Below are 60,948 nucleotides of genomic sequence, written 5' to 3' on the forward strand. Positions count from 1 at the left end.
TAGGGATGTGGCAGGGTGAATGAGAATGTGGTCAGCATAGTTCCTATCCTCCCTGAGGGGTAGGATCCAACTACCTTAACAACGTAAAAATACAATGGTAAAATATCTGTTCTAAGTAAATATATGCCCTTCCCGCTTGCAGCCATGACAAAGTACAGGATTCTAATTAACCCCCAAGCCAATTACATGATACCATAACACACCCATAGGAAACTGCCTTACACTGAATCAGATAGTTTATTTAGTTCAGTATTGTCAACCTTGACTGGCAGCGGCTCTCCAGTGTTTCAGGTGAGAATTTTTATCTACCATACCTGAATACCAAATTTGGAACCTTTTGCATGCACAGGATGGGCACTGCCATTAAGCTATATGCACCTTCCTTACAGCATGCAAGTTTCAGCAGGAAAACACTGCTCACATAAGCTGCTGAATGGGGGTCTTTCTCAAAGTAGGGTCTCTGGCAGCTAGGCCCAGGAAGGACTATGTCTCACCACATATTTTCCTCCCTTCCCTGTCCTCTTGCACCTTGAGATATCAGGGGGTGGATGTCAAGAGGACGATGAGAATGGCAGCAGGAGGATGAGGAGCTAAATGTGTTTGGGGAGTTGGCAGGGAGATCAGCAGGGGTTGGACAGCAGGGATCAATGGGGCTGGTGGGTTTGGGAAAAAGATTGCACAGGCTAGGAAAGTGACTGATGTGCTCTGAGCAACAGGGTTTAATTACGGGGGAACTGGAAAGGTGTAAGCTGTGGTAGCCTAGCTGCCTTAAGCACACGTGGGGCTACATGCAGGGACAGCTTTGCTGCTATAGTTCTTTCTTTTTTTGAGAGGCACATGAACAGATTCAACAGCCCACAAGAGAAAAAGGTAGAAAAGGAGGTGGGCCAGTTTACTGTGTCATCTCATCAGAACATGCCTGTCAGCCCAATTCTATACTTACTGTGGGAAACTGGCCAGTGCCGGTTCCCCTCTTGCAATAGCGCTGACTGCCAGAAAGCAGCTCCAATAGTTGCAAAAAGAGCTCCAACAGTGCACAATTTAGCGCACTGCTGGTCTGCACCTTCCTGGTCACATTGTCATCCAATCTCCCACTCACTGCAGCAGGTAAGATGAAGGAAGAGGTGTGAGTGGCAGGAGGATGGAACAGAGGCAGGGAGAGGGTGAAATGGGGCTTGGAAGGGAAGGGAGAGGGTATGGATGGCTGGATCGGGTCCCGGGTGGGATTAGTGCCACCAGAACAGCCAATATCCTAATCCCTCTCGCAGGTCCAATCCTGTGGCACAGATCAAAGTGGACCTGAATCAGCAAAACAGCTCTCGCAGGTCAGCAAAATACTTGTCTTACATCCAAGTAGACCCACCCGCATCACAGAGGCTTACCTCCAGGTAAAAGAACTATTTTCCTTACCTAGAGGAGATCTCTTGGACTGCCCCCCCCCAATAGGATGCAGCAGTTGCCATTTTGGTGCTACTGCAGCAATGAGTTATGGAAGGAATAAGAGTGGGCCCTGTATCTACTGCAGTGTGGGTAAAACAGTGCAATTCCTCAAGTAACTACAACAATTAGCTAGCACTACAAGGAATGTGTCTGGAAGTGCCCAAAGTCAGTGCTGGGAATGAGATTTTCCCAGCTTTCCTGGGAGGGCTCCTTTGCCTTAAATAATTATGTGACAGGCAAAAAATCAACAGGTGCAGTTATCTCTCTCAGTTCCAATGTAGTAAAACAAGTCACAGCTGTTGAAGCTGGAGGACCCCTGCCAGAATATAAAGGAAGAACTGTAGCTTGGTCACCAATAGAACTGCAGCAGTTGGCAACACTATTGTTTGCCTTTACCTGTTCACATAAGACATACACAATTGTATCCCTTCATTCTCATTGTGTTTAATTAGATATAAATACAACTTCCAGGATGTTATACCTCAGATTCTCCTCCTAGGAGGCAGAAATAACACAAAATCCATCCTCAGGATTGTCAGATTCCATATGGCACAGAAGTTCAACACATTTAATATCTGCATAAGAGAAGTCTAGCTGATGCAATTTCTCTGACCCATTGCAGTACAGAGGGAGAAAGAAAAAAAAAAAAAGCACCATCTGCTGAAATTCTCCTATCACCAATACATAGGGGTACTTTTCTCATTGGGGGAAAGAATTGAGGAGACAGCAGCAACAGAAAACATGAACCAGGAATCAGGATAACTAATCATAGTTTTGATTATTTGAGGGTCTTACCTGTATCACTGCTCAATTTCTCCTTCACTTTAGCGCTAGAATTCCCAGTTATGTGATGGAATGGATGAGGAGTGGGGAACAGAACCTTAAAGCATTTCTATCCCATGGACTTTATTTAACTGGCCTTATAGTCTTTCAGTGCACAATTACTCATGTTTACTCAAACTAAAGTCTCATTGTACTCAGTGGGGCTTTCTTGCAGGAAAGTGTGCATAGCTTAGCAGCCTTTTGGCCCAATCCTAATCAACTTTCCAGTCACAATGCAGCCTCAAGATAATGGAACAAACATACCCTTACCTTGAGGAAGCTCCATGACACCCCCCCTCCACCACAGGATGCAGTGCATGCCCCATTGGCATGGCTGCATAAGTGCTGAAAAATTGGATAGGATTGGGCCCTTTGTTTCTGTTCTTTGAGGAGGTTAGAGGTCCCACCCAGGTAATTTTCAGCATTCCCACAAAATTACAATCCTCAGAATATTTTGGGGAAGACTGTAAAACTAAACTTCCAATATATGTTTGCGGTGTAAATACATCCTTAAAGAGAGTGAAGTGTAATCACACAGGTGAAAAGAGCAGTATTTCAGAGTAACAAATCACTGCAACAGCTACCCCTGGCTTCTTGTACCCCACCAGTTATTGCTAGATGCCTTCCAATATTCAGAACCTGGATAGGCTTTTATAAGATGTCTGTAGTAGAAGTGACACGTTGAAATGGAAAGCCAAATTTTCCATAGTGCACGGGAGAAAAATCTATAGACAGTATACTGTGGCAGGCAGCAGAAATGAATAGATTCTATTCTTCTGCCTCTTCTGCTTGAGAACTGCCACAAGGTTACCTTTCAAGAGTTCAGCCCACAAGACCAGGAAAAGGATATGATCAAAAGCAACCATGAGTAGGCTTGGCACCTATTCATTTCTACGCTTCTTATATTGCTATCCAGATCAGTGTTTTGCAGGCTTTGAAAGATCAGGTCCCTCTCTGATTTCCTTTCTGCTACATAGCACAGAGAAACAGAAGACTACAAATGTACCACTGGGGAGCTGATGTAGCAGAAGGAGTGGTTTAAATGCATGAATGCAATGCCTGGATAACTCTGGTTCAAATCACAGTTTAGCCATCAACTCAGTGAAGAGAGGGACACTATTTCTCTCGGCATTACATCTGCCAAATAAAAGGCAGCAAGTGGAGGGACAAGAAAATGTTGCAGTGCATTTTCAGCCCCTAAAAGTCAGCCTGAACAGGAGCTTACAGCACTGCTTAGAGCTTGGAATCAGGGAAAGGAACCTCTTCTCCACTCTCAGTGTATAATAAAGTGCACTTTGGGGACAGTTGGGGCTAACTGTCCCCACTTGCCCTCTCCTGAAATAAATGCCCAGCTCCTCTTCCCCTTATAATTATTCTGAGGCAAAGGGAGTTCTCCCCCTTTTAACATTAAATGACCTGGGATGGAGCAGGGTTTGAATCCAAGTGTGTCTCCTTGCATTACAATCTCCCTTCCTCTCATGCTTCTTTCAGAGACATAAGCCTTCTTCAAAAGCACCATTTTTAGAATAGATAGGGCAAAAAGCAGGTGAAAAGCAGGTGAAAGCCTTCTACCCGCCACCCCCTAGAGCCGAGGGGAGTGTTTTTGACTCTAAGAGTCAGTCTGAATCCGACAGAGGCCACAGACGGAGCTGGCAGGTGCGCAGCCACATGCACAGCCTCTGCTGGGCTCACAAAACCCTCTGGAGGTGAGGGGAGCAGGGTTCTAGAGGGTGGGGCAGGGAGGCTTTCACCTGTATCCATGGTTTCAGGTTACCACCGGGTGTTCAGGAACAGAACACCCATGGATATGGGGGCATGCCTGTCATTGGAAAACTGGCAGGCTTGAGGTCAGCGAACATTTACCCCTTTGCCCTGGGGTCAGGCCCAGCTGTTGAAATGGGGCAACTTGAACCTGCATCTGCTAAATTTCTGGTGCAAGTATGCACTGCTATCTGTTGGAAAAGCTGGTCCGGGAAGGGGGCTAGGATAAAGAGTGCACTGCTGCTGCCAATCCTGCCCCCCTCCCCAGCCTGATCCACTCATCCCCTGCTCCTATTGTCACTCTCCCCACCCCATTCCACCTCTCCCTGCCCTCAGCCCTGCACTTCTGCTGCTCAGCACAGAGCTTACCTGCTTGGGCATGTGTCATGGCTTGCACTGGTGCCAATCAGATGGCACAGGCCTTCCCGCCAGCACTACTAAAATCTGCACTATTGCAACATGTTTTACAGCACGTTTCAACAGCCTGCAGAGTGCACATTCCTCCAGCACAAGTGTGAGATAGGATTGGCCCATAAGCAAGGGTAATTCCATCTACTTGCACTAAGAAATAAGTAAAATTATTTTCAATGAAGGATTTCCTAGCCTGGCACAAGTTCCCATCAGAATGCCCATGGCTGGGTTTCCCACACTGTCTGTGGGATGGCATAGGAACCCATCATAGCCAGGGAAATCTAGATGAGTGTCAGAAAGATGTGAAAGTTCTCATTTTGCAGGTCTCCTAGGACGACTGAGACCATTGCTCCTGTATGTCAAAGGCTTGATTTCTTTTCTCATAAGTGGCAGTAGCTTTTGTACCCCAGAGCTTAGATTGCTCCCTATCATTGCAAAAGAATAAGCCTTCATTGCTTGTTTAGTTACTAGCTCTTTATTCCTAACAGCTCCACTGGGACTACTGATAGTCTCAGTGCCTGTAGCCACACTCATTTTCATGCTTCTCTGCTGCTCCATTTTTCCTCACCATTTTCCAGTGATTCCAGGCATTCTTCCCATGCGTATCTGCTACCACCAGCTGGCCCAATGTCCTTTACTGTGCTATTTACTGCCTGCCTGCTGCTGAATGACTCAGGTGAAAAGAGACCTATCCCCTCTCACCTAACTGGGCAAAGAGGCACCTTGTAAACTGATGCCATCTTATATTTAGCAGGGAGAGAGAAACTGTCCCTTTTTGCCCCAGCATGGTGTCTGTTCCAGTGGCTGCTGTTGTTGTCAATTTTGCATCTCTTTTCAGACTAAGCCCTTTGGGGGCAGGGAATCATTTATTTATTTGTTTGGCTATGTGAACTACCTTTTTGTAGAAAAGCAGAAGATATTCTTCAAAATATTTACTACTACTACTACTACTACTACTACTACTACCACCACCACCACCACCACCACCACCACCACCTTGTTGTGGTGATGAGGCTTGAGTGCTATGCTGGTGGTAGCATCACCCATGCCAGACCCATGCTCTTGCTGAGAATACAGACTAAAGGTGCTCAAACCCCATTCAATATGGTGAATTGAAGAAAAAAAAATCTGTACTGGATCGTTTGCCTTCTGGATCAACAAGAACTGCACAGGATGCTGCAGTCCTTGGGCATCATGTGAAAAATGAGCTACAGGACTCAGGGCCCAATCCTATGCAACTTTCCAGCAACCACAATGCAGCCCCAAGATAAGGCAACAAATGTTCTCATACCTTGACAAGGCCTCTGTGACTGTCTCCCCATCACAGGATGCTGTGCATGCCCCATTGGCATGGCTGCACTGGCACAGGAAAATTGAATAGGATTGGGCCCTCAGTGCCCTCTGTTAGGCAACTAGTACAAGGCACTACAAAGCTACTAGAAGACCAACCACAACCCTCACCCCCCCCCCCAAAAGGAGAACAGCAGAAAACATAGTAATAATGGCATGTTATTACAAAGCAGACCCAGCCACTCAAGGGCACAAAAAATGAATGACTACCATCTGGAAAGAAGAGTTCCCAGATTCAAATGTAACAGAGCAGTGATTATGTGATCAAAGGTGACTTATTATATGAAACAAACTACTCTCAGATGTTGAAGAACTGCAAATAAAGGAAATGGCACCGAAAGCTGACAAGGAAAATGATGCAACTGCAGGAGTCAAAAAAGTCAAAATTGAATAAACTGCAACTGAAATGGAAAGAGCAGAAGCCAAGCAAGATGTTAAAGCCTAACCTGTGATTAAGGAAAGGCTCGTTTTAACTGAAAATCAAAAAGATATAAGAAGAAAAATTGCTGAAACAATGGAAAATATTGACAGCCAGAAATACCTTCCAAACTTGAAGCTTGTGCCATGTAATAAGTTGAAAGACATTATAAATGATGCCAGTATTTCAATCAAGGCAATACCAACAGCCACTGCTGAAAAAAAGAATCAGTTACTATATACGCATAGCACTGGTGTCACTATGGAGGTACCGGGAGTGTGGATCACATTGGGTGTGCACAGGGAGAGTGACACAACTACTGGCCAAAATTTTTTAAATCTTGGTATTTTCAAATAATACCAACATGTTCTATATCAATTGATGCATGATTCCATGTAGGAATGCAATGAAACAAATTGCGTTGAAGTATCTCTATTCTAACAAAAGTTACAGCCCAAAAAACAGAGGGGCAGAATGATGGTACATCACCTCACCCACTGCTTGAGGAGTTGCCCCGCCCTCTGCATGGGTTGAAGTCCATCATGGGGGTGATGCACTGGCCTCCCATACCAGGTAATGCAAACCTAGTGACACTACTGCTATACAGCACTATTGTAGTTGTAACCAAAGAACTTGGATACCATACTGACAAACCAAAAAAGACAATAAAACAAAATAAAAGCTTTGCCTTGACATGAAACTTAGGGTGCAGTCCTAACCAATTTTCCAGCACTGGCATAGCTGTGCCAGTGGAGCACATGTTGCACCTTGCAGTTGGGGGGCAGTCCTGGAGGCCTCCTCAAGGTAAGGAAATGTTTGTTCCCTTACCTTGGAGTTGCATTGCCCTTACCTTGGTGCTGGAAAGTTGGTAAGGATTGTGCCCTTAAACTCTGAAATGATACAAGTGGTCTAAAAAGTTTGAAGGATAGAGAAGTGAAAAAATTAAAAAAAAAAAATAAATTAATAGGAACTTAGAAGAAAGATTCCAGGCTAAAGACAAGAACAATTTCAGAAGTTTTTGAAATACCCAAACAATGAATAACAACAGCTGCAAACAGGATATCAAGATACAAAGCATGAATAAATGAGTTAATACCAACAATAATTTTACTTAAGTTTCAATGGGGAATGCAGAGCAACCCAAGCACTCCCAGATAAAGATGAAACTATCACTTTCTGGCAAAGTTTATGGGACAATTCAAAAAAGCAGGAAACACAAGCAACCTGAATTAAGAACATTCAGAGTGAATTGGAGCCCTGTGTGATGCATGACCTAATCATCACTGCAAAAGACATTGCTAAACAAAAGCAAAGAGAGCCCAAGATTGATCAGCCCCAGGAAAAGATGAGGTACATGGATTTTGGCTTAAAAATCTAACTAACTTACATTAAGGTTACCGCAGCAATTTGATGTATTCTACAAATAGCCAAAATTGATGACTGGATGACAACTGGAAGAACACAGCCAATAATGACAAAGACAAAGGGGCAATTGCAAGCAACTACACCAATTACATGCTTGCCAACAATGTTAAAATTGTTCACAGGAGTAATCGCAAATGCAATTCAAGAACATTTAATTGCTAATGATCTTCTCCCCAAAGAACAAAAGGGAAATTGTTGAAACTCATATGGAACAAAGATCAATTGCTGATTGATAAAATGATACTGAACAACTGCAAGCAGAGAAAAACAAATTTGCATGTTGCTCCAATCAATTATAAGAAGGCCTTTGACTCCTCCATGCACATGGATTGGAAAAAACAACAACAACAACAACACTGGAAATATTCAAAATTAGTAGCAAAATCAGAAAATTTTTATTAGTGGCAATGGAAAAATGGAAGACAACACTCGCAGTGACTGGAGAGGATCTTGGTCCTGTAGAAGTGGAAGATATCAGGGAGACTCACCTCTCCTGCTCATAGTAACTATGATACCACTAACAGCAATAATAAACAAAACAAACTGTGGCTATGAAATATCAAAAGGAACTGGAAAAATTTTGCACTTGCCCTATATGGATGCTTTGAAATTATATGAAAAACAGATGTGGAAATCAAATCACTACTAAACACAGTTCAAATATTCAGCCGAGACATAGCAATGGACTTTGGAATTGACAAATAAGTGACACTATAAATAAAAAGAGGAAAAATTGCTGGCTTCGAAGTAATACAATTTAAGGATGGAAAGATAATAAAAAGCCTGGATAAAGAGGAAAACTAAAAATACTGGGGAATTTTACAAGTTGGAGGAATCTAGCATGCTACAATGAGAAAGAAGATCAGCACCAAATACACAAAGTGAGTACAGAGGATACAGATGTACCTTTCCACATTCCTGCTGCTGCCACAGATACCTGAAACCATGGGTAGTAGCAAATCCTCTCTCAATATGGGGGGGGGGAACATACCTGTAGAATCACTTATCTGCAGATCAGGTTCATGCCCCTCCCCCCCTACAGAGTCAAGGGAGGATCCTCTGAGCTCAGGAGAGACCACGGACATCAGTCCATGGCCTCTGCTGGGCTCAGACTGAGCCTTAATGTTACAAAAAAATATATAGAATTCTGGTTTCTCTGAGAATACCTTGGGCATTAAAAACATCACTTCTGATTTCACAGAGAAACTAGAAGTTATATATATTTTTTACCTGAAGGCTCAGTCTGAGCCCAGCAGAGGCTGTGGACTTCTGTCCACAGCCTCTGCTGAACTCAGAGGACCATCCGGAGGCAAGGGGAATGGAGCTACCCTCAGCTTCAGAGAGTGGTGGGGGGAAGATGTTCACCCATACCTGCGGTTTCAATTAACCACAGCGTATTCTGGAATGGAACCCCCACGGATATGGAGGCATGCCTGTACCAAGATCCTCTTTCAATATACCAAGTGAGGTTGCTTTTGGAAAGCGTAGTCACAGACCTGCCAGCTATGGTGGTCACTGCTGAGCTTGTCAAGGACTCCTGGATGTACACAACTTTGTTACTGGGGAAAGCTCAGTAGGCTCCCTGCTCCAGTACAGCAGCTGTCTGCCCTTTTGCCTTGTCTGCTGCAGCATACAGCCAAATCTCAGATGCTCAAAGCAGAGGGGAAGAAAGCAAATAGTCAGATCCTCCGCTATTCATCTCTGTTTAACAGCCAGTTCACAACACTCTTTCTCTGGCACATTCCTAAAGGCCGAAATTCCATCCTACGTTAGCATCACACCAAGAAATACAAGCTAGGGTAGGAATATGCAAATTAAGCTACATCTATATCTATTGGGGCTGACTGTGACTCCCACTGAATTGTATGCAACAAAGTCAACATACTGCAATCTGGGACACAGCTGAGAGGGTGCAAAACCTGTTTCAGACCTTTGCAATTTATCTGAAGGTGTTTGGAACAAATGTTCTCCATTTATTGAAACAAACCTGTGGGAATAAAGCAGAGCAACCTAAATATAAAAATGGCTAAATCCTCAGCAAATATTTGCAGGTGTGCTTTCTTTCCCAAGAAAAGTCACTTTCTAGGAGGCACAGGCTATAACTGTTGAACCAGTGCAACAAAATACATCACGTTTCCACATCAGGCAGGTCAGATTTAGTTTTCCATCAGCTGTTTTAAACAAAAGCTACAATGGATCACGCCTATAGACAGGGACATGTGTCCTCGACACCAAAAATATCCACAGTCTCTTTTCAGAATACATTAGGAGGCATCAACATATACATCATCCACAATGCATGATCAGGTTAAGTGGCTATTTCTGTTCTCTTGGAAAGAAAGAGTTGGATCAAATGGCATCCTCCATACTTTCCTGTGCATAAGCTTTTGCATAATTTATTCTGCTTTCAATATCAAATTGGTTATTTCCAAATCTGGCATTCTAGAGCAAGGGCAGAGAAAGGAGATGAGGGAGACACAGACTGAAATTATGCAGCTGCTGGTGGTGGGAGAACCAGCATCACAGCCCAGTTGACTACTACTGCCTTAACCAGTGACCCTTAGAAGACCTGCCTGTTTTTCATGCTAAAAACAGCATGAGCACTTTCCTCAGTCAGTGCTCCCATGGACTCAGGCTGTTTTCAACTATCACAACAGTTGCATTTGTTTAAATGGAAATTGTTGTCCTCAGGATGACAAATTTTTATGCCAGATTTGGAACATGCACTCAGAGGTAGCTCCTCCATGAAGCTCAGATGGTGAATTGGTAGGGCCACCTCTACTGCTCCTTCCACCATTCCCCTTCTGCTTCCCTTCAGCCTGATGCTCAGCTAGCCCTGGCTCCTCCTTCCCCTCTCAGCTGAATGTCATCAGCTGCTCTCTTCCATGGCCAGCAGCGTCCTACATTACAATAATGCAGACACACTATTACTGATACTGCAAAGGGGATCTGGTGGGTGCACATCTGAATATGAAATCTCCATCACCATTGCACAGCACACGGAAGACATGTGCCTTCTCATACATTTTGCCATGAAGATGAGACTGCGCATCTCCAACTTCTATCTGGGATCACCCACTTGGTTGTGATCTGTAGATGTCTAGCCTATGTCTTTCTTAGCTTTTTTCGACTGCCACATTTACACTGCAGTATGACAAGTCATAACACCATCCATATGTTAGCAGTTTGGGTGATCTTTACAACGTTATATTCAAGATGGTTCGCCTCTGAATGCACACTGAAGGGAGGAGATGGAAAGTGTGATAAAAATAATTGTTTTATAAGTAACGTGGGATTGTGCCCTACAGGAGCTTACCAAGCCATAGTAAAAAATTAGTAGTAAGGCCTGAAGATGTTTTTTGAGAAGCAGACTAGGAGGTCAACCAACAGGTGAATCAAAACAGTTCTGTTATCCAAGTAGATCTTGAGTTTGCTCCACTCTGAGGGGATTCCTAAGGCAATACACAAGGCAAAGATGCATTTACTAAATAATAAAGATTTAATATCCCTACCACCACTCAGAAAAGGAGGCTATTACAGCCAGTTCTCATTATCCACTAGGGTTAGGTTCCCAGGAAACCTAGTGGATACCGAATTAGTTGATCCTGAATCATTGAGGGCACAATCCTAGCCAGGTCTATTCAGAAGTAAGGCCTATTTTGTTCAATGGGGCTTACTCTCAGGAAAGTGTGGTTAGGATTGCAGCCTCCGCCTATAGGAAAAAGGAGGTTTAGGTTTCAAGGGACTCTTTTCACCATACACTCTATGAATTTTATGAACCTGAATCTTAATTTGAAGTATTTGGGGCTTGGTGATAGTGAGGACTCATCTACATCTCCAACATCTGATGTTCTCTCCTACATGCTTCATATCCCTTGATGTGTTGAAGTTTGTGGTGATGGTGACTTCTCCATGTTGGCTATCTCTTGACTTGTTGAAGGTTGCTCTCCCAACAATGAGAACTCAGAAATCAGAAGTGGGGAGGGGGTTGCTTCACCTATCCTCCTTCTCCATCTATCTCTTGGCTCCTTCCTTGGCTCCATCTATCTCTTGGTGCCCAAGATGGTGGGGCAAGTCTGGAAGCAGACACAAATGTGTCCAACAATTCCCTATGGGCCAATAACAATGCTCATTTGATGCAGCACCAGCACAGTAATTGCAGAACAGTCTCAGCTAATGAGAGGTAGGTGGCAGTTCTGCCCCTCGAAGATAAGCGAATTCAAATATAAAGAGAACTGGACTGTACTGATCTTGTGAAAATGTACAGAAAGACTGCTACAATGTCAAAGACCTTCCTGTATCATTCTGTTTTTGCTTTTTCCACTTCACTGTATTTGGGGACTTGAAACAAAAGAGCATTTAGAACAGGGTTGTCAAACTCATTTCATACAGAGGGCCGAATCGCATTCATGATGCCTGCTGAGGGCCGAAAGTGATGTCATTAGGCAGGAAGCGATGTCATTAAACAGTTCATGACCAAAAATAAGCACTTTTTCTCACTTGGGAACGCATTAGCTGCAAATGACAGAAGAAAAAATATACTTATCTTGATCATATTCAAAATATGGGAGAGTTCAATTTTCAAGTGGGCTGCCCTTTCAGCACTAACAGCACTGCTCAGCAGCTGAGAGCCTGAGAAAAAGCTTCTGCGGGTCACCTTATGTTTGACATCCCTGATCTAGAATTACAAGCCCCACCGTCGGTGGCATTATAGCTCTCAGTGCTTTTCAGGGCATCTTCGTTTTGAGAGTTCTAGGGTGCCGAAATTGGAGCTGATGGAAGAAGCAGCTCGAGGGTGGAGGGATGGGAAGAATTTTAATCAATATGCTCCAGTAGTCTTCATTAATTGTGAAGCCCTGACAATTATACTAATGCAGGCAGCTGCAAGCCAAATCTATCAGCCATGAGACTTTAGTGGGAAGCCTGTCTGTTGCCACGCTTTGGGCATTTATACTAGAAAGAGGCTGTGCTTTCTGGCCCTTCCATACCACTTTAGATAACCTGACTTTCCGTAGCTATCTTTCTCATGTTTACCTACAAGGCACTCATAAGGCTTTGTACTGGTAAGTTAGAAAGGGTTCAGGGGAACCACTAACTCATTCTGGGTCCTTCCTAGTTCTAATCATCCCTCTTTTCTCAAGGAATGTTAATGTCATTGCACACTGTAAATTAAAACACTGATCTAAACATTATATTAGTGCCCTCCTATAGTCTTCAGTCTTTTCAGCCTTGGGATCTTTCTTTAGTCCAGACCTGAAACGTGAGATTACTTTTAATGGGATACTTTTGTCTTTTTCTCATATCCAGGGCCAGCTCTACTGGCCCTGATAGGTTGGAAGTGGGGTTTGTGTCATGGAGGAGGGAGGGGGAGGGCAAGGGAAGTTTCGGGAGAGCAGGGGTCAGGGAGGGAGAGGCAGGGATTGGATCCCGAGCACCAGTGTAAGCCTGGATCCTATCCCCTCATTTCGAACCCATTGCACCCCTTTTCTTTCCTCAGACTTATGCCAGCTATGTAGCTATGTGAGGAGATGTGCAGGACACCAGGAAGCTTATACAGGTTTAAGCAGAAAATGTACTTACTTCTGGCAGGCTTCCTGACTGCCTCTCACCACCACGGGATGCAGCACACACTCTATCAGTGTGGCTGGATACTCATTAATGGTGAGGGATAGGATTGCAGCCCAATCTTAACCAACTTTTCAGCACCAACGCAGCTGCAATGCAGCCCCAAGGTAAGGGAGCAAATGTCCCCTTACCTTGAGGAGACCTCCCTGACTACTCCCTCACCACAGAATGCAGCACACACCCCATTAGCACAGCTGCATCGGCACTGAAAGGTTGGTTAGGATTGGGCTGTATATCTTGTTATTCTAGATCTTAATGATACACCTTCATATAAATGAAATTGCAGGGGATGAGGATCAATCCTGCCTTAGCTATATCTTCCTGTTTTAGGAAAACATATCTGAACAGCCTTGTCTCACAACCATATTATAACTGAACCGTTAGCCAGTGTCACTGAACAATATCTGATAGTTATGGAAAATAAACTGCTTGCTTTGGATGTTTAAATCAAAGTTCATCCTGCCTCAAGCTCAGGGCCAAACTACACAGAATGAGAAATGTACTCTGTGGCTTTATATCTTTTCTTTTTAAGTACAAAAGTGGGGGTGGGGGAGGGGGAGGGACAAGGGGAAACTGTGACAGGCCAGCAGGGAGCTTTAGGGTTTAGCTCCCACCCACCCTTCCATTGTTCCAATCCTGATTGTCCACCATCTCTATGCAATGTTTTAATTAGGAACGAAATTGATTGTGAGGAGCTCCAGAAGGATCTCTCCAGACTGGCAGAATGGGCAGCAAAATGGCAGATGCGCTTCAATGTCAGTAAGTGTAAAGTCATGCACATTGGGGCAAAAAATCAAAACTTTAGATATAGGCTGATGGGTTCTGAGCTGTCTGTGACAGATCAGGAGAGAGATCTTGGGGTGGTGGTGGACAGGTCGATGAAAGTGTCGACCCAATGTGCGGCGGCAGTGAAGAAGGCCAATTCTATGCTTGGGATCATTAGGAAGGGTATTGAGAACAAAACGGCTAGTATTATAATGCCGTTGTACAAATCGATGGTAAGGCCACACCTGGAGTATTGTGTCCAGTTCTGGTCGCCGCATCTCAAAAAAGACATAGTGGAAATGGAAAAGGTGCAAAAGAGAGCGACTAAGATGATTACTGGGCTGGGGCACCGTCCTTATGAGGAAAGGCTACGGCGTTTGGGCCTCTTCAGCCTAGAGGGGGGACATGATTGAGACATACAAAATTATGCAGGGAATGGACAGAGTGGATAGGGAGATGCTCTTTACACTCTCACATAATACCAGAACCAGGGGACATCCACTAAAATTGAGTGTTGGGCGGGTTAGGACAGACAAAAGAAAATATTTCTTTACTCAGCGTGTGGTCGGTCTGTGGAACTCCTTGCCACAGGATGTGGTGCTGGTGTCTAGCCTAGACGCCTTTAAAAGGGGATTGGACAAGTTTCTGGAGGAAAAATCCATTATGGGTTACAAGCCATGATGTGTATGCGCAACCTCCTGATTTTAGAAATGGGTTAAGTCAGAATGCCAGATGCAGGGGAGAGCACCAGGATGAGGTCTCTTGTTATCTGGTGTGCTCCCTGGGGCATTTGGTGGGCCGCTGTGAGATACAGGAAGCTGGACTAGATGGGCCTATGGCCTGATCCAGTGGGGCTGTTCTTATGTTCTTATGAAACGTCCTTTGGCGTACATCAACTTGCTTTATGAAGATTTCGCAGTTCTCAGAAAAACAGCAAGTGCAGTGGAATGACTTTCGAGTATTAAGACCAGCAACTAAGCTTACAGCTGAAAAAGAATTGGCAGGGGATTTTGCCTATAGCAATACAAAGGATGGAAGGAAGGAAGGAAGGAAGGAAGGAAGGAAGGAAGGAAGGAAGGAAGGAAATATTGTGAGCATGATAGTTATCCTATAATAAATAAATAAATAAATAAATAAATCTGAAAACAGCTATCTAGTAATTGTGACCCAATTAGAGAACAGGCAGCAAATGGTATCACATGGTCTTCGGTACTTTTAAAAAAATGGTTCCCCTCTGGCCAAAAAAAACACATCTTTCTAATGCAGCCTGAACGGTACTCTCATGTGAACGGTTAATACTGAACTGGGACTAACATACCATGTGTTAAGACGTGACATTACCCAACGGTGCTATAGCCAGGATGTGGAGCTGGAGAAGAACAGCAATAACACTTCCCCTTTGTGGAAGATAAAATGTCCAAGCTTGAATGGTTTCTGCCATTATAAATAAAATAAGATGACACAGTTACTACATTAGGAAAATAATGTCATAACATATCATCAATACTTCAGCTTTATGGCTATTGCAAAGATATTAATGGAACATCAGAATCTGACATCATGAGCACAAATTCTTTACTCAAATAAGATTCCAACAATAGATATAGCAGGTTTTGATAAAGCTTGATCCTTTGGCAAAATATGTGTTCCAATGCATGTCTATTGTGTTAAGGGCCTAAACCTGTGATTTTTAACCACTGTGCCGTGGTGCTTTGGTGTGCTGTGAATGGTCCACAGGTGGGCAGCAGGTATCTGGGTGAAAGCCATTTATTCATAGGGCTCTTGGGGGATGTAAGCCCCTACCCAACAGTGCGGTGTGCCTTGTCAATGGTAAAAAAACTGACGGTGTGCCTTGACAATTTTAGTACCTTGACAGTGTGCTGTGAGATGAAAAAGGTTGAAAATTGCTGGCCTAAAACTTATCAGTTAAAAAAGATGAGCATATTTTCCCCATGGCAGGCAATTATTACTAAGCTCTGGGTAACGGTATTTGAGAAATCACTCAGTCATGATATCTTTCACACAATAATATCCTTAGTGCATTTCATATGTGCAGTATTTTAATTTTGCATGTTAGTTGAGGACTTTCCAAAGTAACACTTGGTAGAATTAAGATCAAGGGGTTTTAAGAGCATGTGTTGCATTTTGTTTTTAACTAGATGTGTGTTTTATTTTAAATCATTAGGAATGCTTTCAGAATCCACTACTGTGTGATAGCAGGAAGAATTTTAAAACAATTGCAACCTCAAATGTCAGTAATGAAAGAAGAAAAATGGTGAATTAACCAAATATTTTTTTAAAAACAAACAAGGGATGAACACACTAGGGCTCTTAATGGCTGAAATTGTTGCTGGGATATTATTTATTCATTCATTTTTCAAGACCACAACTGCACTCCTGCAGGAAAGTTAAAAATAACATCACATTATTTCCTTTAGGGAACCAAGTAATGGGGCTGTTTTCTTTAAGACACTGTAAGACTACATGCCCACAGCCCATTACTGATGTTCCAAAATCTGGAATTTGTACTGGAAGACAATGGGGAATCTAAAGGATATAAGACTAGTGAAACAATAAAGAGAGAATAAAGGGAAAAATAAAGGGACAATTGGGAGAATCTGTTCATCCCAAATTTATCCACTCCCATGGATAAATGAGGACAGGCTAAAAGCAGGTGCTCAGTATTCTAATACCACTCACCCCACTGGAAATATATTGAACAAGGTGATAGAACTGCCATGGGCCTGTGTTACCCACAGATTTGGGACCTGTGGATTTGATCAGTCGTGGGTCTCGAACCCACAGGGTTGGTTCCCTCTCCTTTTTACTTTCCTAGAATTCTCCTATGGAAAATCCAGTAAACTTAAGTTGCACCACAACATTTCAGTGCTTTGCATAGTATTTTGAGTTGTTTATATAAGTGGCAAATGTTAATGATGAGCATATCTAAACCATCTAACGTTCACTGATTTGAAGATCAAAGAAAGAAAGAAAGAAAGAAAGAAAGAAAGAAAGAAAGAAAGAAAGAAAGAAAGAAAGAAAGAAATATATATATATCTTTCTTTCTTTCTTTCTTTCTTTCTTTCTTTCTTTGATCTGACTTTTGGTTTGTGTTCTTGAATTGAAAAATTTTAATAAATAAAAATAGTAGTGTTCAGAAATAGTCAGGACTTTTTTTTATATTGGATTAAAAAAAGATGACCCTATGGATTATGCTGTGGAAAGTAATCAGTAAAAGTCCAAAAGTCAAAGCACCATAGAGACTTTGAAGGTCCCCAAGGACCAAACACTCTGGAAAACTGGAAAGTCTGCTGTTTACTTTGTGATATTTTTAGTTGGTTCCATTAAAAACTTTTGGTCTAATGGACCAACATGGTGACCTATGATTTCTGTTCAGCAAAATGTACCACATTGTATTGCTGAGCAAAACTGCATTGAATAAATAGTGCCCTTACAAAATTCTGCAGACAGGGAATAACACTTAACATTTGTAACTTAACACTTAACATTTGGGGGCTCTCTGAGAGTCCAGTTTTGAGCTCTTCACACTGGTTTACCGCTGGCAAGCACTGTTACAAATGTGTCATAAAGCCCCTTCTTATCCTGCTGCCTCCCTCAATGCCTGGCGCTCACACAAAGCACCAGGCAGCGTCCAGCCACCCTCCAACCAGTGCTGGTCCAGCACAGGCTTGTGCTGAGCGAGCTGTAGCACTGGGCTGGCACTGACTGTTGCAGGTGTGCCTTACAGCACAATGCACCAGCGGTGAGCCAGCACGAGTCCTTCCGGATCAGGTTTTTAAGCCCCACTGATGTCAGTAGGAGAGAATACAAATGCTCAGTTCTCTCACTGAAATCGAGATGTAAAAATGCTTAACGTTGTTATAGGTTGTTAGCAAGAGAATGTTTAAAAATAGAAAAAAAATGGATAAGAATAAATATTATGAAACTGGAGAACTAATATCTTATGTTCCCAGATAATAATTTTCACCAGCAGAAGGCATGTTAGCATACTATATCATGAAAGAGCTGTTTCATTGTTCCCAGCTGTAAAAAGACAGAAGCAGAAAATAAATACTGCAAATTTCATTTTAATGTTTGTGATGTCCTATACTATTGTTAAGTTTCATTTCTTGGATACATTTTGCATTTATCTTAGTAACTTTAATGTAGTAACTGAATTGAACTATTAAAGCAACATAGCAAATCGGCAATAGTGGAACAAGCTTTCTAGCAACTTGCAATAAATAAAGTAACATTTCCATTGCTAGATCACAATTCCCTTTAATTGTGCAGGCATCTCCCCTAAGAAAAGGTCTTTATGGCTTAGGGATTCATTATCATCTGCTCAACTCAGGCCATCTGAAATGTTGAGTACTGATTATGGGCTATTACAGCTCTTTGAAATTTTATTAAAATAATAAGCTCATTGCTAGCTAAAGGTATGTAATTATGTACTCGAAAATAACTATCATTTAGACTCTACAGTAAAAAGCTCCACACAGCTTCTATATGCTATAAATTCCCACATATGCTGTTCAAAAACTATCCCTTCTTTTTCAATTATCTTGAAAAGCTCTGGAGTTAACAACTACAGAATTTAGGAGCATTTGCTCATTGGAGATACCATTACTGATAGTTCCTGCTAAATGTCATACATATTTTCTTACTCTTTGACATTTCACAGCTTGAAATAGCGATATTGCTATATTTATCACCCCATGTCTCACAGCAAGGAGTTTGACCTGCCCCCCATTCCCCGTTGCTGAAGTCTCTTTTACATCTATTGTATGCCCCACTGACTCATGTTAAAACATTGGAAGTGTTTTAACAGTAGTTTAATCTCACAATGTAAAAGTTAAAGAACAGCTTCAACTCTACAAACGTTCCATAATATTTATTCTCTGGAGAGGCAGTTATGGAAATGGGAGGGAAATTGTGCATTAATGTGTGGTGTCCATGTGCACTAGAGTCAAGATACAGTTACACTCAACTTCTGGAGACCCTATATTTCCCAAATTGGTGGCATAAGGACAGATAATGTAGCACAGCATAGAAGAAGCTGAGCTGTGAATTAGGATTGCCCAGTTTGAATAAGAAGAGCCCTGCTGGATCAGGCCAAAGGTCCATCTAGTTCAGGTTCCTGTATCTCACAGTGCGCCACCAAATGCCTCTTGGAGCACAGGAGTGTATTTGTGTATGTGCTGCCCCTGGGGTATGTCAACCCAATCCTATGAGTGTGTCCTCAAAATAAGTCCCATTACAGTCAATGGGGCTTACTCCCATGTAAGTGTGGGCAGGATTGCAGCCTGTATCTCCCCATGGTTGGCAGTGCTACCTGTCACTGTATCACTCATTTCTAGGGGCTGGTGTGGAGATCTCCCCCCACTGAAGACTGCTCATTGATCCTCTGCCTGCCACCACCCCATTGGGTTCATGCTGGCAGGGCTTTATTGGCTGTTGGAGTTAGGGCTGGGTGAAGGTGTTGGCTCCTTGGATGCTGCACCAACATTGCACTGATAGCAATGTGACGTTGCACAAACAGTTGCATGGATGACAGGCTGCTAGGGGTTTCCACAAATGCTGTTGGTGGTGTTGGGAGGGCCTGAGCCAGTGTAGCATCACCTGGCCTCTGGTGTGTCCCCTTTTTCCTCCCTTGCCAGGCAGGCTTAGGATATGGTGGTCGCTGAAGTAGGGTTGGTGCCTACTTGGCACATCCAAGTAGGATTCACATCCGCAAGTGAATCTTTATTGGTTTGCCTACCTCATGCACCAGAATACAAGCTGGGATATTTGGAGGTGCACTTTATTCAAAACTGCCCAGCTGAGTGACAGGAGAAGTCACACATTGCTATTTCCCCCTAAGTGGCTGGGGACTTTAAATGCTTTTAAACTTCTGATTTTTTTTTTAAAGCATAACTTTAACGCCCTTCAAAACTTTCTTACGGGTGGGGTGTTTTCCATACTGTTACCATGCATTGGTATAATTGATCCGGATATGATAATTAATCTGAGCCAATGTTATTTATTTATTTATCACAAGTGCATTCAACTCTTTGCATTTTTTTTTATTTTGAAAAACTAAACTACTGTTTTACCTGTCCTTTTCCTTAATTTTTATATATATATATGTATTTTTAAAAACTCCATCCAGTAACTTTGTAAGGACCAAATCCTATCCAGTTTTCCAGTGCCAGTGCTGCGGTGACAATGGGGCATGTGCTCCATCCTGCAGTGGGGAGGCAGTCACAGTTGCTTCCTTAAGGTATGGAAACATTTGTTCCCTTATCTTGGGGTTGCATTGCGGCTACACCAGTGCTAGAAAGTTGGATAGGATTGGGCCCTAAGTTGCCCTAGATAGGCTTTTTTGTGAGTCTTCTGAATTATTATTATTATTAGTAGTAGTAGTAGTAGTATAGAACGCTATTGTTATCTGTCATTCTCCTTACTGTTTGTTTTTAAATACCATCCACTATATTTGTAAACTGTGAACTTTGTTTATTATTATTCCAAACACTGCCGTTTTCTGTTCTCTTCCTTACTATTTTGTCTTACTTATTTTGGGCCAAATCCTTTCCAATTTTTCAGCACCGGTGCAGCCCTGCCAGTAGGGCAAGTGCTGCAACCTGTGGTGCGGGTGCAATCATGGAGACTTCTTCCAAGTTCTTCTTCCAAGTTGAGGAACACCTCAAGCTTGCATTGCAGTTGCACTGGCACTGGAAAGTTGGATAGGATTGGGCCCTTTGTACACTATTTTTACACTATTTTGTGCACTAATTTTCTTTAAGCTGCTGTGGAAATATGTTTTTGTGGTGTGTGCGTTTGTTTTCAAAAAAAAATTTAGATTTACATATTATATTATACATTATATATGCTATATATTTTTATATTATATATATTATAGTGTGTCAAGCTAATATGCATATTATATATTATATACATATTTTATATATGTATATACAAATATAATATATATGGGAATATGTATATTATATATACATATATATTATATATATGTGAATGTGTATATATATGTGTAACTATGTATATATAATTACCTTGTTATATTTTTATATTTCAAAATAATTTGCAAATTAATTTGTACTTTTATATACTATATATTTTTATATTTTGAAATAATGTTCAAATTATTTTGATATTATATATATTATATATTTTACATTATATTTCTGTATTTCTAAAAAATCAAATTATTTTGATATTTTATATAATTTTTATGTGTAATATATACATTTTAATGTATATATATACACATAAATCATAATTTTCAATTTTTTTGTTTTTATAATATGAAATTATGTGTATATCTATATCTATCTATATATACATTTTAATGTATAGATATATCTAACTCTATATATTAAATATATAATGTATACATATTTTAATGTATATATACATATTTTATATGTTTATGCATATAAATTATATGAGGGGAAAAGTGTTTATATTTTACACCTGATGCTGAAGGAGCAATTCCTGAGGTAAAAGCGCCCCTCAGGCGAGGACATGCCGAAGACACGTGAACGACCCCTCGTGCGAACGCGTAGCAGCTTGTACACGCGTCTGACGCCCCCTGCTGCCTCACAGGCGTTCCCGCCCTTTTCTCTCCCCTCAGCCCGGTGCCGCCGTTCCCTCAGCTGGCCGCCCCTCCCCCTGCCCAGGCTGGTCCGCGCGCGCCAGGCGCCCCCACCCTCCCCGAGCGAGGGGCTGTTCCTTGCATCGGCCTCTCCCCCCCCGCGGGGAGGCTGAGAGGCGGGGGCAGAGACTGTCCCGGCCGGCGCTGATCTCGAGCGCCGATTGGCCGCTGTCTAGCGCTGACGTCACGATCATGATGAGAATTAATGATCGGAGGCGCTGATTTCATTGTGTGACGCCGGGACCGACCCAGCCGAGACCGGCTGAATTCGGAGCCCTGAGGTGCTCCCTCCCCCCCGGAGCGGGGCCGCCCGCCCCGCAGAGCACGGTGGGTCTGGCGGAGGGGTGGGGGGGCATTGGGAGCGGGGGGGGGAGAAGGAGGGGGCGGGACGGGCGCGTGCGGGTCTGAGGGGGCGGTGGTTGGAGGCCTCGGACCGGGGGCGGCCTCACTGACGGGGCGGGGGGTGAGGACGGCGCCCCTCAGCGCAGGGCTGGGGTGTGGGGGAGGGGCGGCGCGAAACGAGCCTCGGCTTCAGCTTAGCGCTCGCAAGAGCCGTAACTCGAGAGGTTCATGCGCACTGGCCCCTTTCTGGCCTTGATCTGCGGTAGGAGACGCCCCGCGCGCCGATTGTGCGAGAGAGCCCTTTGGCGCATGCGCAGAGTACCCTAGTGCGCTTGCGCGGGGAGACCTGCGAGCCCCTCGCCGTCCGTTTTGCGCGTGCCCTCGGCCGCTTGGACGCCAAGAGCAGGTTGCTGCTCTTCTGCGCATGCGCTCGATACAAATGGTGGGAGAATAGGACTCTTGCGCATGTGTATCATCCGCAGTATATTTGAATGGGAATAGCTGCGCATGCGCAGTCGTTCCTTTTCTGCCTGTGGACTGGATTGTGTCAATTACAAAGGGGGAAGCAGGGAATTGTGGGGTGGGTAGTTTTCTCTCCTTTTTCCCTGGACTTCTCATGCAGGCTGTAGGGGTGCAAGGGAGGTTGTGCACCTGGGTTTTCGGTACCCAAGAAATTGATGTTTGCCTCCCAAAAATACCAGTCATTTTATATATAAGGCTGCAATTGAATTTTACTTACAGTGGGGTCGTGCATACAAAAGATTATACAGTATTTCTTTACCCAGCGTGCCATTAACCTGTGGAACTCCTTGCCACAGGATGCTATTAAGACCATCAGAGTAGATATGACTTTCAAGATGTAGTTTGGCCCTTACAAACAGTGAGGCTTTTTGATTATGCCTTATCCCCTCCCCCCCCCTTTGGCTTTTGCTTCACTACCATACTCAAAAATATTTATATCCTAACTTTCTCCACCCCAGCTGGAGGAAACCAAGGCAGTTTGCAGTCCCGATGAGTTTTGAGGAATCCCAAAGCTTGCTCGCTCAGCTGGAAAGGTAGTACCCAACCATTTGGAATTTTACTCTTTACTCACTGTGTAGTTAAGTCTGTAGAACTCCTTGCCACAGAATATGGTGATGGTGTCTGGCCTAGATGCCTTTAAAAGGGACTGGTGTAATACTACAGCAGTAAAAAAAAAAAATCAGACAAACTAGCCAACAAACATAAAGGCTAGAGTTAGTAAAATGCAGTCATAAAAGTAGTGAGAACAAGATAGCCTTTATTAGGTCCCAATCCTATCAAACTTTCCAGCATTGATGGAACCGTGTCAATGGGGCATTCTCTGTATCCGGCTGTGGTGAAGCAGTCATGGAGTCCTCCTGAAGGGAAGGCATTGTTTGTTCCTTGGGGCTGCATTGCAGCTGCATTGGTGCTGGAAAGTTGGATAGGATTGGTTCCTCAGGGTGCAATCCTATCCTGCACTGGAACAGGCAAGATGGGATAGAGGCCCAAAGTGACTCAGCCACATGTAAAGGGAAAGTTTCCCCTTACCTCCAGGTAAGGCACTCTGGCCTGTGGGTCTTCTCGGACTTGCGCTACCTCCTGAGGTGGCACAAGTCAGAGGAGAGCGGAGAGGTTTGAAGCTGCTCTGAACTCCCTGGGAATGGGGGTTGGGATCTGACATAACTGCCAGGTCCCAGCCCCACCTCCTGCTCCCCACCCACCCATCCCAGGGCTGCCTACCACCTGCCTTCCCCCCCACAGAATATCTCCCTCCCGCCTCCTCCCCACGCACCCACCCCAGAGTCTTGCATTGGACTTGTGTCGGCCCAAGGGCACCTCTGAATTGCACCCTTAGGGCGCAATCCTAACCCCTTATGTCAGTACTTTCCAGCACTGACATAAGGGCAATGCAGCTCTGAGGTAAGGGAACAAACATTCCCTTACTCTGAGGAGACTTCCATGAGTGACACCCAACTGCAGGATGCAGCTCATGTCATATTGGTACCGCTATGCCAGTGCTGAAAAGCACTGACATAAGGGGTTAGGATTGCGCTCCTAGTCTTGTAAAAGGTAGAAGTGTAGTTGTGAGGTGAACCTATCCGGGGAGGGTGTACCGCTGTGGGGGAGTCTGTACCCTCAGTTCTCTAGTCTCAGATAATAGCAGGGCATCTGATCTCTGTACATGGCCCTAGTTCAAAACCAGCAATCTGAATTGTGTCTGAAAAGTCTCTAAGGCAGTGTAAACTATAGCACAGTCATATCTTGTTGGTAATCTTTGTGCTGTATTCTGTTACTTCCAAATGCTTTCAAATGTATAATGTGTTAAGGTGCTCTAAATTTGATGTCTCCAAAGCATGGATTCCTGTGGCAGGAGTATATACATGTAGGACTTTAGGTACATCTGTGCTTTTAAAAATTTATGATTTTTATAGAAGTTAAAGTGACCTTTTGAAGTTAAAGCATGGTGGTGATAGACCAGATCTTGCCATAATTTAGTATGGTGTGCCAGATTCTGAGCTTGGGGGTTGTATGGTCTGGTGAGGAAGCTGTTTCCTTACTTGATTTGATATAAACAAACCTGTTGCAGATCACTTAAGGCCCAATCCTTTCCAGTTCCAGTGCAGCCGTGCCAATGGGGCATGCGCTGCATCCTATGGTGTGGAGGCAGCCACAGAGGCTCCTCAAGGTAAGGGAACATTGCAGTATGCATTTGCCTATGCTGGCTTGTCCCAAAACGCTTCTGAGTGAATGCAGTGCATGTACTGGGTGTGTGTGGTTAAGGTCAGCAGCAATTTGGGTAATTGTTCTGGTGCTATATCCATGTATCAGTATTAGCTGTGATTCTGAAGGCAGTTCATACCTAGAAATGCATAGTATTGTTCCACTCACGCTGGTTCCACCCTGTGGTATGACATCACCATTTGGAGAGAATATAATCCCTTGGAGCTTCACACCTTCAAGGAATGACGTGTGCATTCCTTGTCCCATAAGGGACAATGGAAGCATGTGTGATTCTGACTGTATTTGCTATCTGAGGCTGCAATCCTGTCTACATTTACGTGGGAGTAATCCACATTGTTTGTAATGGGGCTTACTTCTAAGTAGATATGTATAGAATTCGGCTGTCATTCTGCTCTGGTTTGTACTCTGTCTGTGGAATCAAGATAGTAATAGTATCTGCTCTGCCATGAACAAGATGTGATTATGTTAGTAGACAGCCCGGTTTCTTTGGTTTTGCACAATGGAAACTACAAGTGGCCATGTGCTTTCCTGCTTAAATCACAATAGGAAGACCGTCTTTATTGAGTATGATAATTTAGGCGGATTGGCCTTTTCAGCCACACTAGACGCTGTGCCAGAACCACCTTTCAGAGCGCGATACCATAGTCTTTCGAGACTGAAGGTTGCCAATACAAAATTTAGGCTCTTGATATAATTGTTATTAAAAGAGAGGCCCTTTGAGTTTAAATGCCAACTTCTCTCTTGTGTGACTATGAATATAGTCTTCTATTATCTGTGCACTTTCTAAGTAACAATACTGGAGAGTATGTACCATAAATGTGTTAGATTCTGTTTAAGCAAATGCAACGAAGACTGGTGCATCATCTCAAAAGCCTAACATAGGTATTGTGGTATAAACTTTCATGGATCAGAACCCACTTTATTGTATGTGATAAGTTGATTTAGGTTTACATATCTACACGAGTCACTTAGATGAGATAACTACCCTGTCTAAATAAAGAAGTCTGCGTAGAACTTTGAGGATCTTTGCATATAGCAAAGGTCTTTTTTTTTCAGATAACTGGCAGTAATTGTAAGGGTAAATATTTGTTGATGTCCTGCTGTGTGAGAATTTTTGATAAGTCTCAAAAATGGTTTGTGGACTAATAGGCACTCAGGTGAATTGTAGCTCACATTGCATATTGGAGATAAAAGTCAGCCAGTAATCTTGCAAGGTCTTTATCAGCAAGTATTTTTTGCTATTGATTTTTCCCACTTTGTTCACTGGCTGCAGTTGGAGATCTCTGTAATGAGTGTTTGCTCCATATGCAGTTATTGAGTTTTAGATCAAACCGGGTATGTTTCTTTATGAAAAAATGGAGTCAGCCAGTACCTCTGAAATCTGAGTTGATAATACCAAAGAGTTGATGGAAACTCATAAAGAAGAACTTGCAGGTAATGTACTGACTTGGATGCCTTGCTTCTAAATATAGGTTGTGTTTTTACTCATCTACTGACTCTTAAGGAAAGCTATGCTGTAAGCCTTGTTTCAAAGGCTGCAGTGCTAAGTAAGGCTCAATTTATATTTATATGTTGAATTATGTGGTTGCTCCTAACTAGTACATCACCTGCATGGAACACAATACAGTTTATCCTTTCATCACGGTAGGAAGTACAATATGCAACTATGCTACTCAAAGTCACTTGTAAACTGGGCATCAGTCCCATTAAAACCAATGGGTTTACTTCAGAGTAATCATGGTCAGGATTGGACTGCTGGTCACTTCCTGAAGTACGTGTGCTAACTCCTTTCAAAGCGATCTCAAGTTCAATCTGAGCTTTATAATTTGGTTGCTGATAATGTTTGTGTCTTTGGACAAGATTGTTCTGATTAGGTTATTTTAAAACACTATAGAATTTCAAAGTGATTCCCATTAAAAAACTATATACAAGTAAATTGCCCCTGATCTGGACTCATCCAATATCCAGACATTTTTATCCAAGACTTTTTTAAAAAAAACAACACTTTCTATTTTATGAAGGTCTTGTACTCATTCCCACGGACGGTGCAGGCTGTAAGATATATTCTCTGCTCTGTTCTTTGTACCTGTATGGACATAGCTGAATAATGTCAAATTGGTCAGCCAACACCTGTATAGTTAACACTGAAAAGAGCTAGAGGAAGCATTTCTCATTATATTTCTGCAATTAAAGCATTCTGAAATTCAGATACCTTCCCGTCCCAAGCAGTCCAGATAAGGGACACTCAACCTGGATTGTATTTTAATACACTACAAAGTGTTGTATGTATTAAGCATGTGTTGGTTAGTTACAATTAGCTCGTTACAATGTGTTAATTTTACAATTATACTTTAGACCAGTTGCTGGCATTGCTGTGATGAGACAATTTGAGTTTGTAGGTTTTCTCTTTGGTATCAAATAGTGTCTCATTTTTTGGTCACAGTTAAATGTGAATTGCTTGCGTAAGGACATTTAACCCATTTCTGCCCAGCCCACAGGTGTACACATTTGATCCCTGCTGCTTATATGCAACATTGGACAGAAATGGCTTAACCTACTATTCTGTGTATACACATCTACACAAGCAGAATAGATGAGGACAGGCAGAGTGGGAGGGTTCTCACTGGCATGTGTGTCTTTACTTCCTAGGAGCAAAATTAACTCTTATAAACTCATGCTCATTGCGTGACTTGCTAATAGCATATTTGTAAGTGTTTTGCTCTAAAAAATGTAAAAGTCCATACAAGCTAAATATCAAAGTAGTAGTAATAATAATAATACTCAAGATTGTCTCCATGCAATTATCCTTCTTTGTGTTGGAGACAGAATGCCCTTCGTATCAAATACTGAGCCCATACCTAAGAACACTAGCTGACTTCCTTTTGATCAAACCAGATGGGATTCTTGTCTTTTCTAAACTGAGTACTGTATGCCAACTTCAGCAATCTTATAAGGTTCACATCATTCATACCATTTTCTTTTGCCATTGGAAGCAATGAATTCTTCCTTCTTTTATGCTACCATAGGTTTAGTTGAAACTGACAGGCTGCATATAATCCTATCTTGCATCTTAAGTTAAGAGTTTCTAAATAAGGTTGTGAAGCAATCGGGTGTAAACTCTGGGTTTAGTCTTCTCTTAGTTTGGCAATTTGACTATCTGGCTCAATGACAAAAAAAAAAAAGAATTTGTGTGGGGGGGGGGGGTATGCCAGTTAGATTTCTGTGGAATTCACAAGCAGTTTCCCACCCAAATACTGGCTAGAACCAGACCTGCTTAGCTTTAGAAATGAAATGACCAGAGGCTTTTTAGTGCTGGGAAGTGTAAACTCCCAAACTTAAACAGATCTGGCAGCAGAGTGCCCTGAAGAAGGCACCTTGATTTCTAATGACAACTAATCCCTAGAGCTCAGTGACAGCAATTCAATTGTGCCACTTAATTCTTCTGTGATTCAGAGTGAGACTACATTCTTCCATTGCAATGTATTATAGAGATTTCTGGCTATACTGACTAGTTACTCCTCCTAACTGGGTAAAGAAGCACGCTTTAAGCAGCGGTTCTCTTTATATTTAGCAGGAGGAGAGCAGTTGTCCCTGTTCATCTCGGCATAGTGTCTTTTCAAGAGGCTGTTGGTTGTTGTGTCTTCTTGTTTGTTTGTACCCTTACATCAGGGAAGTTGCGCCCCCCCCCCACTTATTCCATCTAAGTCACTTTGTATACAAATGTTAATAAGAATGTTGTGGACGACAGATAGTAGATCTGTCTCTTCCCATCTCACTTACTGTCAACTGCGTCCCAAATTCCAAGTGATGCTCTTTATCTAATAGAACCAGTACAGAACCAGTACAAAAGATACCGAGAACCTGTACGCCCCATTTGCATAGCCTCCCTGAGTGCTCCATGTTTTGGTCAGAACTGAGTATTACTAAGAGTCAAAGCCAGTTCCTCCTTGAATGTGTGATACTGTCAGCAAACTTCTTTTACTTCAGTTTATAAAATAAGTCTGAAAAGCATAGAGGCTTTTTCATGTGCTAATTTCGGCACGTCAAGCAGTTGTCTGGTTTTTTTTAAAGTACAAAAATTGAGAGTGGTGAACTAGAGTACATCCTAGTTAAGTCCACAGTAGTCTTTTATTTGATGCATAAAGAAGAGACAACATTTTTACAAAGAAAGAACTGCAACTCTTAAATTATTCCAATTTTCAGAGTATCTTCTTTTATTTTTAGATGAATCTGCGTTCTGTATTTACTGCAGAACAACAAAGGATATTGCAGCGTTATTATGAAAATGGAATGACCAATCAAAGTAAAAATTGCTTTCAACTCATATTGCAGTGTGCTCAAGAAACTAAGCTGGACTTCAGTGTAGTCAGGGTAAGTACTGAGGTCTTCCATGCTTGCATTTCCATAACAGTTTAATAAATGCACTTGTTTGCTTATTTATGTGCAGGGCATGGGGCTCTTAAGAAAGGGAAAGCTTCATTCCCTTGATATAACACATGCTTTGTTTTCCTATTGATGGTTCATTTTTTTCCTCTTATTGACAGCTCTTTGTAGTCTTCTCTGGTGTTTTGAGGATAATGCTTTTTCTTGAAAAACTTGACTTGTGCCTCCTTGAAAACTTAGTATTGCCCACAATGACTTGGCTGCTTGAAGTTCTTGAAAAGTTGGGGGTGTGTGTGTGAGAGGGAGTGAGAAAATGCAAGGGCTGCTTTTCACATCACTTTTTTTTAAGATGTACGTTTAAAAGTTGGTGGCTGTATGCCTGCCAAAGTAATGCATGAAAGTGGCAAGCATATGTTTGCAAACACCCGCATCACAGAGCTATGCTCTTTGGAGAACCATGATTGAGAGTGTACACTTGATGGCAAATCTGGCTTTGCCTCTGTAATGTGTGACATAGTCTTGTCTCATGTATGTGCATTTATTCTAGTAAAATACTGTGGTTTAATTTAGTTGTTCTAGTGCAGTAGTGGACTGATTAGCTCATTCCTTGGCAGGGATAAAATGTGATGCGTGGCACCCCATTTAAGATAGGTCTGTCCTTCATAAAACTTGTTTTTGTTTTAAAGGCTGGTAACAAGTCCATGGGGAGCATTTTAGACTTGGAGCTTGGAAGTTCTTGAACTGGCTTGGAGATCGGGAAAAGTCTTGCAGTGTGAGGTCTTGCTCTTACAATTAGAGACAGTTTTTGAACCTTTGCTTTGAATTGACCGTACTATTTTTCTCATGGTTGGGAGGGTAGATACAAACTCCTGGGATTCAGAGGGAGGGCTTGGTTCCCAGGTTCCTCACCATCCTTCCCTGAACTGCTCCAGTTTTATATGTGTTCCTTGCTATTTGAAAAGATATATTTCTGAGTTAATCTATTGAATTCCTGACTCCTGTCTCCTTTTTGGGATGTATTGAAGACTTATGGCCCAATCCTATCTAATGTTCCAGCGCCGGTGTAACTGAAATGCAGGTTTGAGGCAAGGGAACAAATGTTCCCTTGTGGAAGCCTCCATTAACTACCCTTCCACCACAGGATGCAGCGCACACCCCATTGGCACGGCTACACCAGGGCTGGAAAGTTGGATAGGATTTGACCCTTAGCAAGCTCCTGTTGCTCTACTCATTTACCCTGCTAGTGTGCAGCTCTGCTTGTCTGCTGCTGGTTGGGAATGTAAGAAGTTGACCTGGATGCCTTTAAAAGGGGATTGGACAAGTTTCTGGAGGAAAAATCCATTACGGGTTACAAGCCATGATGTGTATGTGCAACCTCCTGATTTTAGAAACGGGCTATGTCAGATGCAAGGGAGGGCACCAGGAGGCAGGTCTCTTGTTATCTGGTGTGCTCCCTGGGCATTTGGTGGGCCGCTGTGAGATACAGGAAGCTGGACTAGATGGGCCTCTGGCCTGATCCAGTGGGGCTGTTCTTATGTTCTTAAGCTGCCTTTTACTGAGTCAGACCATTGGTCTATCTCATTTTAGCATTGTGTATGTCAACTAGCAGTGGCTCCCCAAAGTTTCAGACAGGAATCTGTACCTGGATCTGTACATGCTGTACCTGGAGTTGCAAGCAGGGATTGAACCTGGAATATGCTACATGCAAAGCAGGTGTTCTCCAACTGAACTTCAGCCCTTCTCTCTCTTCTTAAAATTTGATACTCACTTCATCCCTTCATTATCCTTTTTTGTACTTCATTTCACCACCTGCAAGCCACAAAGCACTTGCCTACAGTACTAGGCACCCCACTCATACAGTTGTGTGATCCCTCTTAATTGAAGTGGCTGATACTATCTCTCAAAAGAGCACATTCTTGAGATCTCTTAGTAGATTTGTAGTATAAAATATGTGCATCTTATATTGCACTGTCTTCAAGTGCTTGTCCCCATGTGCATGAGTGGTAATTAGATGGGATCATACTTTCATTAGCATGTGTTCTAATAGGGCAAGCATTTATAACACATGTTTCTCCCCCCCATAGCTATCTTAAGCATTCATGCTTCATAGTCAATGTGTGTATTTTGTACTAGGGTGCTACAGTATATCCAAATGCAAAAAGAAAATTTCCATGGAGTGACCTGCCGAGAATCAAGGAGTATTACTGCTTCAAAATTAATGCTGATTACAAAGGTGTGATTTTGTGTATGTCACAGTAGGTATTCTGGGAGCAAGCAATTTCCTCAACTATATTTAGATTGTTATATTTATTGTAGGTGACCACTTTTTGCAAACTTCCACTATTTATGTTGCCATCCTTTCAGATTTTTAAAATTAAACTTATTTTTAAATGTATGGCTTTTAATTCAGTTATCCAGTTAATGGCTATCGTGCTAGAGAAGCCCCCTACCTTTGACATCTTTGTCCAGAGTGCTTCACTCCTGTGTCTACTGTTTAAACTAGTGGTGGCAATTCACGTATTCTAGCTGTCCAGTGGAAGCCTCTAGAAATGCTTGTGATGGTTCCTTGCAAACTTTGTAATATTTGAGAATTCCTTGCCATGCTGCTCGTCCGAAAACATGCAAAGTCTTTCACTCCAGTACTTCATATTGTTGACTGATGTAGAGAAGCTGCACGTTATGCTTTTTTCAGCATCTTCATAGTGGGTGTGATTTGAGGAGTGGCCTTTGGAAGCCTAGGTTAGGTCTTAAGACTGTAGGTAAAGGTGTTTGTTTCCAATGAGCAAAATACGATTACAAGCAAAGTCCTACGGAGCTCAGTGGATTTACTTCTGAGTAAAATAACATAACACTGTTTTCAAACACCTCTAGGTGTAGGTTATTCTGTAATTGTAGATTTTTCCCCCCTAATAAAAGATGTCAATAAAGCTATAATTTTCATTTTAAGAGGCATAGTGAAAAATAAGTATACAGAATGAAATTGGAAGGGGGGGATAAATAATTTTCTCAGTATAAATGTTGACATCTTGATCAGTGGTCCCCAACCTTTTCTTAAAGGTAAGGGAACCACTGAGTAATTGCAGGGCCGTTATTGGGGGTGGCAGTGAGGCAGTGATGGTGTTTCTGATTTGACGCATACCACTACCGACAATAAAGAATTTTTTTTCAATTTACCTGTCTTCAGTGGCAGCAAGAACCTGGGTTTTGTGGCGTCTCCAGCCACCACCATAGGTGGGTAAGTTTAAAAAAAAACAAAAAACTTTTTTTCCTTGGTTGTCGACAACACAAACCCAAAAGTACCATCACCACTGTCCTGCCTTTGCTAGCAGTTAGCCACTACCCTTGAGGAGTGTGGTGTTTCCTGTAGCCCTGGGTGTTGCTACCCCCCAAGTTGGGAAATATTAGTTCATTGATCTAATCTTATAGGTGTTCTGTTTCATGATGCATGTTCAAAGGGGGACCCATTAAAACTTCAAAGTGATAATACTCAAACTGTTGAAACTCATGGTGGGGTCAATATTTTTTAAATAAGCATATCTTTATTCATTTTTATCTAGGGTGAAGAAGAGAACTTAATGTTTATTCACTTGATGTTGAAATTAATCCAAAAGCCATACTCTAGTAATACCTTTATTACAACTACCAAAAAGATACATAGTCTTGTGAAAGTTTTTGAGTTCTCCAGAATACCTTCCTCATCAGGTTGGGTGTTAAAGTAACACAAAATGGCAAAAAGGAAGTGGTGACCGAACATGGTGGTGTAATAGCCTAAAAAACCTACAGTTTTAAGATGGAATACAAGAGGAGTTAGGAAATCTTAACTGATCAGCCTCACTAGTTGCTTCACATGGTCTTGGGCTCCACCCAGGTCCTCTGGGATAAAGAAAAGACAGTAACTATTGTTTCCCCATTTTTAGAAAATTAGAAAGTTAAGCTGTTGTTCTGTTTTGTCCCCAGCACTAACTGAAGTAGAGAACTATATTTCACTTGCGTAACTTAAGTTGATGGTTTTTATAAAGGTAGTGTTATGCATGTATGTTGGCTGAGCTGGGTATTTAAATTTCTGTTTGATACTTCAAAGTTCTAAAACAAAATGGAACATAAATTGCTGTACCCTGACCTCTTGCTCCAGAAAGGGGGCTTAGCCTGCTCTGTTTCATTTTTAACAGAAGCTTGATCTACTGAAATGGTTAGATGGTGTTTTTAACACAGTGCACTATCAGGTGACAGGGTCTGCCCGTCAAGCTGCTGTTGAAGCTGAAACTGCAAAGGTCTGTTTAAAATCCACTCTGTGAGAGAGAACAATGGTTTGAGGTTCAGAGGTCCATGCTACTGGGTATCAGAAAAACAAAGGCTCAGCCTCAACCTGATCTCTGTCTCTTTCTCTCTTTGCAAAGACAAGATGGATGGAAACCAGGAGCAGGATGGTGAAATCTTGCACTCTGGCTATTCCTTTATGGGTGATGCATGGTGTGCATAAAAATCTCCTGGAAACTTATAAGTGGGAGTTTTTGGTAGATGTTGTATATGCTTTCACATCCATTTTTGTTTTGTAATACAGAAACTACTCCTGTGGTTTGAGTTAAATGAATTTAACTGAGATGTGTGTCTGACAGACCCTTTTCTCTTTACAGACCTGGGTTGGCAACAAAAGAAGAAAAATGAGCAGCAAGAATGTTGTGGATGCTGGAGGGAACCCACCGGGGACTCTTGCCAGCACCCTGACTGTGCCCCCAGAAGTCGCAGTCCGAAACGTCGTCAGCATTGCTCGCTCCCAAAGCCAGCAGTCATCTTGGGCTGCCTCCAACAATGATGTAATAGTAACTGGTATATACAATCCATCCAGTTCATCGGGCAGACTGGTGTCCACGAGACAGACTAATTCTTTGAGTGACGTGCATAAAAACTCTCTTCAGAGGCCTCCTGGGAAAAGCGAGTCTGAATTTCAGCGGCAGCACATTGCTGTAGCGCGGCAAGCACCCCACTGTAAAAACGCATCGCTGTTTTTGGGAGAAAAAACTATTATCCTGTCGAGGCAAACAAGCGTGCTCAATTCTGCAAACTCCATTTATAACCACACTAAGAAAAGCTATGGTGGTTCTTCGGTTCAGACTGCAGAGTTGGTATTACCTCAGAAGCCCGTTTTGTGCCACAGACCCTGTAAAGTGGAGCAAATGGGGTGTCAGAGGCTTCAGAAGCCAGAGCACCCCATCCTTGCCTCGCACATCCCGTCTGGACAAAGGGCTAACATTAGAGATCCCTCTTGTAGCACACACAACTTGGAAATCCGTGAAGTTTTTTCCTTGGCTGTTACCGATCAACCTCAGAGAATCCTGGGAAGTGGAGGAAGTACACAGAAGTCCTCTACGGCAGAAGGCAGTTGTTTGTCAATTGCCATGGAAACCGGGGATGTCGACGATGAATATGCTAGAGAAGAAGAGTTGGCATCAATGGGTGCCCAGATGCAAAATTACTCCAGACTAAGTGGTGCATCCCTCAGAGGAGAGAATCCGGGGACAGGCTTATCTGGGTCAAGTAGAGGCGTCAGCTGCAGTTCACATGTGGTGAATTCCAGGGACTTGCATGACAATATCCTGTATCATAACAGAGACTATCGTTTACCTCCACGAACCTCCTTACATACCACATCCAGTACTCTCTATAGCAGTTCTTACCCATCAAGAAGTAATCTTTCTTCTCATTTTGCAGCATCCAATCAACTAAGGCTATCTCAGAACCAAAATAATTACCAGGTAATTGATGGTTGGTGTGTGTGATCTTTTTAAAAAATACCTTGGGCATTGTCTTCCTTTCCTGCTGTAAGTCACAAGCACTGAATAATTAAGGCTGAGTTGCGTGTTTCTTCCACAGAAAGCACCTGTCTCCCCTGGTGTGAAATGGTAGTGTATTCCATTCCACCTTCTTGAATTACCCTATTCTTCAGAACGATGTATTCAGCTACAGAGGCTCACAGGATAATGGAGGCAGGGGGTAGGAAGGCCATAGGTTCCTCCATGGAGCCAGTCTTTCACTGCCCCCCCCCCACAGAGCAGCATTTTGCCTCTGTTTCTCCTTCACTGCAACTTGGACTAAAAGTCTGTGCCCTGTATGAAACCTGAAAGGAACTGCCATATACCGTTTCACCTCACCTCTTTCAGGAAAGGATTATTGAACCTGGACTTTCAGCTTTTTCTGAAAGAGGTAATGGAACATGGCCATCTCAGCTTATCTAGACTAGTACCTGATACACCTGAATGTTGGTGCCAGACCTAGAGAGATGCTAAGGCCTTTCCTTGATGTGCAGCAATTAACCTGAAGACTTGGTAGCTGTCCAGGTGATGTCTCTGTGACGATTCTTACTAGTAATTCCATGAGAAACACTTCCCAAGTTTGAAAGCACATGGCAAGTGTGCTTGCTTGAACGTTCAGCTTTACTACAATTTGGATTAAGAACTAAGTTTCATGTGCACATGGATGATCTCAATACTAATGAATATTGCTTCGTATTCATATACAGCTAAAGTGATAGTGGATGTAATAAAATTGCTGTTGAGTAATTCAAGAGGGTTAATGAATTTATATTTCTAGCATAGCTACTTGTACTGACCTGTTTCAAGATTCATTGAACTGCGACAAGGTAAAATGCTCTACAGTTGCATTAATTTTTACTCTGAAACTCATTTGGCTGCTTTTTAAAGCTATTTTACCGACTTTCTTAAAGGGTTTTGTGTGGGTAAAAGATTTTTACCAGAAAAAGGTCGAATATAAGTTCTGTGCTTATAGTGTAAATTAGACAGGCTTTTAGAGGTCAATATAGTCTATTGTGGACAACTGTACTTTAAAGTTATTTAAAAATAGGCTTTCGTTGTAGATGGCCTGGGCATCTGCTGCATGTTCGTTGTGGCCTCCCATTTCCCGCTCTACTATATAACCTTTCTGGTGAATTGGCATTTTACTGTGTAGTTGAGACCTGTTTGTTTAATAAGAGTAAACTGTGTGGGGTGTATTTTGTGGGAAAGGTTGACAGGCCAATTAGGGGTTATTTTCCCTCTTTGAAAAGCAGGACAGGTGTGATCTTTTGCTTGATAAAAACCATTGGAAAAACCATTGACAGGAGAACAGAACTCATTTTATCTTGACAATTTTAATGTAACTAGATCTGATTATAGAGTATCAAATTTACTGGTGGCATTTGTTGCTGATAAAAACATGTGCAGAAATTGTATTGTATTAGCTGATGCAGGACAGCTAGCTCTTGAAATGTCATTATCTTATGGAATGCTTTCTTTTTTGCCTTGACATAGTAGTTTTGATAAAATCTAATTATTGGACTTGGGTGGGGCTTAAAAGAGGATAGTCTCTTCGCTACCAAAGCAAAATTGAAGCTACGTTTACTTCTGTAGCAAGGTACTGTTGCATTGTCAGTAGGGCTACAGCCCTTTCCAGCTCAGTGAGGCCTTTTCAGCTCAATGAGGCCTTGACTTATAAGTTTTTAAACTATATTTGCTGTGATAATGGTGAGCTAGTGTGTGACCACTGCCATGACAATGATTAAATGAACTTATGCATTGCAACTTTTAGGATAAAAAGTTTAGGATAAAAACTTTTAGGATAAAACTTTTAGGATAAAAAGAATAAAAAGTGATCCGGGGGGTGGGGGGAGGGGAGGCTCAGAATGTGAATTTGGTATATTCTGACCTTATGACCCATTACAGTCCCTAAGGCAGTGTTATTCAAACTGGGGTGTTGTGACGCCCCAGCCTGAGGACGCTGGTCTCTGCCCCCTTAAGTGATGGGGGCAGCCTAGAGGCGGGGGGAAGGCAGCGGTGTGATCCCCAGGATTGCGCTGCTCAGGGGGCTGCAGGGGCTTGGGTGCACTTACCCAAGCCTCCTGCAACCTCCCTGGGGTTTGGGGAGCCTGGCGCAACTTCTGGCAGGGCTCCCCGCAGCAGGGAAAGTGGATGCAGAGCTATTGCGCTCCACTTCCGCTTTAGCTCCTGCAGCCCCAAGCCCCTGCAGCCCCCTGCTGCATCCTCCCCCCACCCCTGCAAAGACTTACTGGGAGAGTTTGAGAACCACTGCCCTAATGCATATTGCTATGTAAGTTTGTTTGGATTTTTTTCCAGGTGGGGTGTAGAAAACCCATACAGTATAAACCTTCAGAGAAAAGGCCAATGTTAAAGCTGTCAGAATTGTAAGATTGAAAGGAAAGCATTTGTTCAGTCTAATGGTTTAAGGCAAGAGTACCTTTTACTCTGTTTTGTGGACTGAATGTAGACTTTAACCAAGCTAGATAAGAAGACAATAGAGATGTAAATGTTCTCGGTGAATATGCTCTTCCAGCAAGCCATGGGAATTTGTTACAAGTACACCTCAATTAAGTGTGTAAAAAATTAGGGGATTGCATAGGAAAAAATTATTGTGGGACTATGTTACAGTAAAATCCAGTTATAATGTTGAATACCTCTTTTTTTTTTTAATGGGAATGCAGTTATGCTAATGGTGGATTTAGGGTATGTTAATTCATGTGCAGTTCTGGGTTTATACTTTGAAATGTTTTGACAGAATTTGGTCTTTAGACTTTCTCTGTAAACATGTTTTTCCCACCTTCAGGTAGGAGTAGAATTTGTTTGACCTCTTAAAGTAAGGGCTTATGAGAACAATTTTTGTGATGAAATATGTTCCGCAAATGAGTTCATATTGCTCAGATTGGTCATTATAAAGCTACCTATTTAGCTTTTGAATGTGACTTTAAAAAAAAATGTTTATGGAAAAAAAACATTTTTTCCTTCCCTAGATTTCAGGAAACCTCACTGTGCCTTGGATTACGGGGTGTTCCCGAAAAAGAGCAGTAAGTATTTCTTAAAATAACAAGTGGACCAAATTTAGACAGGTTGTAAGTTCTGATGGACTGAGTTTAACCATCATGGTTGGGAGGCATTAAACATTTTTGGTTGGGTACAGTCAATGTTGAAAAATGTCCTTTCTCCTAGATTCTTGGGGTCACTACTTCAAAGGCAACACTGTAAATATATTTACCCACTATCACTTCGCTATCTTTACAAGCAACTTTGCATGTAGACTTGCCTTTGTCCACCAGCACTAATTCTGATGTAAGTTACTCTTAACCGACAACCCTGTCCAACTCTTGACACATCCGTGTTGGGGACAGTAGTTAAGTACTGCAAAGATTATCGCCTCCACCCATGTCAATGAACTAGAATCATACCCGTTAACTTTAATGTCTTGAATTGGCATATTTGTATTAATAGCTAGTTGTATCAATGCACAGCTTTCAGTGTCAGTTTAAGTAATGGCATGGTCGTAATTAAAAATTTGAAATTAAAACTACTGTTCAGAATCCTGTCTTTGTGAAATGGGCGTATATTTTCATTTGTCAAATTCTCCTGATGGATTGATGTCACAAAATCCACTGAGAAAACACGATGAAGTGAAAAATACCATTGTGCAGCCTTTTTGAAAATGAAGAATAAGGCTTAAAAAAAACAACTATGAGCATTGCTAATGGAAAGAGTTGGAAAAACAACTCTAATTGATAGCTTTCAAAGTAAAACCTTCATATTTATAATTTATAGTCCATTTCAGCTAAGCATTGAAAGTCCTCCTCTTATACTCTGCATGTCTCTAAATAGTTTTTGCCTGCCTTTTCTTTATCTCATTTAATTAATTTACAGCAAATAAAATCCAGGCTGCCTGGTGGAGGAAAATGCATTGATGGAGACCCATAAATCTTTTAGTTCTGTAATAACTCAAAATCTGTCCTGGAAAAACAACCATGAACAGACTCCTCATTTAGTGTCATTGGTTAATCATCTTACTATTAATTTGTGGTAGTGTTAAATAGCCTGAATCCCTGCAATTGAAAATGCTTTAAAAACCATTGTAAACTTGTTTGTAAACTCTGTCGTCTAACAAATGGCACAGATTCTAGGTTTTCATATTCTCTCCATTTGTACAGGCAAATTATGCTCTAATGAGACTTGAGAAAAGGGAATGGAGTAATTTGTAAGTGTCTTCAGTTATTATAAGATAACAGAATAGCTCACTTGGGTTTGTGACCTAGAATAATCTTAAATGCCTATCTGAAGTCAGTTGAAATGCTTTAAAACCCTATGGGAAGAACAGGTTAGGTCTGACTCCTATCTTGTAAGCCTGCAACCTACTTGCAGCAGCTGTGGGGATAGAGCTTGTTAATGGACTGAGAAAGAAGCTCCTTATCTTGAATCACATTTTGTCTTGAGTCCATGGAATGCAGGGGAGTTCAGAGCTTGCAAGAGCTGGGGAGTTAGCCCATAGGACTTCAACTTCCCCTGCTTCAGAGTGGGTAGCCTAACTGGTAGATTTGCTATCACTGGGAAACAAACGTGTCCTCCACCAAACCCTGGGTGAAACTTCAGTACCCTTCCTTGCCCACCTATTGCCCAAGATATGCCCAAAGGACCAGATTTCTCTTGGCACAGAAGCTGATGATCTAGGGTGCCAACCAACCAGGTGAACCCCCAGGTATTTAGCTCCCACACTTGTCCTGAGTAGCAGAATCCTTGAGTAGCTGTCAGGAATCAGGGGAGATGTCTCTGTGGTCCGGGTGAGCAGCTTCTAATAGGAGTTTGCTTGTCTTTTTAAAGGAAGCTAAAATAAACAAGGGAAAGGGTATTTGGGTGGGGGAACTGTAGCATGGAGAGGTGGAGGAAAATGAATCCTTGGCCCCTGCACTGCCCAAGTCTGGATTTGGTGGACTTGTGGCTCCTGTGTGCACCAGACGAGAGAATTCCCATTGAAAGCAGGAGCTTTCCTTTAGGGATAACTTAGCAGCTGTGGAAGCTCTTGATCCAAATGGGGACTGAGATGGAGCAAAGGATTAAAGCCCCCTCTTACTACACAGCCCAGTTTAGTTCAGCCTCCCTTTACATCTGTGCTTTTTTTTTTTTTTGCTATGTCCCCCGCTTCCTGCTGCTAAATCTGCTCTAATAACATGTTGAATGTAATGTGTAGCCTGGCTCTAAGACTCCCTTAAAAGCCACTCACCTGGGGGATAGTTTTGCCCATGCTTTATGACTCTTATAGGCTTCCTCCAAGAGTCAGTGCTCTTTGCATGAGGCAGTCAGGCAATGCTGAAAAGACCTTCACACATGAGGAACCATGTGTAATCTTGAGCATGAAAGAGCCGCAGCCTCTTCTTAGCTACAAGGGCTGCTTTTTATACTGAATTAATTGAGGCTCTTCACCAGAAAAGCATCTGACAACCTGTCCTTCAGAATGTGTATAACATGACTGATGAATTTAACACCAGGCAAGAAGTGAGAGAGCAAGCAAGCAGGGCTTCTTCAAAGGACATAAGTGAACTCTTCTGCATTCAGACATGTTGTTTATAGGGTTAGCTTTTTTCTTTTTGTAAAAGCTTCTGATGATTGGTGACATCCTGGAGCTGGAGCTCCTGGAATTGCCTCCGGTTATCCTATAATTCTACTCTGTTTAAAAGAGGACAACTATAACAGGAGCAAGGGAAAAACATGTCAACCATGAATGGGGAGAGGGTAGAGTTGCCGCCTCTCTGACTGCTAGAGGCACTAGCCGTGAGGTTTAGAGGCCCATTTTGGAAAGATTTGCAGTTGGGGGAGTCAATGATGGGATCCACACCTGCAGTCACCATACATGTCTAGTTGTCGCAACTAAGGACTAGTTTGAGAACCACTGCTTATGGGACCTGCTTCACATATGCCCTTAGGCCAGTGGTTCTCACACATTTAGCACTGGGACCCACTTTTTAGAATGAGAATCTATTGGGACCCACCAGAAATGATGTCATGACTGGAAGTGACATCATCCAGCAGAAATTCTAGGCTGCAACCCTATCCACACTTACCCAGGAATAAGTTCCATTCACTGTCATTGTTAAAAGAACATACATAGTAGCTTGTTAAAAGTACAGGTCTGTAACATTTCCTCAAATGCAGTCACAAACCATAGTAGCATCAGGTCTGATATATTAAATATAAGTATTGAAATGAGTGGGGACCCACCTGAAATTGGCTCGCGACCCGCCTAGTGGGTCCTGACCCACAGTTTGAGAAACACTGCCTTAGGCAGTTCAAGGAGCTCTGCTATCTGTTCCCCACTTCTACCCCTCTCTTCTTGAAGCTTGCCAGAGTCCAAGTCTGAGCACCTTCTGCAATTGATGTAAGGCTGTCGTTTGGGATCAGAGATGGAGGGCTGGTGATGAGAAAAATTCCTCTTTAGGAGTATGTTTTATAATACACCTTGTGATCTTGCGGCAAATAATTCACTGGACCATCGCTCATTCTCTTTCTCGCACGCACGCACACAAGGTAGAAGCTTTATAAGATGGGCAGGAGAGAGTGAGAGTGCACAACTTTTCCAACTGAATGCATCAATTTGGGTTCCCCACAGGTGATTGATCTATATTATATTTGTCAGTTGTTCTCATGTTGCACTGTGGAGTAAATGTTGTTAAAACTATAAATCAAGTGCAGGTTTTATTGTCCAAATGGTTTGCTGGTTAAGAAAATTTTAGCCTGCCTTTTTGTCCTCAAAGGGTTAACCGGACCAGCTCTCTAGAATAGCAATTCTTATTGTTATGTTGACTTTTGTTAAATCCCTCTATCCCATGGGCTCAGAATGACCTACAGTATTTTGTTTCTATATGTTAGCAGACCTGTTCCCAAGGAATTCACAGTCTTAAAGAAAAAGTCATGGTTTGGGGGATTAAGAGGGCAAATGAACTCAAATGGCATTCAAAAAATAAAAGAGCACAGATCTAGGTGTGATGGCATCTCTGAGACTGCCCAGGAAGGAGGCAGAGGTTGAGTCTTGGCAATATCGCTAGTGGGAACTATTGGAAACGGTGCTGCAAAGTGGATTGAGTTGGGTAAGGGTTATGGACAGGTTTCTGACATCAGTATAGAACTTCTCAAAAGCATGTGGAGCACCTTCATTTTTAGGGCACAATCCTAACCCACTTTCCAGCACGAACATAAGGGCAATGCAGCACCGAGGTAAGGGAACAAACATTTCCTTACTTTGAAGAGGCCTCCATGAGTGCCACCCAACTGTAGGATGCAGCACATACCCCATTGACACTGCAATGCCAGTGCTGGAAAGCTGGTTAGGATTTGGGCCTTAATATCTCTTCTTATTGTGATTTATCCATTTTTTAGATACTTTAAAAAAATCATGATTATTTTGCAGCTACAGGACCGTACGCAGTTCAGTGACCGAGATTTAGCTACCCTCAAGAAGTACTGGGACAAGGGTATGACCAGCCTTGGCTCAGTATGCAGAGAGAAGATTGAAGCAGTTGCTGCAGAATTAAATGTTGACTGTGAGATAGTGCGGGTAAGAAACTTTCAGTCCTCTCATTTCTGGTTTGCAGGAACAAAAATAGCCCAGATGAAAGCTTTTTTAAAAATTGCATGAGGTAGACTGAAATAGATTGCACGTGTTACATAATGAATGACCACATTAGGAAGAGCTCTCTTGTTCTGTTTCCTGTCTATTTTTAGGTAAAATCCTTCAGGTGAGACACTTATTGATCAGCAGCCCGAGCTGGACCGACTGGGCTGGAATTTATATAAAGTTTTTAAACAAGCAAGGGCCTTTTGGGAACTGAAAAAGGAATAACTGTTGCAGTTGCAATAAAACATCTTTCAAGCAGAAGGGAACAGATTTTTTTTCATAAGAGAAGGACAGAACTTCAGTGGCAGGAACATATGCTCTGCATTTAGAAAGTCCCAGAGGCTTGGTTTCTCAAGTTTAAGTCTGGGAGACCTTTTTCTGGAACTCTGGAAAGCTCAGACCTCTATAGGTCTGAGCTCTATTCGGCTCAGAGAGCTGTTGTAAGGCAGCTGCATAATTTTTTAATTTTAAAATTCTTTGTTGCCTAAGGCAACTAAAATATACAGTATTTTGAGTTAACAAAATACCAGGAAAACCAGGGAAGAATCAGTGTGCCATTTTTATACATATCAATTAAAGCTGCAGCTAGATGGTCAGTAGTTGACAATATAAAAAAAGATGAATGTTCAGGACTGTGTGTTCTCTGTTCTTCTCTTCCCTCCCTCTCCCCTCCCTCTAGATCAGTGATTTTCAGCCTTTTTCATCTCATGGCACACTGACAAGGCACTAAAACGGTCAAGGCACACCACCAGGTTTTTGACAATTGACAAGGCACACCATGCTGCCAGTGGGGGCTCACATCTCCCATTGGCCCTATTAATAAATGACTTTCCCCCAAATTCTTGTGGCACACCTGTGGACCATTCGCGGCACACCAGTGTGCCATGGCACAGTGGTTGAAAATGGCTGCTCTAGATTGTAACAAGAGAATGCAAATCAAGTATGCAAAATAAACATTTTTATTCACTTTTTAATTTATATTTACTTAATTTGCAGTCTCAAAAGGATTAGACCAGTGGTTCTCAGATGTTTAGCACTGGGACCCACTTTTTTAGAATGAGAATTTGTCAGGACCCACTGGAAGTGATGTCATGACTGGAAGTGACATCATCAAGCAGGAAAATTTTTAGCAATCCTAGGCTGCAATCCTACCCACACTTACCCAGGAGTAAGTCCCATTGACTATCATTGTTAAAAGCATATACATAGTAGCCTGTTCAAAGCACAAGTCTGTAACATTTCTCCAGATGCAGTCATGTACCATGGTAGCATCAAGTCTAATGTATTAAAAATGAAGAACTGAAATGAATGGGGACCCACCTGAAATTGGATCATGACCCACCTAGTGGGTGCCGACCCACAGTTTGAAAAACACTGGGTTAGACTATTTGGGGAACAACTAGTATCATAAGGAAGTAGAGAGAGATCATATTAACTGTTTTATCCAACTTTTCTTCCATGATGGAAACACTTGGGAACCCAGGCATGAATCATGCCCAGACTTGCTTAGTTTCAGGAAGGTTGCTGCATTCTGTAGCTTGAGGCAATGTCCTGGGGGTAAATACCGAAAAAAATATAACATACAGTGACTAAAATGGAAGGGGGGGGGAGGAAATCCAAAATAAAATGAGCAGAACTAGCAAGGAGCATCACAGTTTTAGAATGATTTCCTAAACCCACTCCCCAAAGCTTCTAGAAGAGCAAGTGTTGGAGAACCAGATAAGCATCCCAGAAAAGAAAGTTCTAAAATCTGGAGCAATGGCTAAAGAGTTTCTTATCTTGTGTCTATCCCCCCATGCATGCACACTCATACAGCTCAATTCCAAAGCACAGGTTTGTGTGGAACAAGGGAATCCTTAACACACCTGGTTGGTTGGCAACCTTCAGTCTCGAAAGACTATGGTATAAGCCTACAGCACCCAGTATTCCCAGGCGGTCTCCCATCCAAGTACTAACCAGGCCTGACCCTGCTTAGCTTCCCAGATCAGACGAGATTGGGCACGTGCAGGGTAACACAGCTACACCGAGGTCATTTGAGGCTTTAAGGGTCAGTGCCAAGCCTTTGCATTGGATTGGAAACTACTAGGGAGCAAGTGAACTTGGCATAATATTGAGATTAGAAGCTTCTGTTGCAGGGTCTGGTCAGGTCACTTTCTGCTGCACATCTCTATGTATCATTGAAGAATCTCTTCCTATTTTTTAAGGCCAGGAGAACAACATGGATTTGTTTCCAGTTGCCATAAATAAGAGGACTTGTCTCCTCAATTTAACAGCCTTGGACTTTTTTTCCTTTTTACTTCCGACTGAACTAGAGATTCTGATATTTTTCATACCTCTCATTACAAGACTTGGATTGGAAATAGAAGACGGAAATATCGTCTCATGGGAATTGAAGTCCCTCCTCCTCGAGGAGGCCCTGCTGATTTTTCCAATCAATCCGATTCCAGCAGTAAATCGATACCGATTCCTGGTGATGACGCTTCAACTGACGTGGGAGAGGATAACGACAGAAATGATGAAGTGTCAATCTGCTTGTCAGATGGAAGTTCACAAGGTACTTGGAGTGATTATTGGTATTGTATTGTAACTCCTGTTCAATCATGCATGCTATTTCAAGAGTCTGAATTGTCACCCTCCCTCTCTCAGAACTACTACTGGGAAGCAACTAATATTTGGATCCTACATACACTACATACATTTACTTACTCCCAGTAAATAAATGTAGAATTATGGCCTAAGCTTGGAAACCTTCAGCCCTTTGAGTGAAAACTTTGAAATGAAAAGCATGCCCTAGAAAGTGAGGTGCGGTAGAAGCAAACACTTGCACAGTTGAGATGGCTTTATGTAATGGTATGAAGGCCATTATTTATTTTTACAGTGGACCCTTGGTATCCTGGGGAGGGATCCATTCCAGGACCCCCGCAGATACCAAATTCCATGGATTGTGAAATGTGGGGGGCAGCAAACTGGAAGTGTCTTCCAGTCACATCCAGGAGGCCTTCTGAGGTGCAGGAAGCCTGCACATGACCTCCTTGTGCCTCAGAAGACCTCCCGGGCATGACCAGAAGGCACTTCTGGTTGCTCTCTGACAACCTCCAGTTGCAGGCTTGGCATCCGCGTATATTCAAATCCATAGATGGCAGATAAGGAGGACCCACTGAATTTTATTCACATTTTTGTACCGCCCTTCGTTCAAGGAATGATTTAAAGTACAATCCTATACTTGTCTACTTAGAAGTCCACCCCATTGTCTCCAGTGAGGCTTACTCTCAGGAAAGTGTGCATAGGATTGCAGACTTCTAGGATTCTCCCAATTGGAGAGAATCAGTGCAGTTTGCATAGGTGATTTTCTGTCTCCTGGAGGCATTGGTGATAATTCAGGGAAGAGAAGAGGCCTCAATCTGTCTCTCTTGCTCAACAGAACATCAGGCCAGGCCAGGCACCTCACTTCCTCTTTCCCTGGGTACTAGAGAGACTGAGCAGCCCCTTCAGAAGGGCATGAAGCCGCAGGTGTTGAAGGACCTGACAGATGCCATTTAGCAAGGGAGGTGCTGTAGCTTAGAGGCAGAGCAACTGTTTTGCTTGCAAAACATCCAAATTCAGTCACTGGCAGTATCCCTGTGTGCGGCTGGGAGAGTGACCCCTGCTTGAAACCTGGGTGATATGTGGCCAATCCATGTTGCCTATATCGGACCAGATGGGCCAACAGTCTGATTAGAAATAAGCTAACATACCAAGGTGATGGCAAAAATTCTCCTTGTACAAGAGAATAGCTTAGATTTGTGCTTTCTACAAAAGTTGCACTCAAAGCAGTTCACGGTGCAACGGTAAACAGCAGTCCCAAATGAGACATGTAAAAAGTTCAGTAAACAATTTGTATTGGTAAACACAATATTGACCTTTTACCAACTAGTTCAACCACACTTTTTAAACTAAGTAATAATCGTTCAACAGACTTGAAATCATTAAGGCAGGAAAACAGCAACCAAAGCTGAAGAAGGCAGCAAAAATATAGAGGTATAAAAATATCAGGAGCGAGTTAAATATTCAAGAAAGATGGCACAAATCCACTTCTGGCTACATTGCAGGCTCCAGGCTGCAGTGAAGAAACATCTGCTGTAGTTAGGGTTGAGCATGTTCACGCATTTCTCCAACTTCACAAGTGCAGCTGATTGCTCCTGGTACTTCTGACTGGAACAAATCAAGGAAGACGGTGGCTTCTGAACTTCAAAAATAGCCCATTTTCTGAGGCACAGTTCCTGATTTTGTATGCCAAGCTTGATCGTATTTTTGTTTGAAGAACTTGGAGTGGGAAAGCGATTGAGAATTGTTGGGAACATGCTTCTGATGGCTTTGTCAAAAATGTCAGCTATAAAAGAGAATAAGAGCAGTCTTGGGTAGAAATTACTTGAAAGCTGAGTGAATTGCCAAAGTCTGACGGAACTTCTCTAACAGGAGAGTCAAGAAGTGGATCCAGAGTATTCTGTAGTTTCAAGCGAAAGATTCCTAATGTTAATTGGTTCTGGCACTCTGACACTGATGATAGAACTGTCGGGTTAAGGATAATTGTAGTCAGTGCTTGCACAGCTGTGGGATAAATACAGGGGCTTTGTGGGGGGAACAAACAGTAAAAGAACATAGCTATTAGTCATGCATAAGGATTATTCTTTCATGCCCCCACTGCAAATACAACAAACTCCAAACTAGTTCAACTTGGATATCTGGGGGAAAGTTTTGGAATTTGAGATACGTTTACTCATTCTAGTTCCATCATCTGCTTCAGACTTGGCTGAATGGAGTATTTTACTCCGATAATACTTAAGCTGAAATCATTTTCAAAACCATGGCAATGGTTTAGGGATTCTTATAAATAGACAGTGGTTTGGCAAGATACCTCCCAGATTTAATCAAGACAATTTCAGGGGTGACACCATGATTATAGCGAAGAAGTAAATGGGACTAGAATTTCTCATCCAGACTTGACCACTTCCTGGTTTGCACTCCAGCTCTAAACCGAGCATCTTTGCCTTGGGCATCATTGCCACCAATTTCCATACACATGAGAGTCTCATTGACATGATCATGCTCTCAGCCTGGTCAAGAGTGGCACAGAATGACTTGTGACTGGTACTGAATTTGTCCCCTTCAGCCTCCCTGAGGGATGAATTGTAGCAGCCCTACCATACTAAATTTGTCCTGAGGTGAGCTAGGTTAGAGGTGGTTCTGCCTGTACTTACCTATTTACTGCTATCAGTTGGGAATTTATCTGAAGATCAACAGTCCAGGAATAACTGATCATAGTAAAGAGACCTTTAAGTGAGTTTGGTGCTTGTAAAATAAAAGGATAGTTTGTATGAAACATACACAACTTGTTCTCTGTAAATTATAGTTTACTTGGTGAATTCCTGAACTGTCAGTAATTTAACTTTATTTACATAGAAGAACATAGTGAAGTTCTTCAGAACGAAGACATTGGTCACAAAGATGGGGACCAGACGACTATATCTGCTGACAATGTGGTAGGTACGCTTCCTATAGCTCTGTAGTTTTGACTGCATCCAATATATATCTCTTTGTCACAGAGATGGGTTTTCCTTTTCTTTTGCATCCTCTCTGAGGGGAAAGTGGAAGGTGTTTGGAGTTGGGGGATGCTGATACTTTGATGTGACTTTCTTCCTCTGAATCTGGTTGTCTTGTGTGCTCCCTGAAGCATTTGGTGGGCTCCTGCTCATTTGGTGGGAAGCTGGACTAGATGGGCCTTTGGCCTGATCCAGTGGGGCTCTTTTTATATTCTTAAATTCAAATAGGTTAATGTGGAAATGGTGTAAGATATCCTTGTCCTTGCTTTTATTTTTTCTTTCAGAAAATAGAAATCATAGATGATGAAGAAAGTGATATGATAAGTAATTCTGAAGTGGATCAAATGAGTTCTCTTCTGGACTACAAAGCAAGTAACTTATATTTGTGTTTAAGTAAAACGGTGTTTAGCCTAAGTACAAGCTTACTTTTAGTAAGTTTTAGTTCTTTCAAGGAACTAAATTAGGAATGTGAAAGGATGAAATTAATCCAAGCCACCACCAGTTGTTGGAGAAACTTCAGTTCAGTGCAAATGATCAAGATACTATTAAGACCTTGATAATTACATTCTCAGGTTCACAATTCCGGCTCTCTCTCTCTCTTTTTTTTTTTACTGCCTCTCTCTTTCAGAAACATGAAACACTGTCTTTTAAACATGCTGCCTGTTGTATCAGAATCTGCATCTGTGTCTCCAGCGCCTCTAGCCATTGATAATTTCTGTTAGTCGTGTCATAGTTTCATAACAGCTCTCACTTTTTCTGTATTAGGCAAAGACTGCATTTTCTTCCGTGCAAACATTTACTGGGTTGTGTATCTGTCTTCTGTTTTTGACACAACCCAATACCAGATGCAGAGCATGGAAGAGAAGAGGAAGTTCTTCGTGGTTTCTGTGCAGTTGTACACACATGGGAGGTCTGTGCCCAATCAGAGCAGCATTTCCAGTGTCAGGAGAGTGTTCTGACCTTGCCAGAGCTTGAAAGGTCTCTACCATACACATGCCTCAAGGGGAGAGAGAATGCCTTGACTTCCACTGACTTTTGTTTTCAGCTGTCATCCTTGGCTTCTTTAATAAAAATATTCTTCCTTGCCACTGGTATGTGGCAGATCCCACCTCCTTTAAAAGTGCAGACATTGCAGAGCTCAGCTACCCTGCTTGGACAGACGCAAAGCTTGCAATCCTGTGCACACTTGGGAGAAAATCCTACTGAATTCAACACGAGTTACTTCTGAGTAGATAGGCCTAGGTTTATGTTGTAACTGTATTTTGTTTTAGTTTGAATAGTGTCTTCCGTGCTAAAAACTGCTTGGATTTAAGTTCTGTTAATCTTATTGAAATCTTTACCCACCAGCCATAAGTCCAGTAGCCAGCTTGAAGCACACCACTGGTCGTCTGTCAACATATAAACCAGTGTTTTGAGCCATGTCTGGCTACATCAAAGTTTACACTTTTTCTCCTTAAAGACAACTTTCTTTAATGGCTGTGATGTTACAAGTCACATCTTTTTCTTGAATCATCAGTCTGAAGACTCAGGAGCTCTTCACACTATGGTCACTAAACAAGCTGTCCTTTTTTTTCTTTTTAAGTTCTAGATGGGATAGCATCTTTTTCAAGTGGATACCTATTTTTATGCTACTGGGGGCCTGGCAAAGATTGCCCAAGTCGCACCCCAGCAATTAGCTTTTTAGGCAATTGACTGAGAAGCCTCCTACCTCAGCAAGAAGCTCGTCAATGAAGCAGTATCCTCTGTAGTCAGTCTCCAGGGATTGAGTAGCAAGACTGTGCAGGCAATAATGTGGTCTTGCCCATATTTTTTGTGAAGCTCTGTGCCTTAAGGATGGGGGGGGGGGAAGAGCCTATGTGGCCTTCAGCAAAGCTGTCCTTCAAAGCATTTTCTCCTGATCCACCTGTCCATGCCTCCCAGCAGGTAGGTCAGCTTGCTAATGTTTGCCACATGTCTCACTGCACAGAGACCATAAAGAAGAAAGCCAGGTTATTGACCTGTAATTGACATACTTTGAGTGGTCATCTGTGCAAATATACACCCACCCACTCTTCCCTGCTACAGGCCATGATACCCCTCTTTCAGTGTTCTTCAGGAATTGAGGGAAAGAAGCATTCTTCCTACTCTCAAGGTATTGTGTATGGCATGTTGTCTCCTTGGTGAAGGATAGAGGCTAGAATGCTCTAGAAGCTTCAAAAATCCTGATTGTCAAGGCATTGATCTCTGATATGTGTCTGCAGAGGAGTGCTTGAAGAACATTAGTTAAGGGTAAGCAACCTGTTTATTACCAAATAGTGTAACTCATGCAACATTTAAGGCAGTGGTTCCCAAACTTTTTTGACTGGTGTCCCTCTTAACCTACTGAGCCATTGGCCACAGCTCCCCATTAGGGCTACAAACCCAGATATTGTATAGAGTGGTGGGTTTTTGTTAGGATTCCGTGGCTGCCCTGGGTGGTTCCAACAGCTGACCAGGGAGCCACGGCTCACAGTTAGGGAACCACTGATTTAAGGTAACCTCCTGTTGCTCAAGCTGGTGCGCAACCCACTTCAAAAACTTACCAGATATTAGTGGGGGGGGGGGGAGAAGGCAGGGACAGATACCCTCAGCTGTGACAACACAATGTCATGAGTGTGCAGTTTTTGATCTGAGATTGTGGGCATAGTCTAACATTGCAGGCAGATGGTGCTAGAGTAAATGTTTAGGAGCAGGGTGTGGGTTTCTTTGAAGACAGATGGGCAGTGCTGATTTTCAGCAGCTTGTGGATTGAAACCCAACATTTGCTTTTGATGCAGTATAAGGAAAAGCAGTTGGAAGTGTGACAACTGCTGAAACTGCAAAGGTTACATGTGTACATAAGAAGTGGGGGTGGTTCACTTTCAACGAACGCCCTCAAACAAATATCACTTAGTGTTATGTTAAGAGATGTGTTTTGAACCAGAACTTCACCTAGATTGTAAAATGAGTGGAGTGTCTTGGAAAACATGTTGCATGTATAATTAAGATCTACCTTCAGGGTAAGATCCATGCTGAATGAGTGTGGGGGGGGGGGGAGATGTGACCTTCTCTTAATGTCATCAAACTGAATGGCTTGTTGTGTGAGCCCTGATTTTTTTTAATTATTCTGCACTTGACATAAACAGTTAGCCTTCCTGACCATATTGTCATGGCATAAATATGCATATTTGCATTGACTGTGCTAGTAGATGGCACATGAACTTTAATTGCCCATTAAAAAACAATCAAGCAACGGGTTTAGTTTGCTCCAATTCTTGAGGAAAGGGGAAATGCTTTCTTATAAGGCACAAGTCTGAAAGAAGTAGCTGACATTTTTTTGTGGATCCATGTGGAGAGCTCTGCGAAGTAATAAGGAACCAAACCACCCTTCATGTTACCTAAAATAGCTGTGCCACAACCTCTGTTCAGGGCAATGTGTATTCTTTCCCCACTCCTGCCCAGTTTTCCATCAGGCTAAGTTCAATGTCTCATACTTTAACATTGTAGTGTTTTTGAAACATTAAATATCAGGTCTTGTTCCCTTTTTGCTTCCCATAGCAGATCATGGGAGCGAGGAGTTGTTGGCAACATAAAGCTACTTATATATGTTGGCATCCTTCAGTCTCGGAAGACTATGGTATCGTGCTCTGAATAGTGGTTCTGGAACAGTGTCCTCTCCAGTGCGCGAAGCCTGGGTAAAGTAGATATGGAGGATAGACTGCTTACCATGCTACCAAAGCTACTAAAGTTTTATAAATGTAAAGTTACTCACGTTGCATACCTTATGTCACCAGTGACAACTGATTCCTGTGATCAGCTCTGTGAGGCAGAAAGGGAACTGAACCTGGTGCTTAGAGTTTGAATCATTGCAGTGTTCTTGTGCCATTGCAACAACTTAGTACAATGGAATTGCACTCTGCAATACTTTGAAAGACTGTGCTGTGGCTGGAAGGGGTGAGTGTGCTAGGGACCATGGTTGAAGTATATCAGCACTAAGTGCAAGCCTGTATATCACTCTGTCATTCACAAGTATCTCCGCAAATGGATGTGCCAAGCTCCACAACCCCCAAAGCAAACCATGGGGTGCATACTGTACTAAGAAAAGGATGTTGCCTGAACCAGTTCATATACTGATATCGCAGCCCCTTACAGGCATCTGTAGAATTGGGCTGTGTAAAACTAGTTATTGCAATCGCTTTATAACTGGAAAAGTTGTTTCCTTTTAATGTGAACATCAGACCCACAACCTCAAGAATGATGGTCACTGATTTGAAGGCTTTAAGATTAGATTAGGCAAATTTATGGAAGACAGGTCTATCTACAACTGTTTGGCATGCTCATTAAATAGACCCTCCAACTGCCTCTGCAGTATACTACTGACTACATGTGGCTATGGGGCAGGGGGTGCTTTTTCCTTTCTGTGCTGCTTGTGATCTCTGGTCACTGTGGGAAGCAGAATACGGGATGGCCCTCTGATCTGATCCAGTAAGGCTGTCCTTGCCGTTTTGATCAGGTGTCCTAAAGCCACTTGGCCGTAAATGTGAAAAAAGATAAATGAAAGAATTTTATATGCTCTTGAGAGTTTACTTGCTGAACTAGATTTCTTTTGAACATTTTCCTCTGTATTAAATGAGGAGAAACTTAACAGTCAGGCCTTTCATAGTCCCATTGCTCATCTTCCCCCCATCGCACATCTGCTGCGTATTTGCTCAGAAAGAACACTGGAATTCTAATTTGCAAGTTATCCTCACAAATGAGGGAACAGAAGTCATTCATGCATGTTGAAATGTTTTTCTGTGTGCCATTTTCCTTCATACCTTTCATTTAGGAAAGCTCACATCTTTTCAAGGGGAGGGGGTAGGAGAGACCCAGATTGCAATTCCTCTCAAGAGTGCTCCAAGGAGAACGCTGCAATATTTCTAGTTTGAACTCACAGCAGTGTTTGTTGAATGAATCCTCTGTATCCTCTCATCTCTGCTGATAATTACCATTTTAATATTCCTAAATGCTCTCTATTCTGTACAATTTGCACTCTTTTTACCAGGGAGTGTGGGACATGACAGGAGTATAGAAATGTGTTGGGGTGATGGGGAAAGGAGGGAGGAACAGCAGGGTAGTTTATCATCCGCTGTCAAAGATGCATTTGTTGATTTGAAGGAAGAGAAAGACCATCTCTTTCAACCTTCTTTCCTTCTCTTGCTCACCCTCCCCCCCCCCTTATTCCTGGTGAGTTTCATTTTGTCACTCCTAAGGATGGGCTTGGGCCCTTAAGTACTGTATCAGACCCAGATGCCGGGAGAGGGGTTCAGCTGGAGCCTTGCAGGCAGCAAGTGCCTAAGTTAGAAAGCTTGATGGTGCCTAATACTTAGGCCTATTCTGATCAATCCAGCAGTATCCAGCAGCCCCCATTGACCTGGGTAGGCTACTTCTAGCCTTGGTCACTTTGGTCCCCAGGTTGAACCCCAGATATCCTGATAGCAGTTTGTATCATCTCTGCCTGTGGCTATGTCTGGATGAAGTGGAAAACCATTTGAAGTATGTAATAATTAGGTGTTCACAATGTGGAATGAGATCATAGAAGAGGCAGTTAAATGCTTAACATTTATACTAATTTTAAAGGTGTCAAAAATAGTTCTGGCTTTCTCTAAAAGCCTTAGTTTTTTCCTCACAATTGTACTGTTCTGAGGAACTACCATATGCTCAAATTATAAAACTGTTTTCTTTTTTGCCAAACCTCTGCAAATTATGCAGTCTCCTCTTTTTATTAGACAATTGGAGCAGTCGACTGATTCTAAAATGCTAATAGTTGATCCATCAATTTCTCCTCCTCTCTTTAGAATGAGGAAGTTAGATTCATTGAGAATGAATTGGAACATCAGAAACAGAAGTATTTTGAGCTACAGGCTTTCACTAGGAGTTTGATACTTGCTATCAAGACAGATGATAAAGAACAGCAGCAGGTAAGACCAAGCAGAGATGAAAATTTATTTTCCCCTCTCATGTTTTGTGAGTTTGAGATGCCATCGGATCCAAGCCATTAAGCCTTCAATGTTCATTTGAAGCTTCCGGTGGACGGTATCTCTGCATTTAATGAGATGCACACTTGGAGTTGGTGCTGCCACTGAACTGAACGAGGAGTTTGTATGTCAGAGCACTGTACATTCATTGGAACATTGCATGTCCGCTTAGATCAAGGTGTGTGCAGTCCCAGCTGCTGTTGGTAGTGGTGTTTGAAAATGATGTGATTTATTTTACTCAGAAATAAGCCCATTGTGTTCAGTAAGATTTGGGCTGTAATTATATCTTACTCACTGGAAATAAACTAGCTATTCAGTGCAGAAGTCTAGCTCTTGCCCGTGTATGTGCCCTGTCACTCAAGTGGCTCAGCCTTGCTTCTGTCCCGTTTCTGGCTTGGGCTGCCTTCCTTTTCCACATCCCTGTGTTTGGTCCAGTTTGCCTTCAGTCTCTACAGCCCCTACTATTTTGTTTGCACGTCTTATTTCCAAGCACTAAATGTTGGTAGTCAAACAAAGGTGGTGGACCAGCAGTGATCCACCAGTGGATCTACTGGGGACTTGGGAGTAAATGTGCTGTTGGTAAGCTGTCCCAGGGCATTCTGATATAAGTGTATCAGATCTCTGACCTAAATGGTACACATACAACCTAACTTTATGTTTACTCCAACATAAGCTTCAGTAGAACTTCTTTCTAAGTAAGTGTGCACAAGAGAGTAAACCTGTGGGCACAGTTTGATCCTTTTTAATACAATTATTGTACAGAACCTAGCTGAGATGCTGTATAATGTGAGCCATTGTAGGAATGATCTGCAGGACTACCAAGTCCTGGGTGTTGCCCCTGCTCTCTCTGTCTAGGGCAGTGTTTCTCAGTGTGTGTACCTTGGAGTCCTAGGGTTCCTGAAGACCATTGTTAGGAGTGGAAAGGATTCCGGAGACTGAAACAAATGAGAACCTCTGTTCTAGGGCTTCTAGCAGAGCCTTGCAGGCTAGATCTGGACCGTGTTATCGGAAATAAGCCCTTTCTCTTCAACCAGGAAGTTCGGCCCACCAGACACTACAGCAGCATCTCATTATTTGTGCTTTTATATCTAATTCAGGCACTTCTGGCCGACTTACCTCCCGAGTTAGAAGAGATGGATTTCAATCATGCGTCTCCAGAACCTGATGATACCTCATTCAGCTTGTCGTCCTCTTCAGAGAAAAATGCCTTGGACAGTTTGTGATCTTTTGATAATGGAAACCACATGGCGTAGTTTGCTTAAAGTGTATGTTTTGAACCAAATGCATTCTATTAGCCAATACCTTTAAAATATGATTGGGGCGGGTGGGCAGAGGAAAGCATATGAAGCTGCTGCATTCCGACTCAGGCTGTTGGCCCATCTAGCTCTGTATTGTTCACATTGGCTGGCAGCAGCTCTCCAGGAGTTTTTACCCACCTTACGTGGGAAACAAGGCAGGGTTTTTTCCCCACCTTTCATGAAGATGCTGGGGCTGAATCTGGGACTTTTGATGTGCAAGGAGTGCATTCCACCACTGAGCTACAAGCCCTCCCAGACTAGACTGTTGCTAATGGCAGCAGCAAATCCTGAATTTATGTTTTTAACAAATGTGAAAGCAACTTGAGGAGAAATACGTGGTGCTTCTAGCAACTATATGATGGCACCTTTATACTAATCATGTTAGTAACAAGCCCCTCATCTGACTAGGACGCCAAGGACAAAAAAAAGTAGCCACTTTGGCTAATAGTTCAATAGTATTGTCTTGTCTGGCCTACCAGACTGTCCTGTTTCATGTGATGTTTTGCCTTCTCCTTTTCTTGCCCCCTTCTCAGGTAGGTGGACTGATCATTGGACATTATGGGCTTGAAGAGGTCAGTGGGCAGAAAGTTGGGCCTTCACTACAACAGTAATTCAAACCAGGAATTAAGTTCAAGAAGTGCTTTAAAAAAAAAAAAATCCCTGTATGACACAGCAAGTGGTTGTATTTGATCTCTTCTCCATCCCTTTTCCCAATGCCTGAAAATTTTCGGAAAGCTAAACCCATCCATCATCTTGATTACTGTTAATAAATTATTTTATGTATAATAGCAGACAAATTCTGAACAAAACCAGTTGGCTCTTATTAGAAGCATTCAGTTGTTGGGAAGATAGCCAGAGGTTCAGGTAGCATGGAAATCTAATGCAGTATCTCCACTAGTAACTTTGGAGTAAATTCCACAAAGAGAACAGTAAATGCACAAATCCAGAGGGTGTGGTGTTGAGACCTGTGGGTTTTCTCTCAGCTGTTACTCTCTGACCAAGCCACAGCTGAAGGCATTACAGAGACATATTCCTAAACAGCCAAGAACCTTCTCCAAGCCTAACCCCTTCCCTGATTGCCTTTGGTTGAGAAAGCAAGAATTCAGAGAAAAGAACCAGGGCACCTTCCATGCTCCCATGTCCCTATCCTCTGTCCCAGGAGGGTTGAGAGAGACAGGGTTATGAAACAGCTGCTCATTTCAAACACTGAGGAGGGTAAACTTAACAGAATAACATGACTTACAAATTGATTCCAGCATGCAATCTGGCATGACTCCAGCATGGTAAGTGGCAATACAATCCTGATAGCTTCTTTCAGGCTTGTTAAGGCCATTACAAGTTTTGTCACTGATGCATTTAAGTCCTCCATGGGTCTGGTGCATTGAGTGGACCGAGATTTTGAATGTGCATCATATGGCCAAGATAATGGTGTCTAGCATGCAGATTATTGATTTTCCTCCTTTTCAGTCAGTACTGAACTTTTTAACCTTTTCTAGTTTGATTTAAAGTTGGATATGTCTTTTAATTGGCTAATGAAATAATTGAATAATAATTGGATAGTGTTGGATACAGACTTTTGTTTCCAAGAAAGATGTATGGTTGGTTCTGTAATATTTCACTTCCCCCCTGAAAATATGGGAGAAATAAGAGATGTTGCTGTAGTGCAAACCTAACAAAAAACTTTCCCTTTAAGAGTCACAAATTTCAGTTAGTGAAACTGCAGTGAAAGAACTGCCATCCTGTTTCTAAAGCAGCTTTGCAAATTGTTTGTAGAACTACTTGTCCCCTCCTTACTCTGCCGAACACCACCACACTACACCCTTCTGCCCTCCCCCTTATTCTTGAACTTCATGTCTGCTCTCCAGCTTGCAAGAGCTAAGAGAGGCAATCATGACAGAAATGCAACTTTCCCAGACTAGGGAGACTTTGTAGCAGCCAAGAGTGCAACGAGTGACAAATTGCACTTCTGTGAGGAAGTTCCGTTCTACTTGGCTACATGCATACTCTGTTGTGTTTAATAATATACTATTCAACACCCGAGAAAGCTGTACTCTCTGATCTATATCAGTTTGCATACTGTCTTTTATCTTGCATAATTCTGCCAATTTTAGTAACATATATAATTCTGGGAAGGGGCAAAGAGCTATACTGACGCATTGTCTGCCCGCCCTGTCATTGGAACAAATCATAAACTTTTTTCCAGCATATCTTCAAAGCAATAAGGGCTAGAAGCTTGCATTTAAAAAAAAAAAGAAGAAGCTGAGATTCTCAGGAAGCTGAACTCTGTGCTAATTGCCATGCTGTGTGCTTTGCCTGTATCCCATAAAATCGTGGCACAACCTTTGCTATGAGGAATAAAAACAGATCTTGGAGCAGATGTGTTAGAAATGGACTAGAAATGGCAGACAAGAGGCTGAGGCAAAGGAAAAACATTTGTAGGATGCAGGCAGAGGGGGAGAGAAAAGAGGCTGTTTGGAGAGTAGCAAGCCAGAATAGTAGAAGCCTTTTAAAGAAAGAGATGCCATACAAACCTAAAACTAACAGTGACAGGACCCTGCTCCCAAACTTATAATCTGAGTAGACAGGAAGTGTCAGGGTAAGGAAAGACAGTGATGAGAGAGAAGTGCAAGAACAAGGAACAGCAAACATGCCTTTCATATGTTGATTCTTCCTTCCAGCCTGCTAAACTCCACTTTGCAGGACATGGTCTGTAATTCAAAGTCCTTTTCAGATAGCTCAGAATCTGCTTGTGTGGCTTTTTTCACTGTACCATAGTGTGGGGAGGATTTCTGTAATACAAATCCGAATTGCCCTTTGCTGAGAGGTGTGGGGTGGGGAAATAGGCTTGCTGCACCGTTCAGACTGCTTCAGTTTGATTGGCGCACGGTGACACTAGGTTTACATAGCCCAATGCACTCCTTCACTGTTGTGTAGAGAAAGAAGCAAGGACTCACACCATTAAGCGAGGCACTGTTGCATTTCTTGTGTAGGCACTTAATGGCTACTCTTGCTATCACAGGTTCCTGATGGCAGGGGGAGTGGACACAAAAGTTTGGGTGCCAAGGGGCAGAACGAGGTAAATCATAGCTCCAAAGAACCAAGACACTGCTAACATTTCAGCCCAAAGTGTTTAGTGTTCTTACTTAACTACCTCCAGAGTAGGTGCCCAGATCTCCAGGTCATAAAGGAGCTAGCTTATTTCTCTTCTCCCCTCCCTCCCCCCACCAATTTGAAACAGCTAGAAATACAGTATGAAGGGTTGAATACTACTTAAGCTCATTCCTTCTGATTATCTAACCTGGAAGACTGTTTCAAGCAGTCTGTTTTATGTGGTATAACACTTCCATTGTGTCAAGGAACTGTTTTCATCCTCTCAACAGCCAGTAGTTTATGCTGATTTTGCAGGTATGGCACAAAAGCTAAAGTATTTGACTTGCTCAAGGCCTCCCAGTCTATCCATGGCTGAGATGGGATTTGAGTGTGACTGTGAGGCTTAAATGTAGCACGCTTGTGCTTGAAAACTTGCAATTGAATGTGCGGACCGACTCCCCTGAATGGGTATTGCATTTGAAGTTACATGGGGGGGGGGAGGATATGCTTGTTCTGTCTGTGAGCATCAACATCAACAGATCATTTGTTCTTGATAGTAATCAAATGGTGAATATGCATGTTTGAACTGGCTCTCATTTTCTTGAGCAGGGGTTGGTGGGACACGGCTTCCAGAGCTGCTGCATACAAGGTTGAGCTGTAATTTGAACCTGGGAACTAGTGGAGGACACGGAGTGGTGTGGTGGAAATCCAGACACTGAAGTGGGGAGGTGGCAGGCAGAAGGTTCAGGAGTGACCTTGTCTCATAGTTGGAGCTACTACTAATTCCATAGCAGTGCTTTGCCTTCTCCTACCCTTTGGTCTTTGGAGTCAAAGGCAAACTCTGGGTCTGCAGCCTGCAGCACCATCTTTCTGCTCTTGTCTCTCAGGCAGCTGAACGGGCGGAAGGACAGTCTTTTTAATCACTGCAGGGAGTCTTGATGGATGTGGAGAAGGAGAAGCTGTGTACCTGCTGAAATCCCCTTTTCTTCCCAATAATGCAGTTATTGGAGGCCTGTCATCCTCCTGTCCTTAGAAACAAAAAGGAAGAGAATTGTGCAATACTACTGCTGTGACCTACCTTGGGTCAAAGTCCAACACGCTTGTGTGTATCTCGACCCCTCCAAATGGTAAACTAAGGCATTGGAATAAGCTGGCCACTCAAAGCCCTGTCCTGCTACTTGATGTCTTACGTCTGCATGAACCTAACTAAATAAGCTAGATATTTGGGGCAGAGGGTGTGTCAAAACTTTATTGGAACACCTGGGACAGTTCTTGGTAGTAGGCACTGTATTCTTTCACAAGTTATAACTTCACTAGGGAACTGGTTTTCTATATGCCTCAGCAATGTTCTCATACGAGCTATAAATTAAAATAGGGTTCTGTCTGAAATGCCATGAGATAGTATTGGAAGAATAGCGTGAACAAAACAACAAATGTTGACTGTTGTGGAGTTTTTATGCTTTCTGGTTGGGTTTCCGAAACCTTTTACTGTATTTTAAATCAACCCAGTACTCTAAAATCCCCACATGACTCTTTTACATGCTACCTCTGCATGGTGACATCGCCTTAGATGCCACACCAGACTATAATGTGACTCTTCCCCTGGCAATAAATGGCTTCCAGCAAATGGGTTTTTTTTTTCCTTTATGGTTTTTTGGGGAGTTGTTGCCTAGAGCAATATTTGTATCTAACATAAGAGTTGTGGGGGTTTTAATATTTCATTTGGAATTTATTTCCAGTACCCTGATATGTTGGCACTGTGAGGAAAAACCAGTGGCTAGCATGATAGGCAGCTGTTTCTGGGCAAGTGTCTTAACATCAGTGACGTATTACTGTATTGTAAGGGCACAATTTGCTGAGTACGCTTCCTGAGCATGTTTTATTGAAATGGAGGGGAGTTGTACAAGTTCCCGATGGGACTGTGTTTTAAAGCTAGAGGTGTTTTGAAAACTGTTATTTATTTTTACATAGGAGGAAACCCATTGTGTTCAGTAAGACTTAGGATGTAGTCCTATCTTACTCACCATAAGCTATTATGGATATAATAATAAATAAGCTGATGGCCATAGCTCTCCCCTTGTTTCTTCACCACAATCTCCACTTTCTCTTAGAAGAGCTTCTGCAGTATTTGTTTGCAAATAGCTACAGCTAATTCCAACGTTGGAGGATCTTAAGTGCAGGGCCAGCCCCAGGTTTGCGTAGGCCCATGGACAAAACACTAGTAGTGGAGCCCAGCTCTTGTACTGAAACCCTCTTAGTGACTTTTCCAACTAGTGACTCTTAGCTGGAAGAAGGCAGCTGCTTAGGGAAAAAGCCCTTTCTTACGATCACACCTCTCTTTAGCATGGCAGTCGAGAGAAATGTGCATAAAATGGAAGGATCTTTCTCT

General features: G+C 42.4%; 1 protein-coding gene and 1 pseudogene across 5 annotated transcripts; one reads left to right on the forward strand and one right to left on the reverse strand.

Annotated features, from left to right (window-relative positions):
* The first annotated feature begins 21,891 nt into the window (after positions 1-21,891).
* HDX (highly divergent homeobox) lies at positions 21,892-59,047 on the forward strand. Of its 5 annotated transcripts, none has more exons than XM_066640085.1 (11): positions 21,892-22,001; positions 28,986-29,132; positions 33,779-34,897; positions 37,942-37,995; positions 42,372-42,518; positions 44,925-45,132; positions 48,018-48,097; positions 48,442-48,525; positions 53,992-54,114; positions 55,269-55,436; positions 56,003-59,047. In XM_066640085.1, the coding sequence occupies exons 2-10, from the start codon at positions 28,986-28,988 to the stop codon at positions 55,392-55,394; spliced, it is 2,088 nt and encodes a 695-aa protein (XP_066496182.1). In that variant the 5' UTR covers positions 21,892-22,001; the 3' UTR covers positions 55,395-55,436; positions 56,003-59,047. The 5 variants fall into 5 exon arrangements, 4 of the variants coding, with proteins under 4 accessions (XP_066496182.1, XP_066496181.1, XP_066496183.1 ...); XM_066640086.1 differs by adding an exon at positions 22,997-23,071 and having other exon boundaries at positions 21,917-22,001; positions 55,269-59,047; XM_066640084.1 differs by having other exon boundaries at positions 55,269-59,047.
* On the reverse strand, positions 44,486-44,604 carry LOC136663417 (5S ribosomal RNA; annotated as a pseudogene).
* Positions 59,048-60,948: the final 1,901 nt, after the last annotated feature.

This window comes from Tiliqua scincoides, chromosome 12, assembly GCF_035046505.1.
Source record: "Tiliqua scincoides isolate rTilSci1 chromosome 12, rTilSci1.hap2, whole genome shotgun sequence".
Taxonomy (NCBI): domain Eukaryota; kingdom Metazoa; phylum Chordata; class Lepidosauria; order Squamata; family Scincidae; genus Tiliqua; species Tiliqua scincoides.

What these genes read in the sequence shown, in the direction of transcription:
- HDX (XM_066640084.1), top strand. Translation starts at nt 28,986, where the DNA reads ATGAATCTGCGTTCTGTATTTACTGCAGAACAACAAAGGATATTGCAG. An exon ending in AGAACCAAAATAATTACCAG is followed by an intron (nt 34,898 to 37,941) that starts GTAATTGATGGT and finishes TTCCTTCCCTAG; the next exon opens with ATTTCAGGAAACCTCACTGT. An exon ending in GTTCTCTTCTGGACTACAAA is followed by an intron (nt 48,526 to 53,991) that starts GCAAGTAACTTA and finishes TCCTCTCTTTAG; the next exon opens with AATGAGGAAGTTAGATTCAT.